Source organism: Rattus norvegicus, chromosome 5 (genome assembly GCF_021556685.1).
Source record: "Rattus norvegicus strain SHRSP/BbbUtx chromosome 5, alternate assembly SHRSP_T2T, whole genome shotgun sequence".
In the NCBI taxonomy this organism is placed as follows: Eukaryota; Metazoa; Chordata; class Mammalia; order Rodentia; family Muridae; genus Rattus; species Rattus norvegicus.
The window spans coordinates 94,947,277-95,019,365 of NC_141538.1; the positions used below are offsets into that span (position 1 = coordinate 94,947,277).

Below are 72,089 nucleotides of genomic sequence, written 5' to 3' on the forward strand. Positions count from 1 at the left end.
TTCAGCTGCTTGTTGTGTCTTTTGGAGGGCAGTCATGATAGGTCCCATTTTGTGAAGGTCCCATAGCCTTAGTAATGGTGTGGGGTGTTGGGGGCTCCCCTGTATCCCACTTTGGGCCTGTCGCTGGACCTTCTTTTCTTCAGGCTCTTCTCCATTTCCATTCCTGCCTTTCTTTCTAACAGGAAGAATTATGTGACAGAGCTTTGACTGTGGGATAGCAACCCCATCCCTCACTTGATGCCCTGTCTTTCTGCTAGAGGTGGGTTCAATAGTTCCCTCTCCCCACTGTAGGGCATTTCATTTAACCCCCCCACCCCGGAGTCCTACCAGGTCTCTGGTACACTCTACAGTGTCCGTCCAACCTTCTTCCTCCTGAGGTCACCTGTTTCCATTCTTTCAGCTGATCCTCAGGGCTTCAGTCCTTTATCCCCCACCCAATACCAAGTCATGTTCCGTTCCCCGAACCCTGGTCCCCTTTCCCTCCCCTGCCTCTCCCTTGTGGTTGCTCTCTTCTCCCTCCAGTGAGGAGGATTCATTTTTCTAAATTCAGTAGATTGTTTTCTTGATGTTTATTTTCGGAACTTCTTTATTTATTGAAGATATGAATCCTCTTGCAGATGTATATCTTGTGATGTTTTTCCCATTCTTTAAACTTCTTTCCTTGAATGATGGTGCCCTTTGCTGTTGGAAATATTTTCAGTTTCGTGTGGCCCCACTTGTCAGTTATTGCTGTTGTTAATTTCTTCTGCTGGAATACTGGTCAGAAAATTCTTTATGTGCCAATGAGTTCAAGTACAATTATTAAATTTCTTTTCTCAAATTCAGAATACAAGAACTTATGTTAATTCGTCTTTAATTGAGATTTGTACAGATGATGAGAGATGAGGCTAGAATTTTATTTTTCTACATGTAGCCATCAAATTTGACCAGAACCAATTATGGAAGATGTTCTCATTTCTACACTGTACGTTGTCTTCTTTGCCAAAGCACAGGTGGGTGGAAGTGAGTGAATTTATATATGAAACTCAGTTATATTCCATCAGTCAATGAGTCTGATTTTTCTGGCAGAACTATGCTGCCTTCATTATTATAGCTATATACTATCTGGTGAAATCCAGGTTGGTGATACCTTCAGAAGTTTTGGGATTTTCTAAATTTTTATTTATTTATTTTTACACTCCAGATTTTATTCCCCTTTTGGTCCTTCAGAAGTCCTGTTTTTGTTTTGATTGTTGTTTGATGTTCATTTCTTTTCAGCATGATTTTAACTATCCTGGGTCTTTTATATTTCCACATATAATCGAAGGGTTATTAAAGTTTTTGTAAAGAATTTAAATGTACTTTTGAAGGAGATTGCGTTGAATTTGTAGATTGCATTAGATAAGAAGGGCATTCGTATACTAATAGTTCTCCCAATCTAAAACTAGGTGAAGTCTCTCAATCTTCTGATATGATTTTTCAGTGTCTTCATGTTTTCATTGTAAAGTCATTTCTTTGTTTAAATTTATTCTAGAAATTTTTATGGCAATTGTGAATAGTATTGTTTTCTTATCTTTTTCTTACTGTCTTTGTTGTTTATACATATGAAGGATATTGACTTTTACATGTGAATTTTATATCCTGCTATTTTGATGAGTGTATATTTTAGGAATATTCTGGTATAGGGCTTTAGATTCTCTTCTGTATAAGAATCACATCTTCTGTAAACAAGGATAATTTTACTTATTGAATTTTTATCTCTATCCCTTCATCTTCTTCACTTGTATTATTTTTCTAGCCAAGACTTCAAGCATTGTGTTTAACAGAAATGGTGAGACTAGTCATTTTTATCTTTATCTGTAGTTTAGTAGAAATTCTTTATGCTTTTCTCCTTTAGGATGATCTTTGCTGTGGGCTTCCTGTATATATTGCTTTACTGTATTTATTCCTAACCTCTCTAGGACTTTTGTCATGAAAGAATATTATATTTTGTCAATGGCCTTTTTGGCATCCAGAAGGTGATCATATGTTTTCTGCCCTTTAATCTATTTTAGTAGTGAATTGCATTTATTTGTGTGTGCTAAGTCATCCTTGCATCATAGAGATTAAACTAAGCTAGTCATGACCATTTTAATATGATTTTGAATTCAATTTGCAATGTTCATGTTTATGTCTATCAGATGGCTATAAACTCTTTTGGTTTTGGAGTTTTGACTGTCTTTGATATCAGTAATTCTGGTTTTGCAAAATAAATTTAGAATGTTTTTTTCTTCTCTATTTTGAGGAATAGTTTGATGAGTAATGATACTAGGTACCTTTTTTGTTTATTTGTTATTTTGTTTGAGCTTTTTTGTTTGTTTGTTTACCTGATTAAAAAACAAACAAGCAAAAAATGAGTTTATAAAAATTATTTAAAATATAATTGTATCATTTTTCTCTTGACTCTCCTCCCTTTTACCCTTTCAGTGTCCAACTTTTCTTCCTCCATAACCCATGGACTCCTATTTAATACTCCTCCAATACTCCAAAATTCCAGGTGTCTCTCTCCTCATTTTCTTCCTCCCTCTCATAACGACCATACCTGATCCTTCCTATCCCAGTCTTCATTTGCTGCCAGTCCACCTGCAAAATTTATTTTATTTTCCCTTACCAAAGAGTTCCGCATATTTCCCATACAGCCCTTCTCTTTACCTAACCTCTCTGGGTCTGTGAATTATAGCTTGATTATTATTTACATAACAGCTAATATACACTTATAAGTGAACACATACCACATTTTTCTTTCTGGGTCTGAGTTACCTCACATAAGATGATTTTTTTCTAGTTGCATCCATTTGTCTTCAAATTTCATGATGCCATTAAGAAAGAAAAAGGAAAACTGGTAACAAATATTACATAGCATAAATGCACTATGGTTTCTTTGTCCATTCTGAATTGAGGGACACCTAAGTTGTTTCCAGTTTCTGGGTATTGTAAGTAAAGTCACAATAAACTTAATTGAACAAGTGTTTCTCTGGTGGGATGGAGCATCTTTTGGGTATATGCCCAAGGTAGTATCCTGATTCTAGAAGTAGATTGATTCCCAATTTTGGAAGAACTGCTGTATTGATTTCCGTAGTAGCTATACAACTTTGAACTCCCAGAGGCAATGCTAGAGTATTTGCCTTGTTCTACATCCTTAACAACATGAACTGTTGCTTGTGTTATTGATCTTAGGCAATCTGACAGGTAAGATGGTATCACAAAGTTGTTTTGATTTGTCTTTCCCTAATGGCTAAGAATTTGGATATTTCCTAGAGGAGATGCTGAGAAGTGGGTCTGGGAAATAGAGATTGTGGAAAAGTTCTCCAGGCAGCCTACCTGGTCTTCAAATAATAATGGTGTCTTCATGGCTTCCAAGTGTTTCTTCCTAAGACACACCAAAAATTATATAAAAAACATTTCATTGAACATAATAAAATCACTAAGATACTTAAAAATTATGATAGTTTAAAAACTTCATATATGCATAAGGAATCAATTCAAAGAACACATAACTCACTGTTTATATGAGCATAGGTTTCATGATTAAGTGTTATAGTATAATACTTCCTTTTCTCCCAACAAAGCCCCATAATTTCTCAGGGGAAAAAGGCAAACAAAGACATTTTATTTTCAGGGAAATCCATGCATTAACCCATGCTCAATTACTCTCTGGCTATACAAATTTGACCAGGGTGTCCATATTGGTTTCCTTTCTTTCCTTTGAAATTTACAAGTTTGTTTATGCTTTAGTATTTTTGTTTAGGGCATCTCCTTACTATCTTCCACAAATCAATTCATATTTCACCTTCAAGGAATGCCTGTTCTGTGGTATTGTCCATGGGTAGCATATTCTGATGTAGTCTTAAAATTTGTAGAATATTGTTTGGGCAATTTCTGCTGTGATAAAAACAAAGAAATGGATAAAGGAAACAAACTCCAATAGGTAGATTGTTGAACTGCACAGAACTTACAACTTAGTTCTCAGCCCATTTCACAGGACTCTTTGATGCTTATGTTACCCATGAAAATTGCCACATTAAGGAAAGAGGGCCTGTACTCAGGATATATCAATTTTACTTTACATAAAGATGACTAGAGAAGTATATGAAAAGAGTTCCCAGAGTGTCATGACTGAAACACACAGGTGTAAATATCTCAGAAGTTTAGAGAAAAGAAATCCTTTACCACACTAGAGTGCACAGCATGTAAAATATTATATGATACATTCTATGATACCATGTATTTTATTTTCACTCTATTTCACTATGATTTTTAAGTTTATTTGTGCATTCATCATTACTTGTGTTCTTCATTCAAAAGGCAAAGGATGTGGTGGAAGGTACAAATGACATCATATTAAATAGTCTGTTCTACTAAGTGCTACTTAAATAATTGAATCTTTCTATAATATATTATAGGTTCATAATATAAGATTTATATCACTTCTGTAGAAATTAATACATGCAAAGTTTGTAATGCAGAGTAGGTATTTTTAAAGAATAAGTGTCTTTGGTATTTTGAAGTTACATTATACTACTTTCCTTATTCTAAAAGAGCCAATGTGTAATTTTAAAATGGAAGAACAAGCTGGATCATAACTCTCAAATAGGCCTTCAAAGTGGAAAAGTGAAGGCCCTTAATTTTCTCTAAATAGTAAAGCGATATGTCATGAACAGAGGCTCATCATAAGAAAACAAAAACAAAACATACATTAGCAGTAAACAGAATGAGGAACCCACAGAATACTCAGATGTACTCATTCTCAGTTTCTATACTAGTATTTTCAACATAATTTACATTATACAAGGGTATAACTTCATATTCAGTGTTTTCTCCACCTATATCATATAAAATTGTGAGACTATGCTATTCTTTTATTAACTGTATTTAAAAAGATATCTTCTAGTTGCATCATGATCATATAGGAATTCTACCATGACTAGATAATTATATTGTTTCCAATTTTTATGTAATTATAAATGATTTAAAGTAATTTTTTAAACAAGACTTATTAGTGATTATCTTTTTAAATGCTCTGATGATCTAATTTGTTACTCTTATGCCTCATTTGTCAGTTATATCAAATCACTTTCTTTCATTAAGGTTTTTTATCAGAAATAATAGAGTAGAACCAATCACTAAGAAACTCTGGTTTTACTCTTATTAGACAACAACCTAATAAAGCCTTCCCAAGGTAATATGCATCTCCACCATCAGCCTCTGATTCTATTTTTGGGAAACAGAATGGTTCTGCTAGACTATGTTTAGAATCTTTAATTTTTTGGTATATGATACTATTATGACTGCTTTCTTATTTTTCTTCAAGAAACAGATTTTGTGGGCTCAATTTCGGGCTTTTAGCATTCTGACTCACCTACAAATTTTCTGATTTCCTGTATTTATGATTAAATTTCCTTTACTTTTATCCAATTTTGTCTGTCCCTTGTTTTGTAATCTTCTTACCTAGCTCTCATGCTTGTTTACCGTTAATGGCCATCTTTTAACTCTCTATTCTTGGTATTTCACCTACTTTCTACAGATTGTCATTTAACTCTTTCCCAAACATTTAAGTTTTGAATCAAGATTTTCAATCTACATTTTATTTTCTTAAAAATAGTATGTAAATAAAAATAAAATGTTGGGAAAAATGATAGAAAATTAAGACAAATAATATAACATGTAATGTAATATAAAACAAATGATGTAACATGCACCCACATTTTAGTGCATCTTAACTATATGCTTGGTATAAGATTAGGATAAGAAGGGGGCATATATACCACAGATGGTTATGTAACTAAAGAACATTTCAGTCAGTAACAAGGTTGATAGGTCCCATATATCACATTCACTTAATGTAATATTAAAATGGTTATGGTAGGTAGTAATAAGTATCATGTAAAGTAGCTTTTTATGTGCAAAAGTTTGCACTGTTAAACTTTTTATCCTTAGAAAGTCTTGGGTGCTTAAAATTATTAATATCCTCAATTTGTAGATGGGGAAGTATTATTACTACTACCATGTTATAATAAATTTATAATAAATGAATCAAATCACTGGAAGGTATTTAGTGTAACATCAATTTGAGTTATAGTGTATAGAAGTTACAGTCTATAATGTTTGTTTTAATTTGGGCTTGCCTAAAGAAGATACAGCAAGAATTTCACAAGATAATTCCTAAAATCGGGATAGATGAAAGGAAAATAAGAAAAGGGAGGTAATAAAGTTAAAATAAGGATATGCCACTGAGACTACTATTGCAGACACCTACTGAATGTACTCACCTTGGATGTTCAAATAGAACCCTTGCTCAAATGCTTGGATGCTCAAATAAAACCTTTGTGAAGCCTGTCATAAGTTCTTTTATTGTCTTTCTCCTTCTCACTTTTGTTTTCGCATGACTATTTAATAAGATGTATGTATTTGTGTTCCATATGTGTGTCTGGTGCCTGTTGAGGTCATGGAAGGATCTCAAATGCTCTTAAAAGTTACAGATGGTTGTAAGCAGCCCCTTGGGTTCTGGGGAACTGAATTCAGGTTTTCTGAAAATGTAAAATGTCCTTTTAATTGATGAACCATTTCCCACTTCCATCATGCTACCATTTAAAATACCTTTCCTAATAGGTGATTTTCAGTGAAAAAAAATTTTTTTACAAGGATGTCAATATCCTGGTCTACTTTCTGTTGATGTAACTGAATGGCATAGACATGTTTATAATGGAATAAGTTTTACTCACTGTAGGGTTCTAGAATTTCAAAGTTGAGGTCCTGTGTATGATAGCGGCATTTCATCTGGAGAGGGTTCTCTATAGAGTCTTGAGATAGTACATGGTGGTCCATGATGAAAGAGAGCATGTATCTTTGTCCAGAGCTACTGTTATTTTGCATGAAGTTTCTAGTGCATTCATAGGTGTCCCACTCTTATAAACAGTAGTTACCTCCAAAAAGGTACATCCAATTTCTATTAACAAGAATCTGTGGATTAAGTTCAATATAAACATTCTGGAAAGTATACTCAAATCATAACCCAAACCTTATTAAACAAAGTAGCCTCAACCTAATGACATTTAAGATATATTATAAGAAAAACCAGAGATTTAAAAACAAATGTTACTTTCAGTGGCATAAAACAATCTGATAGTAATATGTTATCTTTGTTCAAATCACTGTTGATCCAGAAAGAATGTTTTTTCCAGATCATGAGTTTGTCTCAAGCCTATTTCTCTTTTCAGTATAATTGTGAAAGCTCATCGTATTTGCTATAATACATGACTTACTTACTTTTATGAGGAGTTGGAATATTCTGTTATTGATTCAAATTTTATCTTTCTATCAAAACGAATTAAACAAATCTCCTAAAACTTTCTTATTAAAATTATTTGAATCAAATCAGAAATTTTATAAATCATTTAATTCATCTAAACAGCATTAATTCATGAAAGTTTATTTTATGTTACTATGAATGAAATCTGCTCAATGCAGTAGGCTAATATCCAGGAATCATTAGATTACATAATAGTGGTGAGAAAGGGCATATCAGCTGCAATAAGTAATCCTGAGATGAAATCTCTTGGGTGGGCCCTTGCCTCTCTGAACTCATCTATTTTCTAGCATGCAAAAGATAGTGGGCCACTGCCAGAAAAGACACCTGCTACCCTTCACCTCTCTTAGATGGATCCTGACAAAAATAAAACAGTAGTTAAAAAGAATTGAACTAGGGTCCCTAAAGGAAATGCCAGGAGACAAGCATATGGAGGGTTTACTAATGGTGAGCAAAGGAAGGAGTTGAACATGGGAAATGGACTAGAACGTTTGAGGTTTTAAGGCCCTATGTGGTTTTATATTGTTTCCCCACTGCAACAGAATAGATGAGTGATAACGATGACTGAGAAAGAGGTAATTAGCTCATCCATTGGTAAAGAATGTAGTGAGACAGTGAGCTAAAGATATTATAGCAGGTCATTGTGTGGAAAGATATAGGAGACATCTAGCCAAGCTGCTTTTTATACCACATATAGTCATGAGAAAACTCATTACCCCACTAACCTCATAAATGAATTATCATTCTATTTTTAAAAGCAGAATGATAATCTCTTCTGATCTGTTTACTTCTAGGTCCAATCTAAATTCACCCTTTATTATCTCTTAACATGGACCAAATTCCATCATTATTTTTCATAGTGCACAAATCACATTAAAATTATATGTGGGAATAAGTAGACCAGAAGCAAATCATATCTTTCTTGAGTATTCATCTTTAGTTTTGAATATCTAGTGCCACAGGAGTTAGTATTTGGCGCCCTTTTCTCTTGTGGGGAGGTCACTTCTACCTGTGATTTAGGTTAGCAAATACTTGGAATCTAGTCACACTCAAATAAAAATAGCATCTGCAACAAATGGTTCTGGTCAAACTGGATGACTGCACATAGATGACTGTGACTGCAAACATATCCATACTTATTTCCCTGCATAAACTTCACTCCAAATAAATAAGGATTTCAACATAAAGCCAGATACACTAAATATGATAGAAGAGAATATAGAGAATAGTCTTGAACTCATTGGCACAGGAAAAGAATTTCTGAACAAGGCGCTGATAGCACAGGCATTAGACCAACAATTACTGAATGGGACCTCATAAAACAGAAAAGCTTTTGTATAGCAAAGGAAACTACCACTCAGACAAATTGGCAGCCTACGATATGGTAAATCTTTAGCTGTTGCATATCTCAAAGAGGGCTAATATCTAAAATATAAAAAGTTAAAAAAATCCTAGAGACCAGGAATAAATAACTGAAATAAAGCAGATAATTCTCAAAATATGAAACAAATGGCTGAGAAACACTTAAGGAAATAGTCAACATCGTTTGCCATTAGAAAAAAATCAAATAAACACTCCTTTGGGATTTCATTGTACACCTATCAGAATGGCCAACATCAATAAAGCAAATGATAGATCATACTGGCAAGAATGTAGAGTATGTAACTGATGATGGAAATTCAAACTTGTATATCCACAGTTTCTAGGGAAGCTAGGAATGGACAGATAAACCTTGAGATCCTGGTATACCACTTTAGGGGTTATACCCAAGCAAATCTATAACTAACTACAAAATTACTTGCTCATGCATGTTCGTAGCTTTTGTATTTATAATAACCAGAAATTAGAAGAAAGCTAAAGATGTCTACCGGCTAATGAATAGATAAAGAAAATGTGTTACATTTACACAATACAATATCACTCAGCCACTGACTAGAGAGGTAGAGAGGATTGAGAAAGAAATGAAGAATGGGAATTTATAATTTATGCTGTGGAAAAAAACTATTTTCTATGAAAAAGAAAATAGGGGGAGGATCATTATATTTGCAAAACTGTTTTCTTTTTAGGTACATGCTTGGGGTATTGTAAAAAAGTGTTTCTTATACTTTTGAATGTATAACAGATTCTGTTATTTATTATACTACTTTTCCCAGTTGTAAAAAGGATGCCTTAACCGCAGGCCTTTCTTACCCTGTGCTGATTTATTCTATCTGTGGCCCTGTTTGTCCTCTATCAATCACCAAACATATACTGCCATGGATCCAAACCAGCACAACAACAGGAAAAGGAAGAACCAAACAGACAGGAAAAAGTGTCTATCATTTTTTTTTCTTTTTTTTTTTCTTTTTTTTTTTTTTTTATTAACTTGAGTATTTCTTATATACATTTCGAGTGTTATTCCCTTTCCCGGTTTCCGGGCAAACATCCCCCTCCCCCCTCCCCTTCCTTATGGGTGTTCGCCTCCCAACCCTCCCCCCATTGCCGCCCTCCCCCCATAGACTAGATCACTGGGGGTTCAGTCTTAGCAGGACCCAGGGCTTCCCCTTCCACTGGTGCTCTTACTAGGATATTCATTGCTACCTATGGGGTCAGAGTCCAGGGTCAGTCCATGTATAGTCTTTAGGTAGTGGCTTAGATCCTGGAAGCTCTGGTTGCTTGGCATTGTTGTACTTTTGGGGTCTCGAGCCCCTTCAAGCTCTTCCAGTTCTTTCTCTGATTCCTTCAATAGGGGACCTATTCTCAGTTCAGTGTTTTGCTGCTGACATTCGCCTCTGTATTTGCTGTATTCTGGCTGTGTCTCTCAGGAGCGATCTACATCCGGCTCCTGTCGGTCTGCACTTCTTTGCTTCATCCATCTTGTCTAATTGGGTGGCTGTATATGTATGGGCCACATGTGGGGCAGGCTCTGAATGGGTGTTCCTTCAGTCTCTGTTTTAATCTTTGCCTCTCCCTTCCCTGCCAAGGGTATTCTTTTTCCTCATTTAAAGAAGGAGTGAAGCATTCACATTTTGATCATCCGTCTTGAGTTTCGTTTGTTCTAGGGATCTAGGGTAATTCAAGCATTTGGGCTAATAGCCACTTATCAATGAGTGCATACCATGTATGTCTTTCTGTGATTGGGTTAGCTCACTCAGGATGATATTTTCCAGTTCCAACCATTTGCCTACGAATTTCATAGACTCGTTGTTTTTGATAGCTGAGTAATATTCCATTGTGTAGATGTACCACATTTTCTGTATCCATTCCTCTGTTGAAGGGCATCTGGGTTCTTTCCATTTTCTGGCTATTATAAATAAGGCTGCGATGAACATAGTGGAGCACGTGTCTCTTTTATATGTTGAGGCATCTTTTGGGTATATGCCCAAGAGAGGTATAGCTGGATCCTCAGGCAGTTCAATGTCCAATTTTCTGAGGAACCTCCAGACTGATTTCCAGAATGGTTTTACCAGTCTGCAATCCCACCAACAATGGAGGAGTGTTCCTCTTTCTCCACATCCTCGCCAGCATCTGCTGTCACCTGAGTTTTTGATCTTAGCCAATCGCACTGGTGTGAGGTGAAATCTCAGGGTTGTTTTGATTTGCATTTCCCTTATGACTAAAGATGTTGAACATTTCTTTAGGTGTTTCTCAGCCATTCGGCATTCCTCAGCAGTGAATTCTTTCTTTAGCTCTGAACCCCATTTTTCAATAGGGTTATTTGTTTCCCTGCGGTCTAACTTCTTGAGTTCTTTGTATATTTTGGATATAAGGCCTCTATCTGTTGTAGGATTGGTAAAGATCTTTTCCCAATCTGTTGGTTGCCGTTTTGTCCTAACCACAGTGTCCTTTGCCTTACAGAAGCTTTGCAGTTTTATGAGATCCCATTTGTCGATTCTTGATCTTAGAGCATAAGCCATTGGTGTTTTGTTCAGGAAATTTTCTCCAGTGCCCATGTGTTCCAGATGCTTCCCTAGTTTTTCTTCTATTAGTTTGAGTGTGTCTGGTTTGATGTGGAGGTTCTTGATCCACTTGGACTTAAACTTTGTACAGGGTGATAAGCATGGATCGATCTGCATTCTTCTACATGTTGCCCTCCAGTTGAACCAGCACCATTTGCTGAAAATGCTATCTTTTTTCCATTGGATGGTTTTGGCTCCTTTGTCAAAAATCAAGTGACCATAGGTGTGTGGGTTCATTTCTGGGGCTTCAATTCTATTCCATTGGTCTATCTGTCTATCTCTGTACCAATACCATGCAGTGTTTATCACTATTGCTCTGTAATACTGCTTGAGTTCAGGGATAGTGATTCCCCCTGAAGTCCTTTTATTGTTGAGGATAGCTTTAGCTATCCTGGGTTTTTTGTTATTCCAGATGAATTTGCAAACTGTTCTGTCTAACTCTTTGAAGAATTGGATTGGTATTTTGATGGGGATTGCATTGAATCTGTAGATTGCTTTTGGTAAAATGGCCATTTTTACTATATTAATCCTGCCAATCCATGAGCATGGGAGATCTTTCCATCTTCTGAGGTCTTCTTCAATTTCTTTCCTCAGTGTCTTGAAGTTCTTATTGTACAGATCTTTTACTTCCTTGGTTAAAGTCACACCGAGGTACTTTATATTATTTGGGTCTATTATGAAGGGTGTCGTTTCCCTAATTTCTTTCTCGGCTTGTTTCTCTTTTGTATAGAGGAAGGCAACTGATTTATTTGAGTTAATTTTATACCCAGACACTTTGCTGAAGTTGTTTATCAGCTTTAGTAGTTCTCTGGTGGAACTTTTGGGATCACTTAAATATACTATCATGTCATCTGCAAATAGTGATATTTTGACCTCTTCTTTTCCGATCTGTATCCCCTTGATCTCCTTTTGTTGTCTGATTGCTCTGGCTAGAACTTCAAGAACTATATTGAATAAGTAGGGAGAGAGTGGGCAGCCTTGGCTACTCCCTGATTTTAGTGGGATTGCTTCAAGTTTCTCTCCATTTAGTTTAATGTTAGCAACTGGTTTGCTGTATATGGCTTTTACTATGTTTAGGTATGGGCCTTGAATTCCTATTCTTTCCAGGACTTTTATCATGAAGGGGTGTTGAATTTTGTCAAATGCTTTCTCAGCATCTAATGAAATGATCATGTGGTTCTGTTCTTTCAGTTTGTTTATATAATGGATCACGTTGATGGTTTTCCGTATATTAAACCATCCCTGCATGCCTGGGATGAAGCCTACTTGATCATGGTGGATGATATCCCTGAATATTTTTGATCAATTTTGTGGTTTGGGGTAAACCAATTTAGCTCTTCGATTTTTTTAAACACAAGACCAAAATAAAATAAAAATTCTCATACTCTCTTGATGTGTTTTCTTTGGGAGATGAAAAAGGCCATTAATAAAACATTTAGTAAATGTGCTATTACCAACAGGTACACAAATATTAGTTATTATTTTAAATAATAAATAACAAACACCTGTCCTCTTCTGGAAAAGGATTTAAAAGTAGACAGTAAGAGTTCTTAAAGAAAGCAATCAGCAGCTCTAGACATTTACTGTAGTAGAGTATTGGCAGCAGTCTTAGCTTCTAACCCCTAGACAAAGAAGAAGCAACTTACAGAAGGAAAAATTCAACTCACACACTCATATTCTGCTTGTTTTTTAAGGGGAAAGAAGTGTTTATCTTATTTAATACACACTACTGTTCTAATCTGTCCAGAAAGTGATTAGTTAGATTATGAGGACATAGAGTAATAATTGAGTAGAGCTGGGAAAACACTTATGTCCGGATGGACATGGCACATTTCCAACTTTTGCTGATTCATTTCCCTGCAGATTTTATTAAAGAAAGCCACCCATAGTGCAAAGTTGCAAGACCACAAAAAATTCAAATCATGAAATTTCGGACCACTATAAGTGTTGCATAACACCTTTCCAATTCTGGAAAATTCCGTAATAAACTACTTACAAATTTTCTAGTAGAGACATGAAATTACTCAAAAATGTACTCAAACAAGCATGGAGGAATAAGAATGGCTATTGCTTTGGAGATATCTCCCCCATCCCTACAAGGCAAATCAATCAACTAGTCTGCAAATTACTGGTGAATGACTAACATGGGGAAAGGTTAAGGCTATGTAATATGGGTTTGGAGAACAGTTAGATTTCCAATATTCCTGTTCTCATGTACCCAGTAGCCAGTGAATCAAATATGCATGTCACCAAAGAAAGAAATACATATTTTCAATTCAGCAAAAATGAAATGTTGTGTAGATAGGAAATATTAGAAGCATACATTAAGATGCTAGTAAAAGTCTTTCAGTAGAGTTTATATTAAACTTAAACTACAAAACAAACGAACATAACAACAAACCAAAATAAACCTACTCCAGAGTCAGCCATGTCCTCCCATGGAAGCTCAAAGAATACCAACCAGAAGCTAAGAAATGCAATATAAGTAACAAAGGGGGCACAAGTGAGTAATCAAGGATAAAAGCAAAAGTTAGTTGACCATGTACTGGATGTGTCATGTATTATAAAGTTAAAGCAAATCTTTTATAAAAACAATGATTACTAGCTAATGCGTGAACTTTTACTATTTCAAAACCAGAATCATTGTTGTGGTGGGGGTCAGAATGGTGATGTCAGCACAGATGAAAGGGTTGAAAGATTTGAAGAGAGTAGGACAAGGAAGAATACACAGAGGTGTTATTGATGACAGGGTGGTTCTGAGGCAGTCTAGTTGTCTCTATCTGTTGCAAATAGAAGTTTCCTTCATGCAGGGTAAGGATTATACTTGCTTGTGGGTATAAGGACACATGTTTATAGATTGTTGTTAAGAATTGTGTGATTTAATAAATCAATGCTTTAAGATTCTCCTTTAATAACCATGGCTTGACTAACACAGATTATTTTCCTATTTTTCCAGCATGAGGACAGAAAACAATGACCATTTAAAATGTAGGCTGTGGAACCTAGTGCCAAAGGACACATCTAATAATCACTTCTGCACTGAATGTTTAGGGAACCTTATAGAATAAAGCATAGAAAGATGGTAGGAGCCAGAGTATCAGGAAGTTTGCTATGAGGCAATATCCTGTTGAGATTATTCCTAGTAATGTCAGAATTCGCACCTATGAAGTTTATCAACATGCCTCTTCAAACAAAAGTAGAAAAAGTATGACATGAATCAGCATGCCAAAATGGATGGGAAACAGCACACAAGGTCTCAAACCTACACAAAGAATTATGAGCAATGGATAAAAACTCAGAGCAAGTAAGTGGTTTCTCCAGAGAACATAGAAATTGTTTGTATATTGCCAAATGATCATATCTGGAAACATACTTACAAGTAACACCATATGGACTGTACAGGTTATATTTAGGAATATATATATAGTATATATAGAATATATATAGTATATATAGATAAATGGATATATGCAATAACAATGAAAAAAGTCATTAAGCCATTAATTTGAAGAGTAGTGAGGAGTATATGGAAATGTCTGGAGGGTGGAAATGGAAGAGAGAAATGTCCTAATTATCCTAATTATACTAAAATATCAAATATAAAATAAAAATAACACTCAAAAGAAAAATATCTACAAATAACAGGGTTTGAAATTTAGTTCAAATGGGAGAGTATTTCCGCAGCACACAAAAGGCCCTAGACTCAATGTTTGCACTTCAGAAGCTGGGCATGCTGACTCATGCTTGCCAGATGAGTACTCAGTTGCTAAAATCAAGGAAATATGAAGTTCATTGACATTCTTTGCTACATAGTGTATTTCATGTCGGCCTGTAATTATTAGGACCCTGTCTCAAATAAGTAGTAAATAAATAAATATGAAACACACACACACGCACACACACACACACACACACACACACACACACACACACACACACACATTCAGTTTGGAACCTCTACCAGTCTAGAAGAAAATATAGGAAAAAGAGATTTGCTAAACAGTCTATACAAACACAAACTTTTTTAACTTTTTTTTTAACATAACTTTTTTAACGTTGCCAGGCTATTTCCATGAGATGGTGCTATGGGATTCTTTCATATGGCTAATTCCCAAACCCTCCTGCTTTGATTTCCCAGGTACTACTTTCTCTTCAGAATTACAAAGGAAAAATACTGGAGTTTCTAAAATGACTTCATTAATATTAGATGGCATCCTTATTGTTCAAGAGAGGTAACAAATTTTCCCTGAAGCATTTACTAAGGGAGCCCTGTTTAAGTTACAGAAGTACCACATAGAAACTATCTCAGGGATCACACCACACACTCATCAGAACTACATTTCTCTTAGGGTTCTGTTTGAATCATGACATCTCAGTGTAAAAAGACCTGACAGTGCCAAGAAACAAGCCTTAATATTCAGTATAACTGCTAATTTATTTCTTATTTATTTCCCTTCTCAGAATATTGAAATCTGTTACCCATGTAGCCTAGACTTTAGAAATCTGAAACATCATATTCTAACTTAAAGCAATTGCTGACTGTTCTCAGAGCCTACATATACTACTGAATGCTTAATTTAGATCCACATCTGCATGTGTATATTCATATGTGTGTTTTTACATGTGAAGCAATAAACAGAGTGATAAACATGCTCACTTTATCAGTGCTTATTTTTGCATCATTTTATACATTTTTTATTTTTAATTGGCAATTTTTAATTTACATTTCTAATGTTATCCCCTTCTCAAGCACCCACACCTTCCATCCTTCCCACACTGACATTCCCCCACACTGGGGAGTCCAGCCTTGGCAGGACCAAGGGCTTCTCCTTCCTTTGGTGTCCAACAAGGCCACCTGCTACATATGCAGCTGGAACCATGGGTCAGTCCAGGTGTGCTTTATGATGGTGGTTTAGTCCCTGGGAGCTCTGGTTGGTTGGTATTGTTCTTATCGGCTTGCAAACTCCTTCAGCTCCTTCAATCCTTTAACTCCTCCAGTGCGGACCCTGTACTCAGTACACTAGTTGGTTGCAGCATTCACCTCTGTATTTGTCATCCTGTAGCAGAGCCTCTCAGGAGACAGCTACATCAGGCTCCTGTCAGCTTGCACTTCTGTTGGGTACTTTTGCGTCAACATTCATAAGGGAAATTGGTCTGAAGTTTTCTTTCTTTGTTGGGTCTTTCTGTGGTTCAGGTGTAATCATAATTGGGGCTTCATAAAAGGAATTGGGTAGTGCTCCTTGTGTTTCTATTTTGTGGAATAATTTGGACAGTATTGGTATTAGGTCTTCTATGAAGGTCTGATAGAATTCTACACTACACCCATCTAGTCCTGGGTTTCTTTTTGGGGGTGGACTTTTAATAACTACTTCTACATCTTTAAGAGTTATGAGACTGTTTAGATGGTTTATTTGATCCTGATTTAACTTTGGTACCTTGTGTCTGTATAGAAAATTGTTCCTTTCATCCAGATCTTTGAACTTTGTTGAATATAACCTTTTGTAGTAGGATCTGATGATTTTTTTTTTAATTTCCTCAGATTCTGTTGTTATGTCTCCCCTTTCATTTCTGATTTTGCTTGTTTGGATACTCTCTTTGTGTCCTCTGGTTATTCAGGCTAAGGGTTTATCTATCTTATTGATTTTCTCAAAAAAAAACATCCCCTGGTTTAGTTGATTCTTTGTATAGTTCTTTTTGTTTCTACTTGATTGATTTTAGCCCTGAGTTTAATTATTTCCTGCTATCTATTCCTCTTGGGTATACTTGTTTTTTTTTTTTTTTTGTTTGTTTGTTTTTGTTTTTTTGTTTTTTTGTTTTTTTGTTTTTTTTTTGGTTTTTTGTTTTTGTTTTTTTTGTTGTTGTTGTTGTTCCAAAGCTTTTAGGTGTGGTGTCAAGCTGCTAGTGTATCCTCTCTCCATGTTCATTTTGGAGGCACTCAGAGCTATGAGTTTTCCTCTTAGCACTGGTTTCATTGTATCCCATAAGTTTGGGTATGTTGTGCCTTCATTTTCATTAACTTCTAAATAGTCTTTGTCACCAAATGCACAAAACAAAGAAAAAGAATATTAAAAGCAGTAATGGATAAAGGTCAAGTAACATTTAAAGACTGATGTATCATAATTACCCCAGACTTCTCAACAGAGTCTATGAAAGCCAAAAGATCCTGGCCAGATGTCATACAAACCCTAAGAGAACACAAATGCCAGCTTGGGCTACTATATCCAGAAAAACTCTCAATTACCATAGATGGAAAAACCAAGATATTCCAAAACAAATCCAAATTTACATAATATCTTTCCACAAATCCAGCCCTACACAGAATAATAGATAGAAAACTTCAACACAAGGAGGGAAACTACACCCTACAAAAAGCAAGAAAGTAATCTTGCAACAAACCCAAAGGAAGAGAGCTACACAAACCGAATTTCACCTCTAACAACAAAATAATGGAAACAACAATCACTATTCATATTCAAAAAAGGAAAAAAGTCCACCAAATGAACTCTCAATTCTGAATATCTATGCTCCAAATGCAAGGGTACCCACATTTATAAAAGAAATCTTAATAAAGCTCAAAGCAGACTCTGGTATCATAGTGAAATAGAGAATTTTATAGATTTTATTTCCAAATACTTGATCCCAACATTTTTTAATATATCACAAAAGTTATACCAATAATAAAAACAGTGGCATAGCCTGTAATATGAAAAATTGATTTGGCTGAAGCAGGAGGATCATGAGATCCAGGCCAGTTTGGGCCACATAATAATATGCTATTTCAAAACCTTTTTATCGTGATGGTGTTAGTAGGTGTGGATATAGAGAGTTCAAAGACCACACCATCCCCAGCAGTCTTCTTTTGTCTGTGCCTCTTGCTAGTGGATCTCAGCTCTCACCTAATTCTCCAGCACCATGCCTGTCTGCTGTCATGCTCCTTACCATGTTCCTGCACTAACTCTCTGGAACAGTGAGCCACAAATTAAATTCTTTCTTTTTAAGTTGCCTTCATCCTGGTGTCTTTTTACAGCAATAGCAACTAAATTAAACAGTCACCGAGAGGACATTGTAACTGGATAATCTAGTTCATATTCTGGTACCACCAGTAACTATTACTACCTCAAGCAATACTTAACTCCTCTGAGCAGTTGTTTCTTCCACTGCAAACTGATGATAAAAACAATCCTAAATTACAAGGGTTATGGTGACAGCTATATAAAATTACTTATTAAATCTATAATATAAAGCCTCTACAAAATAAGCCATAATAACTATGATGGTAATTAGTTTACTTTTATAGCCATACTTAAATATGAATGTTGTTTTGTACTGCATCTACGTACTGTGTTTATGCTAAATCATAAAGTGAATGGTGTGTGTGTGTGTGTGTGTGTGTGTGTGTGTGTGTGTGTTTGTATCTTTTCATTCTCCCTCTGATATCAGCAGAGGACATGGATTTAAGGCCAGTGGGGAGATAGTGGTTGATATACATTAATCAAACTCAGGTAATGGACAGAACTATAAAATATTTGAGTATTATCAGCAGATATTACTTTTTAGTAACTATAATTTTTATACTCCTAAACATAGCAGTTCTCATCTACTATTAAATTATCTAAGACTTCTAACTCTTAACTCAGACATTATTTGTTTAATATGTAATCAAGATAATGAAATACTACAATGCGAATGTGTCACATCAGCATTTCCTGTTGAAATATAGTTATTATTAAGGTTGAATTTAGACATCCTGCCCTTGGAGAAATTATTACACCCAAAGGACTTTCTGCACACATGAATTGGTTAATGCATTATAAAAGGGCTAGAGGCAATAGATTCCAATCCTCTACTACAAAACTGTATAATACTCTGTCTCTTTTGACATGTCATGACACATTATTTTTCTCTGACTTGAATATCCATGTAGGGTTTTTTCCCTATTTGGTAAGCAACACTGTCATTAGAGTCTCTAGGTTCCCACATTCATAGCCCAGTTGTAAAGATCGTTTCCTTGTAGTTGTAGCTACCAATTCCAAGTCATATGATCACCCTAGACTATGGCTCTTAGAATGGTACGTGCTTTAAATTGGCAGGTTGGTTGATAAGCCCTCTGAGGTGACAATAGTGAAGAATATTAATAGATTTCACAGTGTTTGATATGTACTTGTATTATCACCACTAGCACACACAGAGAAGCAAAATAAATTTGGAAAGAAATATGTAGGGAGAAGATATATTAAAGCCACCAGAGTCTGCTATAAATAACTAGAAGATGTAATAAAAAATAATCTGCAAAGTAAAATTTAAAAAAATTGTTTAATGCTTAGAACAATGGTGTTTGCTAATTGTATGTATACAATACTTTAATTGTGACATTATAAAGAACAGAACATTTTCATTCTGTAACTAGAGGAATCAAATGGGTGTCACTTGTGAAGAAGACCTATTTTTTTCTTATTACCGGAAGATTGACAGTACAGAAACGAATTTTCATAAGAACTCAAATATTAGTTTCCAGTACCCTGAGAAGGTACTTTTAAACCAGTAGTTTAAAGCAGGTTCACAGAAATTGGCCAAGAGCTATGGTACAGAAGACAAACGGAGACATCTCAACCCTGATCTCTTGGCTTGGACTTCTGACCTGGAGGGATCCTTCATTATTCCCCTGTCAGACAAAAATCTCTGTTACAAAAAAAAACTATTTTAGAAAACTAATATCAGAAAATTACTGAATTTGTGTGTTTTGCATGTGTACTTTTGTGCATGTTCACACATTCATTATACAAACATTTGTTTGGTACCTATATATAAAACCATGGGTTAAATCAATGAGAAAAATTGTAATCTTCTCAGAGCTAAACATCTAGACTATAACTGTAACACTTTAGGGGTATTTTAAGTTCAGAAAATAACCTGCATAAATTCTGCTAACATTTAAAAAAAGTTTAAAAAGACCCTATGCAGTTCAGGGTAATGAGAAAAACTATGTCACAAGTGGACATTGCAAATGCAAAACTATAGCATCTTCTACTCTCACAAAATCATAAATCACTACTTGGTTTCTTAGCCTCAAAGAGAAGTAAACTTCAGATGACTTCCCCTAAAGTTTTCAGTGAGAAGGAAAACACAACCTGATGCCTTCCAGCTCTAATTCTCATCACCTTATACTTTCTTTAACAACAAGAGCATTTCTATAAGGTTAAAGAGCTTTGATGAAAAACTGTGACAGCAATGCAGCAGCTGATGTGCATGTAAGTCACTGATCATGGGCTATGTGCTTTTCCCAATAGGACTACCTAGGACTATCCACAGTGTCCCATGAGCAAACCTTACTTGAATGAAAGAGTTATATGCTTTCATCTATGTCATGTGTACTAAAATTAGAATAAAAAAAATCCTAAAGCAGAATTTCCTAGAGTGTGGTACCGAGAAGGTTTTTTGCATTAAGATAATATGGAGAACTTGTTTAAAATTCATGGTTTTGGATCTCACTACCGATCCATGGAGTGTGAATTTGTGAACTCAGGAGTCATGGATGAATCTTTGGTGCACTGTATTTTAGAACATTAGGTTGACAAAGTAGTGAGTGAGTAGCCTCTGGGTGACTTGTATACATTTCTGACTTTCTATGAAGAGGCATTAAAAATAAACTCCATAGGAAAAAATGAAAGCAACCACTATGGATATAGCTTATCTGGTAGACTCTATAACTGGCATGCATGAAGCCATGAGTATAATTCTCACCACCATGTAAACCAGTTCAATGGCATACACCAATAATTCTAACACTTGAGCTGTAATACAGTCAACCAGAGGATAGATTCTGTCAATAAACCTCAGTTTCTCTAGATGAATTCAGCAGCTCTAGATGAGGTTCTTGTATGGCTTGATATTCAGTCTTATGGTACAACTGTTTTAACACTATCATTTGATTTCCACACCTCTGTGCAGCCCCACTACTGAGAAAGACGGATATAAAGAGCACCGTGGTTTTCTAGTTCCAGCTTTCCCAAATTCCGCAGTCCACTTTTATGCTTCAAGTTCTAACAAGGACAGTCTATCTCTGTGTGCCTTTCTATCTCTGTTCTCTGACTGTTTTTCTGTCTCCCCTTTCCCCTCTAACACATGAACCCCCACACACACACACCCCACACACCACACAAATTATAATCACATATCCTAAAATGATACTCTTAATCTTCCTGATGTACCTCCTGAGTTCTGGAATAACAGCTGTGGTACAACCTATGGAACTTCCCAAGGACTGCATTTGTATCTGTGTCTGAAGGTTTAAACAGATCCACTTTTTACCATTGCTTCCTTGCCACAGACTGAAGCAATTCTGTTCTTGTTTTCTAGCATCTTCCTATTCAGAGAAATGAGTATTCTTGATTATATTGAGAACATTGTGAAAAATGCTCATTGAAACAATGCAATCATTTTTTTTCTTATAATGGTTTTTCAACATCAAAGTTTTTCTTTAGGAATAAAATTCCTAAATTCCTTTTCTAGAATTGGGGAAAAACAAAATTTTATCACCAAATTTGAATTTCACTAATATAAGTTATTTAAGATTGTACTAGTTACTTTTAATTTAGAGTGGCTATTTCTTAACTGACTTGTTAACTATTACTTCTTTGTTTTATATGTATTAAATAACCCCAGCACTTTTAATAGATTTTCAAATGGATTCTGTTAACATAGTAAGATTAAAACAAATAGAAAGCAAAATAACCAAGATTTAAGTGAATGTTTCATGTCTGATAGTCTGGACAGTTTGGGGCTCATTTCTAGTGGGCTAATGAGGACACCCTCAGCATTCACAAGTAACTCAAGACATTGATAGTGCTTATAGTATGAGGTACACATCGCAGCCACATTTAAAATTAAAATGTAAAGAAAACAACTACAACTAATTGGTGGAGTCCATTAGAATAAAGAATGAGAAACAGAAATGCCAAAGTTTCCTTGAGGTTTCCTTCCTAAAACTAACTTCCCTCTAAATCTCTCTCCTATGTGCATGCCCCTTTGCATGGTTTTATATGGAGTAACTACAGATACAGCAGCATATGTAGAAGCAGAAGTGAAATCAGAGCTCTGGTATTCTGAGTAAATTGCTCTCCACTATATGAGTGAAAGAGAACAGACTGCAGCAGGATAAGAGCATCGTAAATAACTTTAAGTGTGCAATAGCACAAAACATTGATTTGAATGACCTGGAAACTTGGCATTAACCCAAGCAATCATTCCCTAAGCAGGATTTATAGCCTGCATTGTCAAAAGTAGTCCAAATGAACATTTAGATGTTACTCTTCTCAATTAAAAACGACCACTGGATTATTCTGTGATAAAAGCAACCCTCCCTTTTTTCTGTAAAGTTAGTAATTCCTAATGGTATTAGGAAACAATTTATCTTTCCTGTTTATTTAAATACTGATTGACTCTTCTCTGAAGGTATATGTGCACATTTATTTGTAAAGTATCTGAGAACTATGTTACACACTTATCAAATATCAAAAAAATCAAACACAAAACTTCCATATTATCTTCAGACAGAGATAGCGTGCATACTCATCTAAAATAATTCATGGGATTTATTTGATGTTGTCAAAGGAATTAAAATGATTTAGGAGTTTTCACCTACCCTTTCATTCTGGGTTAGGTGGCAACACTAAGTTTCACATTTAAAACATAAAACAAGGAAACAAACAAAAAATCTCCACATGTTTATGTCATAGCTTCATATTATCTGGATAAATGCCAAGGAGCACATCAGTGTTAGTGATGAACCTTTATGTAAGGACTTCAGAGCATATGGCTTCATTCCACCTGAGGTTATGGTTTGGGACTGTAATGGGTTTGCCAGGCACATCGGCTTGCACAATTTGACCTTGCTGGATTTTCTTTTCGCATTTGTAATGGCATATCTCATGAATATGAGGTGTAAACTAAGCTTTACTTTAGGCTATGCAGACGCCAGTCAAGGGCCAATATAAGCTTTTCATTTGCTGCATGTACCCCTTAGTGAAGCTTTCAGCTAATGTATAAAATTTAAGTCTATACAAGCTTTAATGATCTAAGAAATAGACAGAAAATTCAGGATTCTAAACAATGGGTTCTGTTTTTAACCAGTCTCCCGACTTTTCTCTGAAAAGTATTACACAAAATAACCACATGTATGTCTTTTCTACTGTATTATGTTAATTGTGATTATGTAAACATGTCTTTCTTCAAATTTTTATTCTTTCCCAGGGATTAGATACATTCTATAATCCAGATAGCAAAGGGGGAAATTTGGTAGTGTACAACAAATGATGAGAAGCATGAGAACTCATTAGGCAAAGAGATTATTCCGTCATTATAAAAGTCATTGTGGCAGTAATCCTCCAACTGCTGGACCCTAAGTAGACCTCTTTCAAACACAGTTTACTAAATATCTTTAAATTATCCTAGAGACTAGAGAAAATGAAGAAAGTCCAATGGAAAGAAAGGCAAAGGAGTTAAACTGAGCACCACCATAGAGGAGATTGAGAATCCTACTCAGAGAATAGAAGTGAGGGCAACCCAGAGATGTGAGATGTTACCCCAAACTCCTGACTGTCCAGATGCTTATTTTACAGAAATATTTCAGTTTAAGAAGCACCTGGAAGAGAAATGCTTAAAAGTGGACCACACTACTCTTTTGGTCTTGCAACAACTTGAAAGTCAACAGATTCTTTTTAAACTGTAGAATAAAAACCATCAACTAGATAAGATGTTCCTATTGAAGTTTAAATATAGTGAAAGAGAATATTGGTGAGAGTTCCCTTGTAGACTTTGACTCTATATTAGAAATTGGTTTGGTGTCCCAAGAAAATTACAAGATAATCCAAAGTTTCTCAATGAAGAAAATATTTTACTTCTGAAGAAGGGTAAGAGGATCAGTCACATCAAAATAAGAAGGTAAGTACACTAAAGGTGCCACTAGGTTTTGATTCCTAGCACAGGAGGGTCACTCTAAGTCACTATAAGCCAGCTGCACATTCAGAATACTATAGCTGACAAGCAAAGTTTAACTCTTCACATGAGGATGTTACCTTATATGTATTTTGGTTTCAAGAAATGCTGACCTTGGAGGAATTTCAATTTCTGACAAGCAACTTTAATTTTTTAAAAGTGTTTTGTCTTAGCTATGTCTTCAATATGAAAAGATCACATATATGTTTTTTACATTTTCCACAACCTGGAAAAAACTGAACTATAAAGATGTCAGGATCAACTGATGTCAAGAACACAAAATGTCTTTACAGAGTTAATAAAATGTCACCAGATTGTACCTAGAATATATCATATCCTTCTGCCCCCAAATGGGGCATGCCATATGACTTCAGTTTTAATAAAAAGGGGCTGGAGGCTATTTCTCTGAACATTAAGGGCTCAGGGTAGAATAGGCGTGGAAAGAACTGTTGTGTTTCAAGTCAAAGATCAGGGGACATGGACATAGAGTCACGGTAGAACAATATCCAGAATAGTAGGAATGGAAAGGTAGAATGGATGTCTTATGATAAGCCAAGACATTCAAAGCTAAAAGGATTGTTTAATAGAAAGAAAGCATTAAGAGATCACTATGGTTGTTTGAGGGTTAGTATCATAGTGGTGATTTTTGAGACCCTAAACTGCTTACAACGGAGAAAGGGTACCTAGAAATACACAGGCCATCTTGGCTCAGGATTACACAGTGACCCCTCCAGAAGGTCGCTGTACAAACTTATATTGCATGCTTCTGAAAAGGGGAAACTAAATGAGAGAAGGAAGCAGTACTGGAAGTGTGTTGTGCAGTTTCACAGAACCACATTCTCTCCTTTCTTACTTGATCTATATATAAAAGCTGTGAGACTTGAGCAAGAGGGCCACTCTTCTTTCTCAGATGAGGTCTGGTGAAGACAGCACTGAACCCAGAGTTTTATTTAGAGCTCATACTAAGGCAAAGCATGTCAGTCCTGCGATCAACTTAGAGAAATAAGCACAAGCATCACAGGAAGCCAAAGCTGCTGTCAATCGCCCTCCTCCCCCTCAGCTGAGGATATATTTAAACCAAGTAATAATGAAACACACTGGCAGCTGGCACTTTTACAGTGCCAACTTGAACCCCCTCACAAGAAAACTTTTTTTCTAGACAGAGTTTTAAATTCTTTTTTAAATTTTTCATTTGTTGTTTATTTTAAAGTTGCATTTCTAAGTAAAACATTGGAATGGGATGAACAAAATTGCTAACAAAACATGACTTGGACAATTTACAGCTTTTAAAAATTTCAAACTTCTGTTACTCAGGCATATACAAAGCTTTCAATTCACAGACATATGGACCACACTTCTTCATATGGTCGACTCTGTATCTTCACGCAATCAACAAGGGCAGAGGTAGTATCCTATCTATTGGCCTTCTTCTATATCACAAAATATACATTATTCCCCCAATAAAGTCTGGTGGGTACATTCTTTCATACTTCACAAGTTAGAAAGCCAAGACTCAAATAACTAACTTGCTTAGGGAAAGGTGGCTCTCACTGGCCAATTCCTGCCATACAGCTTTTTGCCTCTGTTGCTACAGTTCCTCTAATCTTCTGAAAACAGATGATATGCTCTCCTCCATGAATTCATTTTGTATGTTTGTTTGTGATAGATTTTATTCAGCTTTAGGAAAAGGAAGCCTAGTCTGATTGCCATTTAGAACAAACACACCTCTTTATTTCTTTGAAAACCAATGTAAAAAAGAACATGCCACATGACGCCAGATGTTTTGAGTTCATGTGATCGCATCTGTGGCAGCTATGGTAGCCATCCAATCCCTGAGACATCTGAAATTACTCTCCTGTTTTCACCTGTTGTATGATAACTATGCTTAAATGTGGGTATTATATGGTAAAGAACATAAGTAAACAAAGAAGTAAGAAAAATGGTTGGCATGCATTTTATCATCTAAAAAGGAATGCTGCCCTAAATTCAGTAACACTGTAAATTCTATAAAGATTTTCATTACCTTACCTTCTCACTTCTAAAAGCATTCTAGGGAAAAAGGAAGAACTAGATTTGGGAGCAGAAGCTGCAGGGCACCTGCTTTCGCTAATATGTGAGTGCTGCCAACATGTGCCAATGTGTCTCAGCTTGCTCCCTCAGTAACAGGTGTTTGCAGGCTGGCAAATTGGAGAGTGAGCTTCTCCCTCCCGATTTGCCTGTCTTTCACTTGTCAAGAGTTTTGACAGGCATTTTGCAGTTCTCTGTCATACATTTCTAAGCATGGCTTCACAATACACTGCTTAAAGCAACCCAAGTCAAAGAACTCTGAGAATGCCATCTCTGGATTTTTATTTGATGGCATGCCGAGGCGTTGGTAGCCCTTCCCCTGAGCACATGTCCCCTTCACTCACACTTCCGGTGCCTGGACATTAAATTCAAAAATTCGTCCACTGGAAATTACACTTTGATGTTGATTCAGTGTTCATCTTAGATTTTCATCCCCATTTAATGATTAAATCATTCCCTTCTTTGTTCCCACAAATCATATGTATTAAAAATTCTTTTCTACATCACTGTTGTATTTTAGTCTGTGTTTCTAACTTTTACCTTCTTGGACGGGCCACCAAACGACAATCCAATATACTAGAGGGCCTTTGGTTGAGAAGTAAATTTACACATACAAAACATTTTATAAATTACCTCATTCTTTGATAACTTCACATGTGTGTAATATATTCTTGTCTCTACTCATTGCTTCTTCCTTTCTTCTTCTCTCCTCCTCTGACACCCATTCATCCCACCAAGTCATCCTATTTTCATGTCTTTTATTTTGCTCTCATTTTATTTCTGTAACCACATTTTAAACCGGGTCATAGTTTGAACACAAGTATGAAGAAATCCACTGGAGCAAGAGTACCCCACCTGTACCTACATCACTTCAAACAATGACTTTCTTTTCTGCAATTGCAACCAACTATGGTTAGCTTCCTCCATGACAGAATGTTTATGGTTCAGACATGTGTGGGCCAGAGAGAGAGAACTATAGCTGCTGTGAGTGCATGAATGCTATTCTGGCATTCTTTCATTAAACCAGTATTTTACAGCCCTCCTTCCCAATCACATGGCTTCCATACTGTCTTCTTTTGCTTCTTTCCCAATGATCTGTAGGCTTGGCAGAGGTGGGTGATACAGGTAAATTGCTTAAGACAGAGCACTCAGCACTGACTTGTTCACAGTGTTTTGACAAATCAAGAATGTCTACATCAATTGCCATTCACTTCAAAGAGAAACCAAGATCAGCATTAGAGCCACATGAAACTTTTAATGAGGGTACTTAGCCAGAGAACCAGATGAACCAGGCAACAGGGCACTCATGGCTTGCCCTCACTGAAGTACCCAAGAGTGGGTGGGCATGTGTGTGCGTGTCTGTGTGTGTGTGTGTGTGTGTGTGTGTGTGTGTGTGTGTGTGTGTGTGTTTCATGACTTGCTCACAAAAGCAAGACAAGCAAAATGCTTGATTAACAAAGAAATATCCTCATTAGAGACTGGTTGGCCCTAGCTAATAGGAAACATTTCCTTTCTTATGATATGAACATTTGCACTAATTTAAATTTCAGTTTGTTTATGTGTGAGCCAAAGATGTTTGAGTTGTCTTAGCCAAATAGCATTATAATAAAGCATTTTAACACTGGAATTTAATAGTTGCTAACAAATATGTAATGGAATAAATGGTAATAAAATGTATTTTTATACTTGGAGATGGTTGTTTCCCTCAAGTGAGTGATGTTGAATTTCTCCTAATTTTTGGATGTGTTCTGCAAGCAGTGGCCATCATAATGATAAAGTCAATCTTGTGTTGTGCTTTACATCCAACCACACATTGCTGTTAAAATACCTATAGGTAATACCACACATCTCCATCACAAGCAAGAATCTATATTTTCTCTAGTCTGCTGTTTCTACTCACCGACAGCATGTTTTTCTTCATTGACACTTGCTGTTATTCTAGACAGTGCTTGCATAACATAAAATATTTAAATTAATTTGCATCACTAAGCTAAGCTATTATTATACAATGTGAAACTGAAGAAAGTACTCCTTGGAAATAGAAAGGGTACCCTACAGACATGCCTGTATCGATGTGCAAATGTATACACACTCATCATCACCACTAATTCCAACTTCTCATATTGATGAATGCGTGGGAGCATCTGCAGGCATGGAACATATAGTCAGTCATGTTTGATTGGTAAACCTTAATCAGACCAAGAATTATTATTAGTTGGTTGGCTAAGTGCACTACTGAGTTCCAGTAAAGCACTGGTGCATGTAGTTGCAGGGTAACCAGTGTGGGTGATAGGTCAACAGTTTCTTGTTTTTCATTGAAGTTTTCATTGATCTCTGAAGTGCTAATTGGCAGATTTGTGTCTCATGTTTCTCCCAGCTCCACTTGTCTCTGCAACCGAGGATTAGATCTTTGTTGTTGTTGTTCTTGTTGTTGTTGATGATGTTGTTGTTGTTGTTTTTAAACAAATATTACAGGGACAAAGAATCAGTGTTGAAAAGGAAATCAAGCAATTGCATCATCTGATGACCTAACTTTAATTGGATAAAATTTATTTTCTAAAATTGTATCTGACTTTCCCAAGAACATATTAAAGAAGAATGGTCTGTGGCTTCAGTCAGATGATCCTTTCAACATATTATGTTGAGTGAAGTGCAATGTTCAAAGATAGGTCAGGATCAGCTACAGATAAAAGCTAACTGAACAACAGATATGTAGGCTTCCCTCTCAGGACTTCTGATATAGTTCTCAATGTGGCCAAGTCTGAGGATTTCTACTTCCCATGCAGTTCTGTCTGAGGTAGTTCTGCCACTTGAGAACCATGGACATATACTAAAATTACCAAAAGAAACAAGCAATTTCTCTCTGTTCTCCCTCAGCTGTTCAGTCCTTCATGTACTCACTCAAAATACTTATTAAACAGAACCCTCTTTCCTGACAAGCTGAGAGTGGCAAACTCTATGTCAGTCATTTTCTCCAGGATTTCACAGTAAATGGGGAGGAGCAGATGTGTTACCAGGCAACAGTTTCAATGACATGATAAAAATCAATACAAAATCAATGGTTGGATACGAGTAAGAGAGAAGACTCTTTAGAGGATGTTTCAAAACAGAGGTTTGGTATTTGATTGAGGTATTGAAGGACAAGAAAGACTAAATTCTATTGTAAAAAAAATAAGCAATGCAAAAGGATTCAGAGGGCTCCCCTTTTAATAAGAAATAGTAGTGTCTAAAAGAAAAGTCAGTAAACAGAAGCTGCTGAAGATAAACAAATACTGTGTCCATAAATGAAAGGCATTTCCCACTCTGCCAGTGTGTGTGAAATACTGGTCTTTTTAATTTTTTGGTAATTGTATACATGGTCTATTTAATTTTTTGCTAATTGTATACGTGTATACAATAAAATAAGGTATATATGTCTCATTTTGCCTTTCAACAGCCATGTCTCTCCAACATCTCGCCTCTCAACCTCATACTTTTTGTTTTTGATAACCCACTAGGAACAGTTAAAATTGCCCATACGTTTATGGGCGTGGTGCCACCCCCTGGAGCATAAGAAGCCCACTAGTGGTCACAGCCTCAATAAAAAAGTTACCCTGCTTCCAGCAATTACCACTGCTAATAGCTCCTCAGTAAGAGGCCTAATTGGCTCTGCGGTTCTGAGGCTGTGGAAGCTTAGTGTATCACCATGTGAGAGTGCAGCTGCTGAGGAGGACTGTTATCTCACAGCCAAAGAACAACATGATAGAAGAAAAAAATCTTATCATTTCTTTTGAGAAAACATTCTGCAATGACACCAGTAGACCCCACTGGTGACCAATCCTAGCACACAGACCTTTAGTGGACATCGAAGATCCAAATTATAGTAGATGGTAAGAAACCCATCATGTCAACACCATCACTTAGCACCTCAGGCAAGTTCTCTTATCACTTGAGAAGTTCCTTGGACATAGAGTTTCATACTCCAGGACTCGGTGATGATCTCATCTGTAAGAGGATAAACTGATTCAGCTCCTGGAAGCATTGGCATAACACTTTGCAAAAGGAAAGAATTGTAACATTTTTAATTTTTATTTTATAGAGTAAAGGTTGATATAGAAAGTAGTGGGGCCAGATGGCCATGTGACTAAGGAAACCAGTCCAGAACAATTGTGATGTTCAAACCACAAAGATCTTGTCCTGAGACCAGCATGAGTTAGGAATATTCCCTGCTTGCTTTGGGTAGGCAATGACTGCATGACACTGCATTTCATCTGTATAACCCTCAGCTCTGCCACCCTTGAGGTAGTCATGAAGCCTGGTGGGTAACTATAGATTTAACTTCCTTGTTTCCTATAAGGATATGTCTAGCAAGCACCTGAAATTCCTCTTCATGCAAGTGAATCATTCCCAGTACCTCAGTACCAGCCAATAATGTACACTTACCTTGAAAATTTCCTTGTCCCTGTTTCATTGAAAACCATCTGGAGAAGGTTTTTTTCTCCCTAGCACTCAAGCCAGCCATCATCCTGTGAACCCACCTGCCTGGACAAGTTTCATTCCTTCCAGCCCTACCTGGTGTGCAAATGTGCCTGGACACCCCAGGGCAGAAGCAGATCCGGGCTGGAAGAAAGGAGGAAAAAAGCAGTTATCTGAGAGCCAGGCATGGTGTAATCACCAGTATTCTAAACATACAAAATAATCAAATATGACACTGTCCAAACATGCTGTCACTGTCACTACATTCTGATACTTAGCATGGATAACAGATTTGATCTAGCATGCCCTCTATTACTGGTAGGTAGGAGGGTAACTCCTCAGGGACTGTTTTATAGGCCTCCCAAAAGTAGAACATAAAGAACAAAAAAGGTCTGCTCACAACCCTAAAGAAGCATGGATGATTGAATGGGCTGATGGCTTCAAAAACAGGATGTGAAGAACAAGGTAATGGGAGAGGAAGTCAGCTAAATCAGAACAGTTTCAGGGATAACATGTACAAAAAGGTATTACTCTTTCAGGCAGCCATTTTTTTCAATTTGAGTATTTTAATTCCTACATAGATTCCTGCATCTAATACACTTAGTTTTATGACAGACTGAATTTAGAGTAAAATGCCTTCCAAGAAGAATATATCTCTACCCCGAAGATATCTACCCTGAGTTAGCACAGTAGGGGAGAGGATTATACCCTCCATACCTTCTAAAATTGGTCCTGTTGTTTCTCAACATGGTCTACTTTTCATTTTTAAAGGGTGTGTTCTTGCTTCAGTACTTGTTCTAATTATATCCCTGACTTTTTTTATCTACTGTTGGGTTCTGACTATACTGTTCCTAGAGATCTCTATGAAACATTGATTTATGATAAAAAAATTATTTCTGATTCCCTGTATTCATTTTCTGTTGCTGTGGAACAAACTACCACAAATTAGCAAATTGAATCTGTTGGTGCTGGAAAGATGGCTCAGCTATTAAAAGCACTGGGCACTCTTAAACAGACCCAGGTTTGATTCATAGCACCCACCTCATGGTTCACAGCCATCTGAAACTCCAGTTCCTCATGACATGATTCCTTCTTTTGGCCTCTGTAGGCATCAAACATGATGCACAGATGTATACACAAGCAAAATAACCATACACATTTAAGAAATAATTGATTTTGACAGTTTTGCAGGAAGTCTCACTAAACCAGGACTAGGATTTTGGCTGAACTGTGGTTGATTCTCAAGAGGTGCTCTTCCAAGTTGACTGTTGGTGATAGGCACTCTCTTTACTGTTTTGATGAACTGACTTTCATCCCCAGCACCTGAAGGGAGCAGAGCACAGACCCAAAGCCCAACATTAGGCAGAGCTTAGTAAATCCCATGGGAGAGAGGAAAGATTGTAGGAACCAGAGAGGTAAAGCATACCAGAACATGGCCCACAGAATCAGCTAAGCATATTTTATAAAGCTCACAGAGATGAAAGCAACAATCATATAGCCTGTATGGGTCTGAACTGAGTTCTCTGCATGCTATGGTTGTATAGCTTGGTGTTCTTGTGGGACTCCCAATAGTAGGAGTAGGGCACATCTCTCTCTCTTTTGCCTGCTTTTCCTCCTACTGGCTTGCCTAGTGCCTAATCTTACTGAAATTTGTTTTGTCATATTTGGTTGATATCCTGGGGAGGCCTGCTCTTTTCTGAAGGGAAATGGAGGAGTGTATTGACGGTGAAGAGCAGGGAAGGGTGGTAAGCATGGAGGGAGGGATACTATGGCTGGTATATAATGTATGAGATAAGAATCAATAAATACTACTTACAAGAAAGAAATGTTAAAGTTGTTCTTATTACATTTGCATGGTGATTTGTGATCTCAGTATTTGAGGCAGCTTGAATTTGAAAAGTGTGTAGATTGCTCCACCACTCAGTCATTGTACATCTCTTTCTAACCCACCCCGCTCCCAGCCTGCTTATTCTGAAACACAATATTGAAATTACTACAATAACCCTAAGAACTTTTTAACTGTCAAGTTTAAGAGTTGCACAACTTGCACATTAATGATAAGCAATGCCCAATCTTAATGAAGAAAGCCACGATAGTCAGAATTAGATCAACTCACCAAAAATTGCAAATGCAACAGAAAAGTTCTTAAAGGAAAAGAAAGTGACACTACTGTAAACTTAACGAAGTAAAACAGCTTTGTGGCTGATGTGAAAAATGTTTTATCATTCGGATAGATGACCAAGCCAGCCACATTTCTCTAAAACACAACCTAAGCCAGAGCAAGTCCTTACCCATCTCTTCAAGGCAATGAACCTTGATGGATGAACAAGTTCCAGAAGGAAAAATTGAAGTTAGGAGACCATGGTTTAGTGAAAGTCATAACCATAATATAAAAGTGCAAAGTGAAGTAGCAAGTGCTGGTGTAGTAGCAAAAGCAGGTTCCTAAAACCTAACTGGGGTAGATGATGACAAGAGCTGCACAAAACAATGCACTCTATATATATCCTTATATTGAAAAGTGATGCTATCTAGTATGTTCATAGCTGAAGAGAGGACAATGCCCACTTTCATTCGATATATGCTTATATCAAAAAAATGACACTATCTAATATGTTCATGGCTGGAGAGGAGATAATGCCCACATTTAAGGCATGAAAGCTTGAAAGCACAGGCTGATTTTCATTAGGGGTTGATAAAGCTGGCAATTTCAGAGTGAAAGCGATACTCAATTTATGAACATTGCAGTGCTACACCTACTCCTATAAACAAAACACACCTGGATAACAGCGCATCTGTTTGTATCACAGCTTATTAGATATTTTAAGTTCACTGTTAAGGTCTACTGACAAGAGTTCACAACATACGGGGGTAACCTATGAACTCCGATAAAGATGCATAATTTTATTTACAGCTATAGATGTTACAGGAATTCCTCTGATGGATCTCAGCAAAGTAAACTGAAAACAATTCATAGTTTCTAAACACCATTAAGAATTTTGTGACTCATGAGGCCAAAATATCGACATTAATTTGAGCGTACAGGAAATTTTCTTTCTCTTCTTTGTGACTTTCAAGATTTCAATAGCAAGAGTAAATGAATATATGTTGAAAATAGCAAATAATATTCAAAGCAGAACTTGTGATCTCATGATAAAAATTTTAATGGATGAAGACTCTCTGTAACTGACCAAAGAGAGGGTTTCCTCAAGATGGGGGGAATTATTAATAGAAATTACTAATTACTACGTACTAATAAAGACATATGAACTTGGTTGAAATGTCAGTAATTGAAACTCTTACAAAACTTAGTTGATGAAACAACTGTAGGGTTTGTGAGAATAATTTCCAATCTTAAAGTAGTCTTCTGGGTGAAAAAGGAATCAAACAGCATTGGAGCAGAGAAATATTTGATGTAAAGACCCATCAAATTCCTAAACTTTGCTTTCATTTTGAAAAAATGCCACAGTCAGCCAGCTTTCAATAAAAAACACTCTAGGCAGTTAGCAATCAGCACTAGAGCTGAAGACCCTTCTAAGGAAAATAAATAAAAAACAAAACCCCTAAACACATGATGAATATAACCATTTTTATTAGTAGCATTGTAGACTAAGGTATATATGTTATTTTCAAATTTACTTATCTCAATAATTGTTTCTAGTGCTGTGACAAAACATCATGACAATCAACTTGTGAAGAAAAGGGTTTATTTGGTTTACAGACTACAGCCCATCATCAGGAAAACCAAAGTATGAACTCAGGCAGGGACCTGAAAGCAGGAACTGAATCCCTAACCTTGGAGAATGTTGCTGTGTTGCTTCCCTTAGCTTGCTCAGCCTGCTTTTTAATACTGTCCAGGACTACCTGTGAGGGGTGGTACTATCCACAGTGGGCTGGCCCTTCCCACAGAATCATTAATCAAGAAAATGCCCCAGATTTACCCCTAGGCAATCTACAAGGGGACATTTTTTTTTTTTTTTAAATTGAGGTTCTTCTTCCCAGAAAACTCTACCCTCAGGTTGAAAAACAAAACAAAACCACAAATAGATAAATGAATAAATGGTACCATTATAGTCAGTTTTTAGATGCACCCAGAAACAACCAAAAAAGCCAAAACCTAAAACTCACTTCGTTATTTTGTTAACACTACCACCTACACTTATGCAAGTAATCCTAACTAAATTCAGTCTCATAAAAACAAAACAACAACAAAAACCCCACAAAAAAAGACAAGAGGGGAATATGTTGAAAAGAAGTAGTAATATAGTAATGCAGTCAGAAGAATAACAGGAGAGGTACGATCAAAATAATTCACATTCATCTGTAGAACTAAAAAAAATATCACTAAGTATTTTCTCTCTTGGTGATACAAATATAGGCCAGATTAGACCCGATTAAAAGCAAGTAAGTGCAGGGCACTCGTTCCTGTGGGTTCTTTAGTCCCAAAGACCAGACTTTTAGGATTTGCAGTCAGAGGTAAGGCAGTGAGGTTTTAGACCTCAGTGGATGATTATCAGTCAGGAGCTGGGGCTGTGCCCATGGATGGCTACTGGGCACTTGAGTGGGATCACCGTGTCAGAAAGGCAGGTTGCACTGGCTGCCAGACACATACAACTGGGCCTTGGGTGCCATTCTTTGTCAGTTTTCCCAGTGCAGGCAGCGTTGGGGGAAGGACGGCAGATGGGGTTTCCCAGCATGTACAGGTTCCAGTGGAAAAATATAACTGCTTAAAACTGTACTCAAAGCTTATTGATCGGTACTTAATAGTGCCTTTCTGCTTTGAAGAACCACTTAAACATACACTTGCAGAGAAGCCTAAGCACACCTTTCTCTTATAATTTTTAAGCCCTTATGAATCCATCCTAAATATCTATTAAAAAAGCCGTCAACAGATTTCTTATGGAATTTTTCTCAAATATTTTGTCATTTACATCTTTAACTATGTATTAACATTTAACGTATAAAGAACTCCTGCCTTTTTGACAGTAACCCCGCTGTGAAGACAGAACTACGAAGAAAACCTCACTCCATCACTGAGCTGAACAGCCACCAAATCAAACCCAATAGCTAGGTCCAAGGCTTACAGCTGAAATAACAAATAAGCAGCTCTCATTCAGTGATGGACTTGAAGAAACTTTGGAAAGCATGAACAACTTCCATGTAATTATTCAAGGTTAGGTTGCCAAGAGCTGTTGATATGATAAGAAAAATTAAAAGAACTACTTATTATTTTAAAAAAATAGTTTATTTCATTATTGGCCTACCATTCATCCCATTTTAATATGTTCTCAAAACGTTATCTTTGAGTATAAATTGAACTACACATAACTTCCCTGGACAAGACAGAGAATCATGTTTTCTTCCAAGGGATTTTTTTGTCCCTTTATAACCTGAGAGGGGGTAAACCGTAAGGATCCATGGCCAAAGAATGACAGCTCATATTTTCACGGTCTTCTCGGTATGTCCTATGGTTAAGCGCATCCTTGGCAGTGTGTGCAAAGAATATCCACCAACCCAATGCTTGTTCCGTCTGCCGCGCAGCCAGTGATAGGAGACAACAATGAACTGCTGGTATTTTCAAACATCTTGGTGGTCCTTCCCTTTGGGGTCTATCAGAACAATTACACCCCAACAGGCAATACCTGAAAAAAAGAAGAAAAATAACTTTTGTATATTACGTCTTAGTTTTGCCAGTGCTCCGATTAAGGCATTTTATTTAATCCTTGCATTGCTGAAAAAGATCGATCGATCCTTCGGTAACCTTTCTTACAGGCCAGTGAGGGGAAAGACGCCGCTGTCCCACTAACCACCCACCTGCACCCTCCCACACCCTCCCCACTCCATCCTCTCCCCCGCCCGCTCCCGCTCACTGATGCCGGTGACCATCTGCACCACAGTGCCTGGGCCAGGAGGGAATCCTTGCTTCAAGGGCCGCCTGGCAACAAAGTAGACGTAGGTACCCGCCCCTAAGAGCGTAGAGCCAGACAGCACGCGACAACTCCAGCAGTTCTTTAACACGGGGTCCTGTGCGGAAGAGGCCGACACGGCGGCTTTCGCGGGTGGGTTTGAGGAAGAAGCTGTGAGCGCAGCTGTGGAGTCCTGAGCAGGAAACTCACTGCTACTCGAAAACGAGGAACCCATATCAAGAGAGGGCACAACCTTCCGATCGTTCGCTTTGAAATGCTGTAAAATGCTGCCGGAAAGCAGCACGCTGACGTAAAAGCCGCGGCCCTTCTGGGAAATGTAGTTGAGGCCTGCTAAGTAGATGGGCGGAACAGGGCGGAGCTTCAGCTGTCTCAGAGCGTTTGAAAGATTTGTGTAACCCAGTTCAAAAGCAAGGTTGCTTCAGCCTGGTATTTTAGGAACCGTTTTAGACTACTTTCTAAAAGACTAGATTTCAGTCTCCTTAGAGGAAAAATATGGATCTCTAAGCTTCCCGACTAACACAAACTTAGGTCCTGGCATGAAGTAAGTCCAAGCAACGAAGATTACATTCCAAGTAATATATGTTCTTATCCAAGTGCTTACCTAGTGCAATTCTGTGTATTCTGCCGTTTCTCAACATACTAGTTTCCTAGTGAAAGCTAGATCAGTACAGGCTTAAAGTTTTCACACTGTACTTACTTTGAAAAATATATAGATATAATCAAGATGTTAAAAATGTGTTTGAATTACCTGGATAATTTCGATTTTTCTTTGTTTATTAAGAATGTGCTCTCATTTATGTCATATTTATGATTTTAGTTCTTATCAAACTCAGGTTAATGACTTGTTTTTACACTTTTGCATTTTTATTGGATATTTTCTTTATTTACATTTCAAGTGTTATCCCTTTTCTTCATTTCCTGTCCCAAAACTCCCTATCCCATTTCCACTTCCCCTGCTTCTATGAAGGTGCTACCCCACTCACCCACCCATTCCCTTCTGCCTCCCTGATCTAACATTCCCCAACATCAGGACATTGAGCCTTCATATGACTAAGAGCCTCTCCTCCCATTGATGCCCGACAAGGCCATCCTCTGCTACATATGTGACTGGAGATTTGGGTTGCTCCATGTGTACTCTTTGCTTTGTGGTTTAGGCCCGGGAGCACTGGGGTGTCTGGATGGCTGATGTTGTTCTTCCTATGGGGTTGCAAACCCCTTCATCTAATTCAGTCCATTCTCTAACTCCTCTATTGGGGACACTTTTATATTTTTATCTCCTGAGAATGAACTTTAAAGGGCTGAGGAGTTGGTTCTGTCGTTAAAGTGTTTGCTCTGCAGTTAGGAAATGTAAGATAAGTTCGGATGCTCAGAACCCACAGAATGTTGAGTGGGCACGGCAGGGCATCTATAATGCTACCAATCAGAACACAGAGCTGATCTACAAAAGAAGCTGTCTAACTATATTAGCCAAGATCTGGATTCAGGTGGAATGTTTGCCTTAGCATATAACGTGGAAAGCATTAGAGAGAGACTATAGACAGGCACACAGGCACCTGGGACCACATACAAATCTGTACCCACACATGCAAACACATATACATGCACACTACACACGTGAAAAAAGAATGACTGCTTGTTTCTGAGTGCGTCTTTGCAAATCAACAGGTATCACCAACTCCTGTCTCATCAGGCTCTTCATTTCATCTGCTTCCAGTGAGCTATATATTTCTCCTGCTAGTTGATCTTAGGAAGACATTGGTAAAAAATAAATTTTTCAGTAGCAGTTACCTCTAAAATGACACCTTCTCACCAGATGGGAGCTCCTAAAGACTCAGGAAATAAACAAAACATAGAAGGTTCAAAAAAAATAAAAAAAATCCACCATTTCCTAAAACAACACTCACCAGGCCAACCCTAAGGTTATATTCGCAATAAAACATTGGCAGAGGAGACTGTGACCCACAGATTTGATCTCCAAATGAGGAAAGAGCCCCAGAGATTCAGCTTTCCTAAGTAATCCCTTTCAGCAACACAGTTACTTTTAGTCACCCATGCTTTGGAAAGCAACTAAGTAAATTTACTGGTTTGCTAAACTAAGCTTAGAATCATTTCAGTGTTAGTAGTTTGTCCATCAGTGCCCTGTCTGAGTACATGTTTGTTCTTGTCTTTTCAGAAAAAGCCATATGAGAAAATGTATTTTAGAATTCCGGTGGTTTCTTTCAGAGAAAATAGATAAAAATAGAGCAACAGGTTTCAAAAGATTTTCTCATTCTGGTTAGCATTTAAAATGTATCTGTTGAAGAGGATTTTAATATTTAACTTTCTCAAATATAATGTGAGATTTGTAAAGGTTGAGAAAGGAAAAATACAAAGACATGGATAAATGGGTCAAACAAAATTGTAAGAAAACTGGGGTAACCTGATAAATATGGGTGCGCGCGCGCGCGCGCGCGCGTGTGTGTGTGTGTGTGTGTGTGTGTGTGTGTGTGTGTGTATTTGTGCAGATAGAGATAAATTGTGCATGTTTTCTGTAGATAACTACTTATATATTTTTTCAAATGTCTCCATGTATTATATCATAGAAAAGCATATGTTAAAAATGTTTTGATTTTATACCTTTGTTCTGTATATCTACACACCAGCCATGAAACAGAGACTATTTCTTATAGCTGCTGGACCTCTCAATTCCTCATATGTAAAAATGAGTTTGGGACCAGGTGCTAACTTTTCTGACTGAAAAATCTTACTATTAAGAATCTCTCTTCAATTGATCTCTGGCTACATAATTTAACCAGATGATTCAACAGAATTTCATAAGAAATTCATGTTTTGTGCTGCTGCTTTTCATTCTGTCTTGTATACTACATTTAATTTTTCCTTTTCACATACATAGTGGCTAAGAAATGTTTAAATGATACATTCTTGAGTAAAAACCATATACATACTAGCATTATGCATGATTATTATTTATGCATATGTAATATGTTAACTTAAAGGAATGAAGCAAATAATAGAAAAAGAAACTTCAGTATCTAATTATTACAGTACATTGGACTTTGCATAGTGTGTACTTTGAAATTAGTTATTAATATTGTATGTTTAAGGTTAGCTTTTTTAGTTCATTCATTGAAGAACACACCATATATATATATATATGTATAACAGAAAGACACAACTGATCAGAATACATAGAACCAGTGACTGTTGTGCCTGAAATGATATATCTAAAACACAACCTCTATATTTAGGGCTTGAGGGGGCAGGAAAATTGAAAGAGCCGGAGGAAAAGGAAGTCTGCTGAAAAGTTGTGTTTTCTAAAGATGACAGGGAGGCTTCAGCATTATGATTGCCCAAACCAGACCTGGACAATGATACCAGTCAAAAGTCCAACTTTCATGGGGAAAACAATTTCATCTTTACCCTAGAGAAACAGACACAGATAATTATTGATTTCAGACAGAAAGAGAATTAGTATTTCCTGGGGGAGAGCCTCCTACTTCCTTCTCCAATAGCAAGTGGTCAGCTGTAATAACATATACATACTAGGTGTATATCTATATCCATACCCATATCCATATCCATACCTATATCTATATAGATATAGATATATTCTTGTATATATAAGCGTATATATGTAACAATGAAGACAGACCATTAATTTAGGAGGGAACAGAGTGGATAACATGAGAAGTGTTGGAGGATGCAGAGGGAGGGGAAATTATGTAAATACTCTTCCCATGTATGAAAAGTTTAGAAATTTATGAAAAACAATGAGAAAAAATGTCTTTGCACCCACGAATTTGTTCAAGTTGATACTATGCTAAATAAACCTTAATATGAAGAAAAATACACTTTAACACACATTAAAATTACCAGATACTTTGATCTGTTTATTTAATGTAACTTTTATAAGATATATGTTTCTTATAATTGACTCAAATGCATGATTTTATACATTCTGTCCACAACATTTTACTCTGATATTGTTTTAAAATTTAATAGTGGCTTCTACAGAACTTAAACTTAAATTTCTTTCTTTTTTATGTTTATGTTTTTTATTGGATAGTATATGTATTTACATTTCAAATGTTCCCCCTTTCCCATCCTCTCCCTGCTTCTATGAGGATGCTCCCCCTCCCGCCCACCCACCCTTACCTCAACACCCTAGCGTTCCCCTACACTGGGGAAATGAACTGTCACAAGACCAAGGGCTTCTTTCTCCTCCTATAGATACCATGCAATGCCATCCTCTGCTACATACGCAGCTGGAGCCATGACTCCCCCCATGTGTACTCTCTAGGAGCTCTGGAGCTCTGGATGGTTGATATTGTTGTTCTTCCTTCCATGTCTTTAAACTTAAATTTCTTAAAATTGAAAGAAACACGTGGCAAATTGAGATGGACCAAAATCATTGTGACTAGAAATTATTGGAAGGATAGAGATAGATTTTGAAATAAGTAAAAACTGAGAGTTTGAGGAAAAATCCAGAGATATAGAAGCATATGAGGCTGTCATTAAAGGAGGAGTATGTTTACTGAGAAAGAAGAAAAGGGGACTGAAGGCTGGTTTTACCTCAATTTTCGTTCATATTCATTTTTTTTATTAACTTGAGTATTTCTTATATACATTTCGAGTGTTATTCCCTTTCCCGGTTTCCGGGCAAACATCCCCCTCCCCCTTCCCCTTCCTTATGGGTGTTCCCCTCCCAACCCTCCCCCCATTGCCGCCCTCCCCCCATAGACTAGTTCACTGGGGGTTCAGTCTTAGCAGGACCCAGGGCTTCCCCTTCCACTGGTGCTCTTACTAGGATATTCATTGCTACCTATGGGGTCAGAGTCCAGGGTCAGTCCATGTATAGTCTTTAGGTAGTGGCTTAGTCCCTGGAAGCTCTGGTTGCTTGGCATTGTTGTACTTTTGGGGTCTCGAGCCCCTTCAAGCTCTTCCAGTTCTTTCTCTGATTCCTTCAATAGGGGACCTATTCTCAGTTCAGTGGTTTGCTGCTGGCATTCGCCTCTATATTTGCTGTATTCTGGCTGTGTCTCTCAGGAGCGATCTACATCCGGCTCCTGTCGGTCTGCACTTCTTTGCTTCATCCATCTTGTCTAATTGGGTGGCTGTATATGTATGGGCCACATGTGGGGCAGGCTCTGAATGGGTGTTCCTTCAGTCTCTGTTTTAATCTTTGCCTCTCCCTTCCCTGCCAAGGGTATTCTTTTTCCTCATTTAAAGAAGGAGTGAAGCATTCACATTTTGATCATCCGTCTTGAGTTTCCTTTGTTCTAGGGATCTAGGGTAATTCAAGCATTTGGGCTAATAGCCACTTATCAATGAGTGCATACCATGTATTTCTTTCTGTGATTGGGTTAGCTCACTCAGGATGATATTTTCCAGTTCCAACCATTTGCCTACGAATTTCATAAACTCGTTGTTTTTGATAGCTGAGTAATATTCCATTGTGTAGATGTACCACATTTTCTGTATCCATTCCTCCATATTAATTTTTTTAGATAAACTTGCTCACTATGTTTCATTTGGTGTTATGAATCACAAAGCCATGTAAATTTTCCTATTAATATATGTAAAATATTCAAATGTATTATGAAATCCATTATCCAAAGTACTCCTCATATACTTGTATACCTGCTGGCAAGATCCGCTTTTTCATAAGAAATAAGGGGTGTCAATGTCTTGTATATCTTTTCAGTGATGTTTTAGATCTACACGTGTAGACTCTCCTATAATTTTAAGAGCCATTGTACGCTAATCGGTATTGAAATTTCACCTTTGGTATCAGTCTTACCAGTTCCAATATGAGGATGTGTTTTCCTATAGTAAACTGACCCCACAATGGTAGATACTGATTTGTATTTACTATCCTTCTATGGTTTTACTGTTTTGTATAGTGCTCTGCAAATTACTACATGTATCACATCACAAACATGCGCACTATGGTATAGAATCTATATACATGTGAACTCTACAGAACTTTTTCATAGAAGTGGTATCAACTAATTTATATTCTAAGCAACAAGTCCAGGAATACCTTCTCTCAAAAAACAGAATGATTCAGACATAATCTTTCATTCTTTGGTTAAGGGACTTAATGTATTTTTTGGGTGGTTCATAGCACAGGACCTTACTCATGCTGGCCAATACTTCTTCCACTGAGCAACAGTCTAGACATACAATATAATTTTTTCTTTTGGTCTAACATGATTTATTTTCTTTTTTATTAGATATTTAAAATTTTACATTTCAAATGTTATCCCTTGTCCTGGTTTCCTGTCCATAAATCCCCTATCCCTTTCATCCTCCCTTGCTTCTATGAGGGTGTTCCCCCACCCACCTACCCACTCCTTACTGCCTCTCTGCCCTGACATTCCCCTATACTGGGGCATTGAGCCTTGGCAGGAAAAAGGGCTTTTCTTCCCATTGATGCCCAACAAAGGTCATCCTCTGTTACATATGCAGCTGGAGCCATGGGTTTGTCCATATGTACTCTTTGGATGGTGCTTTAGTCCCTGGGAACTCTGTTTGGTTAGTATTGCTGTTCCTATGGGGTTGCAAACCCATTCAGCTCCTTCAATCCTTTCTCTAACTCCTCCATCGGGTACCCCATCCTCAGTTCAGTGATTGGTTGCATGCATCACACACACACACACACACACACACACACACACACACACACACACACAATTTATAGCATTTCTTCTTTCTCTGGACCCTGGAACTCCTTAAATACCCTAATAATGAGCTACTGTTGAAAAGTTTTCCTAGAAATTTTCCTATGAAATGATCCCAAAATTGTGGTTTTGGGTAGAGAGAGTCTCTGACACATTTGCATTTTGGAAATCTAATTTGTATGGGAAACCATTATAAAAAAGCATTTTCAATAGCTGCATGTACATAATGAAATTTTTGTCTCAATCTTTGTACTCCGTAACAGCAGGCTGCAACCATGAAGACCAAATGCTAAGTGGGAGAACACTTGTATACCAAGATTAAGGTCCTGTGTTTATATAAATACCTAAATTTTTATAAGATTGTTTTATGACAAGATTATATTTTTAGACAGATTGATATTATGGCATATTCAATGGTTTGACTAATTTATTCTCTAATGCAAAGGATTAAATCTTTGTGCTTGAATATCCAAATAATTCTCCTTCTAAATAAATACAATGAAGTTCTGTAATGATTGTTTAAATGGCTCTTTTTCAGTTTTCTCAAGCAAAAGCCAAATATTTTCTCTATAAGATACATTGTATTTCAGAAATGCTTATTTAAATCACATCCATTTAGAGGATCACCAGCCCTTGTGTTAGATAGGGTTGCCTTGGTTGAGGCTGGGACAAAGGCACAATTAGGTGGTAAGGGAAGAGTTAGAAATGGAAGATCTCTTAAGAATTGTTTTTGTTATTCTGGGGTTTTTGCCTTTCCAGATGAATTTGAGAATTGCTCTTTCCATGTCTTTGAAGAATTGGGATTTTGATGGGGATTACATTGAATCTATAGATTCCCTTTTTGTAAGATGGCCATTTTTACTATGTTAATTCCGCCAATTCAAGAGCATGTGAAATCTCTCCATTTTCTGAGATCTTCGATTTCTTTCTTGAGAAACTTGAAGTTCTTATAATAAATATCTGTCGCTTGTTTGGTTAGATTACACCAAGATATTTTATATTATCTGGGGCTATTGTAATGAGAATTGTTTCCCTAATTCCTTTCTTGGCCTGTTTATCATTTGTGTAAAGGAAGGCTACTGACTTATTTGATTTAATTTTATACTCAACCACTTAACTGAAGTTGTTAATCAGCTGGAGAAGTTCTGTTGTAGAATTTTTGAAGTCACTTATGTATACTATCATATCATCTGCTAATAGTTACACCTTTAATTCTTCTTTCCAATGTGTATTCCCTTGATCTCTTTTTGTTGCCTTATTGTTCTAGCTAGCACATTGAATACTATATTGAATAGATATGGGGCAAGTGGGCATCCTGTCTTGTCCTAGATTTTAGTGGGATTGCTTCAAGAATCTCTCCATTTAACTTGATATTGGCTGTTGATTTGCAGTATAGGCTTTCAGTATTTGCTTTTTTATGTTTAGGTATGGGCCTTGAACTCCTGATCTCTCCAGTACTTTTAACATGAAGAGGTGTTGTATTTAATCAAATGTGTTTTCTGCATCTGATCATGTGATTTTTTTCTTTGAGTTTGATTAAATGGTAGATTAAGTTAATGGATTTTCATATATTGAACCAACCTTGCATTCATGGGATGAAGCCTACTTGATCATGGTGATGATGATGTGTTCTTGGATTCTGTTTGTGAGAATTTTATTGAGTATTTTTGCATGGATATTCATAGGCAAGATTGATCTGAAGTTCTCTTTTTTGGTAGGGTCCTTGTGTACTTTAGGTATCAGAGTAATTGTGGCTTCACAGAATGAATTGGGTAGTGTTCCTTCCATTTCAGAAGACCACCACTTCTGTTCCAAGGGACCCACCCAGAGATCTCAGGGCACAGGAACCGTAGAATAATTTGGGACAGGATCTTTCCAGTCTCTGTGACACAGCTCTCTGTACCCAGATCCCTTGTGGAGCAAGCTGGATTCTCAGAAGTGTAGACAATCCTGAGAGCAAAGATGAGACCACCACAATTTATGGAATTGTTTGAGGACTCTCAGGATGGATTGGGAGGGGAGTGAAATCTGAGTGTAAAAATAAATAAATAGATGGATGGATGCATGGATGAATAGATAGATAGATAGAAGATAGATAGATAGATAGATAGATAGATAGATAGATAGATAGATAGATAGAAGTGGAGGATCTGCTACTCACAGTAAATGGAAAGAACTGGGCAGTGAAACCATCCTTGGATGTTCTGCTGTTGAGCAGGAGATGAAACTAAGGAATTGGATCTGGGGGAACAGAGGAAGAAAAACTTTTTTTCAATAAAAAAATGTGAAAATAAAATTTATATAAAATACCCCAGCCCAAATTTCTACAATTGTATTTGTGGTGTGCCTCCATAGCTAAGAGAAAAAAATATGGCAGATTTTTGACTTTCATAAATGAGATTCAAAAGATGCTATAGATAATAACTTTTTTCTATTCATTTTGAACTTTCATCTGTTTAAACAATTTCCTCTGTCCTATTCTTGCATAGTGTACTGGAGTTGCTCTACATGAGGATCTGTATGTGATTCCAGTGATAAGATAAATCTAGACAGTGTCAACCCATAGCAATAGAAAAGTATGTTTCTATTTTCTTAAGAGAAAATAGCATGTGTATTTTCCATATCATCCTGCAGCAAATATTCTGTTCTTCTTTTGTTAATGAGAATGTTGAGACAATCTTCATTATTACCTAATCTATTGGGCTGGCCAATGTCCAATGTGGTGGACTGTAACATCATCAATACTTAAGAAGAATAACATAATGGGAATTCTCTACTGTGACATAGGAGCCTGGAATAATGATGATGCAAGAGAACAAAAGCCTCAAGGATGTCATGATTCTTCTTCTTTTGCCAAAGTAAGCCTCCTCTTCAATTCCTTTCTTCTTCCTCCAAACATATCCACTGATTTATATATTCTGCAATTTTCTACTAATCCTTCTCATTTTTAGTCTTTCCTAATTGATGTATGGATATGCTTATTTTCATCATAATCCTTAAACCTGTGATGACTTCATTTGTCTCCTATTGCTTTTAGAAATCAAAATGCATATATGTACACTTACACACACAAACATATATATATACACATATATACATGTACATGTATATGCATATATGAGTATGTGTGTATATGTATATATATAGCTATTGGAAAATCTACAGTGTGTTTTGATCATATTCACTTTCCCTCTCTCAAACTTTCTAAGATTCGCCTATATTTTCTTCATTCCTACTCATCTAACTTTTATGCCTCCCCTTTTATTTATCAAGGCTAAGTTTACTTCCCAAATATTTTTAGTTGTAATGGCCTTCATCTGGACCATGGATGATTTATCAAGAACTACATACTTAAAGAAAACTGTCTCTTCATCCTGTAGCCAACAATTGCCAGCATCTTTTCATCTAAAAGTGAGATTGTGTGCACAGCTCACCTCTCCATGCTGGGATTTAGTGTGGCACTGACTTTCTCAGATTCTTGGATACCGTCACAATCACTATGAGTTTATATATGCTTCTTCACTCCTGCATCCAAAAGACATATTACCTTGTAGTCAACCTCCATCTCTGGTTTTTATATTCTTTCCACCCCTCTTCCCCAAATATTTCAAAGAATTTGGAGGAGGAATGTGGTTTATATGTTCTATTTAGGACTAAGTGTTCTACATTGTCTTATTCTCTGCACTTTGGTCAATCGTGGGTGTCTCCATTCATCATTGTCTAATAAAAATAAAAACTTCTCTAATGAGGATTTAAAGATGCAATAGTCTGTGGGTATAAAAGAAATAATGGGAAATGGTAAATATTATACCCATTTAGTGGAATAATAAGTAGGTTTTTCCACTGAGGTCTATGAATTATCTAGCTATATGTTTTTGGCCCATTAATTATGATAATTATGTGTTTGGTTTTATAGAACAGACTTTAAATTCAATTAGAAAGTGAATGGTTACTACCCTAACATTTGTGCCATCCCTTTATTGCACCAGTGGGCAAGAATTGCAAGGTAGTGTTACAGCTCACAATGTTCATAGCTCAGTAAGATTGATTGCTTATCTCTTGTCGTAGCATCCACAACTCCTTCCAAGATTATGAAAGCTTGCCAGTAACAATAATGATTAACAGTCAGTATTAGATTGGTTTTTTTCATGTTCGTTATCTCAGGTATGTACTGTCCTCAGCTTGTGTAGGAGTTAATCATAATGTTATGGAAGATAACCAAGATCATGATATTATCTTGTAATATTTTGGGGTCTCTTTAACCTTGTCAACAAATACCTCTCAGAGATATAACCCAAACTTGATATTTCTCCAAATGGTTTCTATTCAAAGTGACCACTGATATATGATCTTTTCTTTCTGTCTAATAAGTATCATTCCTCAATTATTTTATTTATGTTTTCAGTCTTGCTTAAAAATCATTATTGTTCTAATTATTTTTTTAAGTTAAGGGAGAAGTTTTTGGCAATAAATTCTCTGAAGACTCATTGGAATCAACTATTCACTTTTAAATTTGTTCCATTTTCATTTAAAATTTTCTTTTTATACTTTAAACATATTTCCATTTTCATTTAGTATCTTGTCTAAAAGGAATCTTTGATCCCTTTTTAACATTAAGTATCATTTAAAAGACGCTCTCTGTAGCAAATACGTAGATACAGCTATTAGAATTGAGTTACAATTTAGTCCCAAACCAACCAAGGGTATCTCCAGGAGTCAGGGAGTGGTCTGTAAATTCATATATATTCCTTGTCTTATCAGTAGGCAACATGGGTATCATTGAAGAAGCTTTATGATTTAGTATTTTGATACTATTCTTCTGGGCATGTTGATCCTGTGTTTCCCTTTTGATATCTTCCTTTCTTTCATGATACAAAATGGGATTTAGTGATCTAGTTTTATATCTTGAAGTGTGCCTTCACATTCAAAATATTCACTTTCCTATCAATTGATAGGAAAGTGTTTCAGTAGGTGTGACCTTGGTAGAGTAAGTGTATCATTGTGGGCATGGGTTTTAAGATATTTCTGGGAGATAACTGATTTCCAGGAGTGCTGACAAACCTGAGAGCAAGGTAAGACCACCACTTCTATTTCAAGGGACAAACCCAGAGATCTCAGTACACAGGAACTGTGGAATAGTTTGGGACAGGATCTTTCTAGTCTCTGCTTGCACTCAGAGCTAACCCTGTGACACAGCTCTCTGTACCCAGATCCCTTGTGGAGCTGGATTCTCAGAAGTGTAGACAATCCTGAGAGCAAAGGTGAGACCACCATTCTATTCAAATTCCTGTCCCAAGAGTAACAGGCCTAGAGCCATCTAGACACAACAACCAAGGAGCAGTCTGGGACAGGATCCTTCTGGTTTCTGTTTGTGCCTGTTGCTGAACCTGTGACACAGCTCTCTGTACCCAGATCCTACTGGATGAAGGCTGGTCTCCGGGAGTACTGACACACATGCTTACAGGAGGGTCAAACCACTGTCAGAGAAAGCAAGACCGGTGAACACCAGAGATAAACAGATGGCAAGAGGCTAGGTCAAGAACCTAAGTGACAGAAAAAAATGCCACTTGGCATCATAAGAATCCAGTCCCTACCACAGCAAGCCCTGCATACCCCAAAACACCAGAAAAGTAAGATTTTGATTTAAAATCTCAACTCATGATGCTGTTAGAGGACCTTAAGGACATAAATAATTCCCTTAAAGAAATACAGGACAACACAGGTACACAAGTAGAAGCCCTTAAAGAGGAAACACAAAAATCCATGAAAGACTTACAGAAAAACACAAGCAATCAGGTGAATGAATTGAACAAAATCATCGAAGAACTAAAAATGCAAAGAGAAACAATAAAGAAATCATACAGTGAGACAACCCTGGAGACAGAAAACCTAGGAAAGAAATCAGGAGTCAAAGACATAAGCATTACCAGACATACAAGAGAGAGAGGAGAGAATCTTAGAGGAGAAGATACCATAGAAAACATTAACACAACCATCAAAGAAAATGCAAAACACAAAAAGCTCCTCAACCAAAATATCCAGGAAACCCAAGACACAATGAGAAGATCAATCCTGAGGATATTAGGTATAGAAGACAGCAAAGATTCCCAACTTAAAGGGGCAATAAATATCTTTAACAAAATTATAGAAGAAAATTTCCCTAACCTAAAGAAAGAGATGCCCATAAGCATACAAGAAGCCTACAGCATTCCAAATAGATTGGATCAGAAAAGAAATTCCTCCTGTCACATAATAAAACACTAAATGCACAAAACAAAGAAAGAATATTAAAAGCAGTAAGAGAAAAAGATCAGGTAACATATAAAGGCAGACATATCAGAATTACCCCAGATATCTCACCAGACACTTTGAAAGCCAGAAGATCTTGGGAAGATGTCATATAGACCCTAAGAGAACAAAAATGCAAGCCCAGGGTACTATATCCAGCAAAACTCTCAATTAACATAGATGAGAAACCAAGATATTCCATGGAAAAATGCAAATTTCCCCAATATTTTTCCACAAATCCGGCCCTAAAAAGGATAATAGATGGAAAACTCCAACAGAAGGAGGGAAACTGCACCCTAGAAAAAGCAAGAAAGTAATCTAATTAAAGTTAACATAAAAGAAGAGAGACACACAAACATAATTCCATCTCTAACAACATAAACAACAGGAAACAGCAAACATTCATCCCTAATATTTCTCAATATATTTGGACTCAATTCCCTCAATAAAAAGACATGGACTAACAGGCTGGGTACATAAAGAGGACCCAGTGTTATGCTGCATACAGGAAAGACACTTCAGTGACAAAGACAGACACTACCTCAGAGTGAAAGACTTGAAAACAATTTTCTAAGCAAATGGTCTCAAAGAAACAAGCTGGAAAAGCAATTCTAACATTGAATAAAATCGACTTTCAACCAAAAGTTAGCAAAAAAGATAAGGAAGGACACTTCATATTCATCAAAGGAGAAATCCACCAAGATGAACTCTCAATGTGTAATATCTATGCTCCAAATACAAAGGGCACCTACATACATAAAAGAAACCCACTAAAGCTCAAAGTACACATTGAACCTCATACGATAATAGGGGGAGACTTACATATTCCACTCTCATCAGTGGACTGACCATGGAAAATGAAACTAAACAGAAAACAGAGACATAGACAACTAACGTAAGTTATGAACCAAATGGATTTAACAGATATCTATAGAACATTTCATCCTAAAACAAAAGAATATGCCTTCTTCTCAACACCTCATGGTATCTTCTCCAAAATTGACCATATAATTGGTCATAAAACACTTCTCAACAGATACATGAATATTGAAATAATGTCATGCACCCTATCAGATCACCACAGACTAAGGCTGGTTTTCAATAACAACAAAAACAGCAGCAACAACAACAACAACAACAACAACAACAACAACGACAACAGAGCAGAAAGCCCATATACACATGAAAGGTGAACAATGATCTTCTCAATAATAACTTGGTCAAGGAAAAAACAACAAAGAAATACTTTTTTAGAATTTAATATTCAGGCACAATACCCAACATATGGGACACAATGAAAATGAAAGCAGTGCTAAGAGGAAAATTCATAACTCTGAGTGCCTGCAAAAAGAAAGTGGAGAGAGCATACCCTAGCAGTTTGACAGCATTCCTAAAAGCATAAAGAAAAAAAGAAGCAACTATACCAAAGAGGAATACATGGCAGGAAATAATCAAGAAATCAACCAAAGGAACTATACAAAGAATCAACAAAATAGGGAGCTGGTTCTTTGAGAAAATCAACAAGATAGATAAACCCTTAGCCAGACTAACTAGAGGGTACGAGAGAACATCCAAATTAAAAAATCAGAAATGAAACAGGAGAAATAACAACTGAAACTGAGGAAATTCAAAATATCATCAGATCTTGCTACAAATCCTATATTCAACAAAAGTAGAAAATCTGGAGGAAATGGGCAATTTCCTTGGCAGATACCAGGTACCAAAGTAAATCAGGATCAAATAAACCATCTAAACAACCCCATAATGCCTAAATATATAAAAACAATCATTAAAAATCTTCCAACCATAAAAATCCAGGGACCACATGAGTATAGAGCAGAATTCTCTCAGACCTTCATAGAAGACCTAATATCAATACAGTCCAAACTATTCTATAAAATAGAAACAGAAGTAACACTACCCAATTCCTTCTGTGAAGCCACAATTACGCTTAGACCAAAACCACACAAACACCCAACAAAGAAAGAGAACTTCAGACCAATTTCCCTTATGAATATTGATGCAAAAATACTCAATAAAATTCTCATAAACCAAATTAAAGAACACATCAAAATTATCATCTATCATGATCAAGTGGGCTTCATCCCAGGGATGCAGGGATGGTTCAATATGTGGAAATTCATCAACATAATTGGCTATATAAAGAAACTCAAAGGGAAAAAAACACATGATCATCTCATTAGATTCTGAGAAAGCATTTGACAGAATTCAACAGCCCTACATGATAAAAGTCTTGGAAATATCAGGAACACAAGGCCCATACCTAAACATAGTCAAAGCAATATACAGTAAACCAGTAGCTAACATCATGTAACTGAAGAGAAACGTGAAGCAATTCCACTAAAATCAGATTAGACAAGGCTGCCCACTCTCCATACTTATACAATATCGTACTTAAAATACTAGCCAGAGCAATCAGACAACAAAAGCTCATCAAGGAGATACAAATTAGAAAAGAAGAAATAAAAATCTTACTATTTACAAATGATAAAATACTATGCTTTAGTGACCCCAAAAATTCCACCAGAGGACTCCTAATCCTGAAAACACCTTCAACAGGGTGGCTGGATATAAAATTAACTAAAAAATGCAGTAGCCTTTCTCTATTCAAAGGATAAACAGGCTGAGGAACTAGGAAAAGGACAGTCTTCACAGTAGTCACACATAATATAAATTACTTCCGTATGACTCTTACCAACCAACTGAAAGATCTGTATGACGAAGACTTCAAGTCTCTAAAGAAAGCAATTGAACAGGATCTCAGTAGATGGAAGTACCTCCCATGCTCACGACTGGCTGGTTTAATATAGTAAAAATGGCGTCTTGCCAAAAGCAACGTACAGATCCAATGCAATCCCCATCAAAATATCAACTCAATTCTTCATAGAGTTAGAAAGAGCAATGTGCAACTTCATTTGGAAAAACAAAAAGCCCAGGATATCAAAAATTTTCCTCAACAATAAAAGAACTTCTGGGGGAATCACTGTCCCTGACATATTGTATTACATATCAATAGTGAAAAAACTGTATGGTATTGGCACAGAGACAGGAAAGTAGATCAATTGAATAGAATCAAAGACCCAGGAATGACCACATACCTATGGTCACTTGATCTTTGACAAAGGAACTAAACCATCCAGTAGAAAAAAGATAGCATTTTTCACCAAATGGTGAAGAATGCAAATTGATTCATTTTTATCATCCAAGTGTATCAAGAACCACCACATAAAACCAGATACATTCAAACTAATAGAAGAAACAGTGGAGAAGAACCTCAAACACATGGGCACTGGGGAAAGTTTCCTGAACAGAACACCAATGTCTTACGCTGTAAGATCAAGAATCAACAAATAGGACTATATGAAATTGCAAATCTTCTGAAAGGCAAAGAACACTGTCAGGACAAACCAGCAACCAATGCATTAGGAAAAGATCTTTACTAATACCACATCCATTAGAAGGCTAATATCCAAGATATACAAAGAACTGAATAAGTTAGAATTCAGAGAATCAAATAGCCCTATTAAAAATGGACTACTAAGCTAAACAAAGAATTCTCAGCTGAGGAATATCGAATGATGAGAAGCACCTAAAGAAATGTTGAACATCCTTAGTTATCAGCAATCAAAGCAGCATATCAAAACAACCCTGACATTCCACCTCACACCAATCAGAATGGCCAAGATCAAAAACTCAGGTGACAACAGATAGTTGTGAGGATGTGGAGAAAGGGGAACACTCCTCCATTGTTGGTTGGATTGCAAGCTGGTAAAAACACTCTGGAAATAAGTCTAGAGGTTCCTCAGAAAATTGAACATAGTACTACCTGAGGACACAGCTATACCACTCCTGGGCATATACCCAAAAGATGTTCCAACATATAACAAGGACACATGCTCCACTATGTTCATATCAGCCTTATTTATAATAGCCAGAAGCTGGAAAGAACCCAGATGTCCCTCAACAGCAATGAATACTGAAAATGTGGTACATTTATACAGTGAAGTACTACTCAGCTTCAAAAACAATGACTTCATGAAATTCTTAGGCAAATGAATGGAGCTAGAAAATATCATCCTGAGTGAGGTAGCCCAATCACAAAAACATACACATTGTATGTACTCACTGATAAGTGGATATTAGCCCAAAAGCTCAGATTACCCAAAATACAACCCACAGACCACAGGAAGCTTAAGAAGGATGAACAAAGTGCAGATTCTTTAGTCCTTCTTAAAAGTCAGAACAAAAATATTCGTTGGAAAAAAGGCTGAGCCCTCCCCCATTGATCACCAAATGAGAAAATATCGTAAAGTTTGATCTCATAGGTGAATTTCATCAACTGAAGATTCTAGATTGTGTCAAGGTATCATACAGAACCAGCCACTACAACTAACACCTTGTTACCTTGACATACGAACACATCAGTATTTAGTCACAAACTCTTCTTTTCTAATTCAAGCCCAATATCTCACATTAAAAACATAAACAACTTTAAAAGTCCCATAGTCTTTACAAATTCAAACATATTAAAATTCCAGTCTGTTAAAAAATATAAAATCTCTTTTAAAAGTTCAAAGTATTTCATTTGTAGAAATTTTAAAAATAAACATTAAGTTAAATACCTTTTTCAAGAAAGAAAAACCAGGGCACAGTCTCAATTTGAACCAAGTAAAACCAAACTCTAACAGTATCAATAACTCAATGTCCAACCATCTCGGATTCACTCATGATCCTTCTGGCTACTTCAAGGATCCTGAGTCACTTCTCCAGCTCTCCTTTCTGCAGCACTCAATGATTGTCATTTAGGTTCCAGATAGCTCCACTCTACAGTTTTCTCTATTCTTGATGGTACTGGCATTTCCAAAAATGATGGGGTTCCTTGCTACAACTGGGTTGTACTTTCACCAAAAGCTTGTTTCCAGTACCTGGTGCCAAGCCTCAAGTTGTTTGCTTTATCCCTTCCATCCTGGCCTTTAACTGCCACTGAGTCTGCTCCTTCTCCAAAGGCATCCCCGGGTGTCTTACAGCACCAAATCTCTGCTGCTCTCCATGATCCCTTCATGCCTTCTAACCAGTACTTTCTGGGTAATGCAGATGTATTACCAAGCCCTGCTGCCAACACGAGGTAAAACCATGGCTACTTCTGGAAAATAGCTTCTCTGTGCTCTCAGAAAGCACTTCCTCGAAGTCTTTATTTCAGTAATGCTGGTCTCTTCTTAATGACTGCTAATTTCTTATCTCTATCTAACCAGCATTAATTATCCCAACAATGTAAATATTTCACTTCATTGATGCCCGGCTTTTATTAATCATGGCTGACATTTCGGCTCCAGCTAACCAGAATTACAGAATCTCAATCCAAAATAGAAAGATAAGGAACAGTATAGTCTTAAGAATTTTTCCCTGAAACTTTGCCAGCCAGGCCTCCATCCTTTGCACTTTTCTCAACAGTCTTGTCTTCCAAGCTCCTAAGGAACATCCCACTGAGGTCTCAAAATGCAATGGTTTTTCTAGCTCAAAGACCCTAAGTTCTTTACAATTATACCCCAAAACAGGTCTGTAACAGCATTACCCGACTGTGCTGAGCCCAGTAAACTCACGACCAAGAAAGCAAGTTGGGGAGAAAAGGGGTTATTTGGCTTACAGTAACAGCGCTACAAGATTTGCAGTTTGCTGTGCTAGCTTTCAGTTTTGCTTTGGTTCAGTATTTTCTCCTGATGCCCCGTGCCTTCCTTTTAAAATGGTAATGCATATTCTCTGCCACTGTATGTTGGAAGAATATAACTTGTTCTTATATTTTACATGGAAATACAATTACAAGGTTGTTTTGAGTCTTGGAAGAGACTTTGAAACTGTGTTTGTGAATGAATATGGGGAACCCTAAAATTGGACTAATTTTACTGTGAAACGGTATGGTCATAAGCTGATGCACGGTGTCATAGAACAGAATGTGGTAGTTTATTTGAGATTAGCCTCCATTCGATATGCACCTATATTGGGATGGTTGGTCCAAAATTGGTGGAACTGTTTGGAAAGGATAGAGAAGTGAGGCCATTTTGGAGGATTATGTCCCTGTGGGTAAAATTTGAATGAATTTCCCCAATGTGCAGTTTCCTTTAATGACCCCCATCTCCCTTGAAGGGTAAGTGCAGGCAGCTAGGCGACTGGCAAGACATGTTCACTTGAAGATCTTGCCTTGATTGACGGCTTTGCCCATGTGCCGGAAGTCCCCTCCCAGGAAAAGTACTCTTGAACGAAGGTCTGGGTCTCCTTGTTATCAGGATCCAGTTTCCGACATGTATATGACTCATAGTCCACCTGCCAATCTGGACTCAGTGGAAAGGTAAGATCTTGGCCTCGGAAGACCCAAACCCCAGAAATGGAGCTGCTGTTGTTGGTTCCAAACATGATAACTCAAGCAAAGGCATTCTTTCTCAGTTTGTCCAATCACTGGAACATTCCAGTGATGAGGTTACAACTCATGAAGGTCTGGGAGAGCTCTTCAGGGAAGCGGTACTCAGCATACCACAGGGACCAGCCATCCTTATCAAAGTGTTCCCAAAAATATGGCAGCGCCACAGAGAGACTGTCCGCATTGGAATACTTTCACATAAACTCATCCACCACAAAGGTACTCTTGGGCAGGTGAGTGAAAGGGTTTTTGGCCTTAGGCTCAGCAGCCAATGCCTGCTCACACCCATCCATCTCTTCCTCAGGAGCTGGGACAGCTGCCTTTATTTCCTCTTTCCGCTCAGTCTGGGGTTTCTGCTTCTCTTCTCGTGAGCCCTTTTCTTTTCTCGGGATATCCTTTTTTGACAGGCTCTCTGCAAATTTCTTAGCATCAAACTGAGCCATCTTTTCACACAGCTTCACCTCCCTCAAGATGGCCCTGAACTGGGACTGGTTAATGCAAGTAAGGAACCATCAGTTGGTATTTGGGAAGACCTGGCACAAAGAAGGCTCTAAGACCTGTTTATAGAGCCACAACAAGGTACAGACCACTATGATGTCAGCCAGTGTCACTCTTTCACCAACCAGAAATGTCCATGTCTTCAGATGAGTGTCCAGCAGCCCTAAGATTCGCTTCACCTCCTCTTTGGCATTTTCAGTGGCCTACGTGTTGTGGTGTATAATGCCTAAGGTGGGGAACACCCAGGTGCTAGCTGGAGGGACGATGTCTCTGTCAGCAAAGCTCACCCACTACACCACCTGAGCTGGTGCCTCTGGCGTACTTCCCCGCAATTCCTCATTGCTTACATAATAGGTGATGGCATTGCTCTCAAATACACAGAATCTGTCATTGCCTTCAAAGGCTGGAACCTTGCTGGCAGGAAATTTTCTGAGAAATTTGGGGATGTGGTTGGTTTGGCCGAAGTGGAAGTGGGGTGGTGCGGAAAGCACGCAGACCTGAGCTCCGCGGTATTGAGCAGCGATGAGGGCCTTGAAGGCCCTCCAGTTTTCAAGGTATGTGTACAGGATCCCATCCACCATGGTGATTCTGCAAAGAAAGGGCAAATTTGAAGTTTTAAAGGCCCATGCCATTCATAGGGAGCTCTCTCAGGCCTATGGTTGTTGCCTCAAGATATGAGTTCTCAGCTACTTCTCCAGTGTTATACCTGTCTGTCTACTGTGATTCTCCCTGCCATGACAGTCAGAGACTTACCCTTGACATTGTAAGTCCCAATAAACACTTTCTTATAAATTTTTTCTTGATTACGATGTCTTAGCGCAGCAATAAATAACTACTCAGTATTCATCTCTTTACTTAAAGGGTTAGGAGTAGCCCTGATTACAAAGTCAACAAGTGTTTTACGAGTGCAGGAGAATTGTCTTCCTGAAAGGATTGAAGATCATTAAACCTTACCAATGCTCTATAATGAGGGTATCCTTTACTGTCTCTTTCTAAAAGCACTTCATGGAATTCCCATATGGGTTACTTTGTCCCTCTAGATAAGGCTGATGCATGTACAATTAGCGTATATTCATTTATATTAATATTTGAAGAATGCTCATACTGTTTGGCATGATGCTTTATCTTTTACCTAATTAGCACTCAATAAATATATGTGTACTTCATTAATGATACATAAGTGTTCAATCTGTATTTAATATAGTGCTTTCCACGTTCTGGATACACATTAGTAAATTCATGGTTCTCCTTTTTCCTTTCTGTAGTTTGAACTGACAAGAGGCTTGAAAAATAAACAATTGAAAATGGCATTCCTGAAGGTAACCATCAAGTGTAATAAGGCTCAAGTCAAATGGCTGAGCTGTCACAGTAAAATACAGCCTATTGACTTCCCTCTCACTAGGGAAAAGCACTGCATGCCACTTACCACAGACAGCCAAGAGAAAAAGGATAACCCTGAAAACTGCAGGAGGGAATACCTTGTTCAACTTCCAGAAAGACACAAATCCAGCTTTTTACTGATAATCACATTTTTAAAAAAATGAAAGTTGTATGTAGACATCACAATCATCTTACTATAAGAAATAATACACAGCAGTTAAAAATCAAACCAATATAACCAGCAGCAATAAAGAAGTATCCTTAGATAGAAAGAAAGGGAGGAAGGAAGCAAGGAAGGAAGGAGGGAGGGAAGAAATGAAAGAAGGAAGAAGGAAAGAAACCCACAATGTATTAAATACAAACACCTAATTGAAGTGAAAATTTCTGGTTTCTGCAGAAACTCAGTTGTTTTTCTGGAAGCTGTCTTGTGAGAGGATGTGTCGCTGAGGCAGACATATGAAAAAGCCTGTGATGTTTTGTTGGAGCAGATGCTTGAGAGGGCATGTGATGTTTGCAAAGAGTATAAGTAGAACCCCACAGACAGTGAAAGGTCGCTCTTGCATTGGTAAGCAGTGCAATGCTTCGCTAATCTTTGCTAGCTGTGCAACTCTTCACTGATCTTCACTTCGTAGAGAAAAATGTCAAAAAGCTTCTCGCGGCATTCCTACGGATTCTCACCTCTTCCAATGACTAGTGCAGATTCAGCAGAACCTTGCTGTTTCTGCTAGATCAAGCCATTAATATTCATTCTTCTTTAGTGTTTCCTGTAGGACTAGACTGCTAGTATCCTACCAATGAAGAGTGGAACTGCTCCAAAAAACTACTTCTAAACAGGTCCACCAAGGGTTTTTCCTATAAACCTCCTTCTTCCCTTGCCTCTGGTCAGTGGGCTAAAAGAAGGGTGAAACATTAAAATCATGAATAAAGTAGGTATCAAAAAATCTAAACCTACATCTAGTGGAGGAAAGGATGTGAAGTAGGGTAGTTGTACAATGTCCAGGTTATGGTTTTCTAAAGCAGCTCCCACATAAAAGGGAAGACGAGATGGTAGTTTATTGTGGAATAAATGGCCATGGCCAAGGAACACAGAATCAGAGTACCTCAAAATTCCATGTTCAAATGCAAAAGTAGTTTCATGAGGTTTTAATAGAATCAGAACAAAACAAAGTCATAAATCGTGATACTTTCCAAATACTTTATTAGAAAAGTAAGTTATATCCAGGCAGAGGAAACTCATCTGTAGGTCTCCAATGTTATCTAATAGTATTCATGGCTTTTTGGTTGGTGCAAATCAGAGTTCCTTACGTTAATATATTTCAAAGTTGTTATCTGCTAGTTTCAGATCCAAACCAGAATTGGGCCAGGAATGACTACCTCTCCTAGACCCATTCCATCCTTTCCATATCATTGAAGTTCTAATCATCCAGTCATTGTTTGTACACATAGTTTACATCTGTCATTGAATATACAGCTTCTTTCTAAGAATTCCTGTTCACAACATCTTATTAGGAAACAGCATATCTATAAAGATGTCTAGTATTTAGAACAATAGAGGTTTTAAGAAAATTCCTAAGAAGATAGAAAGGTGCATGTGCATGTGCATGTGTGTGTTTCATAGTTGATTGGAAGTTTATGATCTGAATTTGGGAGGAGTGTTTGGAGTTTTTTTTTAATTTTAATTTTTTTATTAACTTGAGTATTTCTTATATACATTTCGAGTGTTATTCCCTTTCCCAGTATCCGGGCAAACATCCCCCTCCCCCCTCCCCTTCCTTATGGGTGTTCCCCTCCCGACCCTCCCCCCATTGCCGCCCTCCCCCCACCAGTCTAGTTCACTGGGGGTTCAGTCTTAGTAGGACCCAGGGCTTCTCCTTCCACTGGTGCTCTTACTAGGATATTCATTAAGAAAGGCAATGAATGGATAACTGGACAACATGAAAATGACACCGAGTTGCTTACCTTAAGGGCAAGGTTAAGATATATAAGGAATTTATACCAGTAAAATAGTTTGACATTAAATAAAGCTTCTATATGCATTAATATTGTAGCAACAGTATGACAAATTGATGTTTTATGCAACCAGAATTTTAAAAATTCTTGCATACTGAAAATTCTTACTATCATTGCCAACTGAGTTTCACTCAGTTTATGGTTTCAGTATATATCAGTCTGGTATTTCTATGCCATGTAAAGTACCTGATATCTTTGAATAGTCACAACACGTTGGTCCTTAAACTCAACTGACTGTAGTATCTCAGTTCAATGAGAACCAAAGTCTAAAAGTATCACTTAATGCGTTTTTGAGTAAAACATGATGTTAAGAAATCAAGTATCCTTATGTCTAAATACTAATGCTTGCACTAACTTTTGTGTGTATTAAGTCTGTATACTAAGTTTATATTCCCTTTGGTCAGAGGATTTAACTTAATTGTGTGGAATAAATTCTTGAAGTGTATCTTTAAGAAGTGATACTACATAATTCCTTGAATGTTTTTAAACCATAGACATCTATGGTGCACACAGGCAAGGAAAAAGAGAACCTGTTCAAAGGCATATTAGTGAACACTGGCTTTAGAAGCTCTCAGCTAAAAATAGATTAATTATTTCAGGTTTTCCCATAATGCTCACTTATTTCAACAGGATATGCCTTGCTATTCCCTTGCCCCTTATTAACTGCCATGAGAAAGGACCTTAAATCGATCCCTTTTGTAATCTTTTCAGGCCTGGTGGGTATTGCATGACTGAACGTCTGGGAATGCTGTTCTATGCTGTCTCATGAGTCAGAGGATGAGAAGAAGGGCCCCAGGTGCCTTGCAGTCCACTGCACCTTAAAGATTGCTGACACTAATCCACATAGCACCATGCTGTCAAGTCTGATGACTCCAGGGAAGCTGCTGATGTAAAGCATAAACAGCCCAAGGGAGATAACTGTGCTTACTGATAAAAATGCACAATATTCCTTCAATTGTAATTTATTCCAGAATTTTCTTCCAGAGCATGTCCTGGTAAATTGCTTAGATTTGAGTGAAAAATAAACTGAAAGTGAAAGAAATTGAAATAGTGATATGAATTAAAACATCTGTAATGTCTTCCAGTTTATGTATTATCTGATTTATTACAATAGTGGAATGGCAATAGGTATTATCAGCCCTGCTAAACTTAGTAGGTCAAGGTCTAGAAATGGTTAGGTAATCTGTCCAGGGTTTTTGTCAGCTGAAGGATAAACTAAAACAGAACAAAATATAACAAAACAAAACCTAATCTACCATTCATCCAGAAACTGAATATGAGTTTTGCATATTATCAAATTAATGCCTCACAACAACGTTATGAAGCAGAAAAACACACTTGTCCCATTTTTTAAAAATAAATATATAAGGATTCAGGTATAAGAAATTACTTAAATGAGAAGTTAAAGGCTTGATTTGAATCCAGACTTCAGAACCTACCTTCTTTGATCTCCCAATTGCGGTATAGCCTGTCTCACTGTGCTATATTCTGCCTGCAATATGAGAGTTCTGGCTATGTTCTATGTTGAAATGATATCCACAACATGCACTGCACACTTCCTGGCCCATGAAAATGTCCCAGAATTGGTAGATGCTACATATGGCAATGGTGTAGCAACATATTCCTTTCATTACAAAGATTTTAGAATTTTTATACCTATTTTAGTATTAAAATTTTAAATTCATCATAGATTTCAACATGAAAGAAAGATAGCTTCTCAGGTTGTGGCTAAGAAGTCCAGATTTCAACAACAAACTTACTCTTTTAATTGGATACATTATCAGTGTAGGTGAGATTGGCAAGGGGGCGTGAAAGACCATTCATCCTGTGCTGGACCCCACATGCTACATTATTCCTTTCCTTGTGAGTTCACAGTATCATTTTTAAAGGCTTCACAGTTTGCTTGTTGTTTGTTTTTCAATTTTTAATTTTTTTATACAATATTTTCATCAATGCTAAAAATAGAACCCAGGCACTCACCTCTGTGAGACAACTCTAAGCCTGAGCTATACCTTCACCTCTGCCTTTGAAGTTATCCAATAAGTTCAATTGCATTCATTTGTGCCTTGGTACAAATTAGATATTATTTTCCCTAGTTTATGGGAAAAAATAAGAAACAAAGTTAACTAAATAATTTGGTTTATCCAACTTGGACTTAGAGGAGCCCATCGAGAATAGATTTGCTGATTTTAAACTTGGTGTTCATTCATTCCATATCACTACCTCATATTTGTGTTAAGATTCCAGTCTATTTCTAATAGTCATGAGCCACCAATATTTGAAAATGAAATGCAGTAGACAATCTCAAGGCATCATTATGAAATTTAAGGATGTAGTATTAAATGTGAACTGAGCTCATGGACTCACTTGCCTTAACATTTGTTCCACAGCTGGCAGAACTATTTTGAATGGATATGGAGGAAGTGCTTCACTTGGGGTGGTCCTTGAGTGGGTGGAATGCTTTGTAACTAGACAATTCCTTCTCTTTAAAGTGCATTTCATGCCTGCTGCCATATTTTTTTCTGTGAGTCACAATAAACAGGAAGTTCCTTCCTTAAACTTACTTTGTCAATATATATTATTATGTCATTTAGAAAATAACTAAGATGATGGGGGAAAGATAATTTTGGAAAACCTAATACTGAAATCTGAAAAGTTCCACTCGGTACACTTCTATTTAGCCCTACATCATTCTTGGCATCATTTTAAATTATGTGTGGTTTAAGGAAGAATTATCTAGAATGCTTGGTAAGCCTTTTGCTCAAGTTTGCAGATTTCTACATGTATAAACTGTATAAATAACTTTTAAAGGAAATTACATACCATATTTTACCAATTATATTAAAATTAAAATGGTGATAACAGTTGCATCTTACTTTTCTCAAAATGGCTGGCCAAGTTTTTAATTTTTGATTGAAAGAAATGGAGTCAGAGGTTCACTTATTTAGAAGGTTTGCCACAAACTCATGGAGGGTGTAAAGTTAAATTTAATAAAATACGAATCAATAGGTGCTTGTGTCTAATAAGGTGATCAAGGAGTTCTTTGTGAAGAACATATTTACTGAATGTCAGGTAGGTAACAAAGATTCCTGTTGTTTCTTTTGGAGACAGTGTTTATAAATCATTCTAATGAAAATAAGAAACAGATTTGAAAATTCCAATCCCTTGTGTGTGGATAGAGCGACAGTTAAAACAGCTTTGTGGAACCAGGAAGATGGCTCAGTGGGTAAAAGCCTTTGGTGAATGAGCCTTGGAATGTGAGACTGATCTTGGAATTTGCTGGACACACATGAAGCTGGAAGGCGAGAACTCTGAAAAGTTGTCCTCTACCTTCTCCATGAACCACACACTTAACAAATCAACATGAATTCTTACACAGTACAGTTTTAAAAAATGAAAACACTTTTATTTGAAAAATGTATCAGCAATTGACTCTTTGTACCAAGATGTTTAGTATATTAGCCTGTAAATATTGTTGATATATGTTAGTATTATTTAATACCTGTGATTTAGAAATTTCACACACTCTGATCACTTATGTTGTCATATTATATTTGGCTGTTCTTGAACAAAGCAATAATGCTTTATGATGTCACTGACATTAAAAGAGCCTATATAATTGGAAGAAACCATTTAGGAATAAACAGTACAGGTGTAACGTCTTGGAAAATGAGGACATTAACCAAAAGTCTTTGATTTTATCTCCATTCCTAAGTTTTCTTTGAACATCTCATTTTAAAACTATGAGAACTCTTGCTCAACTTCAGATACACTTTAGTCTCTGCATTATTCATATGATTTTTCTTTTCAGAAAATGACTCACATTGCCCGACATGCTTAACCTCAGAGTAAGAAAGAACTTACATAAGAAAGTAAAGAGGCATCATTTACTAGATGGTGACTTTTCATCACAGCTTAATTCTTTACTAGAAAGCAAAACATTAGTACTCCTCACTTATGGAATCATTAAAAGAACAAATAAGGTAAAACAAATTAAAATTTCAGTTTCTCTTAATTATAAATATAACTAAACATGTTTAATACATTTCCAAAATACTATGGTTTTCCAAGATTAGCTTTGGAAATTTTTAAAATGAGCATGGGATTTTTGACAATGTTAATATTACCAATATAAATTAATGTTTTCATGGCATATTTGAAGCTTGATATAATCCCAACCCCACCAATTTTAAAAGATTTCTTATTTGGATTGAGGGACTGTATACCTGAAGTATAATGTAGTATTATACTTCATATAATTTAAGATATTGACAAATAATGGTGAAGACTTATGTTGTAAGCTAAATTCCAAGTTAGCTGTCTCATACTCATTATATTATAGTGAATCATATTTCCTAAAGATGTAGGGGGGTAGCATTTTGGAAAACTTATGCATAGAGATACTTGACAATATAGCTTATAAAAGTGAGTTCTTTCTAAAATTTCTCAGAAATCTCTAAAGTTCCCTTTCACATTATACACATTTGTTCTCATTATCAAACAGTGCTTTTCTATGTTTATAATGATTGCATCTATGTGACTAGACTTAACACATGAAAAAGACAATAATGGTATACATATTTAATATGTATTGTAAACAATAGGAAAAGGGACTTTAAAATGTTCGCAAGGATAAAAACAACTCTCTTCTCAATAATTTTATAAGAAATATAAATTGTTTCAAAAAATCATCTTATTAAACTTTGTCAAATAGGGAAAATAGTTGGGGATCCAATGAAAGCAAGACATTGGAGGCTTATTTCCAAAGATTCTATTTTTCAATTCAAACAAACATAGGGTTCATCTTTTGGCCAGAACTTTAAAGAAAGGGATGAGTTAGTCTAAGCAGTAATAACACAGAGATTATCAAGAAAGGAGATGATATCCTATTTTGGAAATATATAAAATCTAGACATGTAAATCTAGACATGAGTGTTCGGAAAGATGCAGAAATAATACTGATACCTGTGTTCCCTCTCATTCTACCTCTTACCTGATTTGCAAAGGGTATCTGTCTTAGTTAGGGTTATCATCATTGTGAGGAAACACAATGGCAGAAGCAACTGGTGGGGAGGAAAGTGTTAACTTAGCTTGTAATTTCACATCACTGTTCATTCTTTAGTGTAATAAGGAAAGGAACTTAAACTTAACCTGGAGGCAGGAGCTGATACAGATACTAAGGAGTAGAGCTATATATGGCTTGTTTCTTATGGCTTTTTCAACATCCTGTCATATAGATCCCATGACCACCATCCCAAGGGTAGCCCACCTGTAGTACACTGAGCTTTCCTCCATCCACAACCAATTAAGAAAATACTCCATATACTTGCCTGCAGCCCAATATTGTAGAGGCATTTTCTCCATTGTGGTTCCTGCTTCTCAGATGACTATACCTTGTGTCAAGTTAAAATAGAATTAGCTCTAAACTTTGTCTCTGTATTTCCTCCTGTGAATATTTCTGTTCCCGCTCTAAGAAGGACTGAAACACCCGCACTTTGGTCGTCCTTCTTCTTGAGCTTCATGTGGTCTGTGGATTGTATTTGGGTAATCTGAGCTTTTGGGCTCAACTCACCAGTGTAGGGGAATATCAGAGTGGGGAAGAGGATAGGGGTGGGCGGGGAACGCCCTCCTTGAAGCAGGGGGAAGGGAGATGGGATAGGAAGTTTATGGACAGGAAAGTTGGAAAGGGAATAACATTTGAAATGTAAATTAAAATATCCAATAAAAATTAGAATTAGCTATCACAGTATCCTATGATATCTAGGAGTACCATGAAAAGTCATCAGTACAAATAAATGGATTCCAACAAATTTTTTGCTGCTAAATGTAGACATGTACAGGATAGAAACAAAATAGGAAAATGTGCATAACTGAAAAATATATGTCTAAATGTATTAATGACGGTCCCTCTTGTAGTTTGACTTTTAACTGTCCTCCAGAAGCCCATATGTTGAAATCATATTGGCCACTATAGGAAGGTCATAGGAATTTCACAGGATGGGTCTAGTAGGATGTCTTGCACTAAGTAGCGTTTATGCGTTTTAAAGGCTAGAGGAACCATAACCCTTCCACTTCTTTTAGAGCAACAGATGGGCCTAACTATGATTAGCAAATCTGAAACTGGAGGTTAAATAAGTGTTTTATTATGTTGATCAATTCAGAGCAGAGTAACACAGCGTGACTTAAGGGAGAGAGTATTTTTCTATTGAAAGAAATACAAATAGCACTCTATCTTAAATATATTCAGCCTTGAATATGTTCTGTTAACCATGATGAAGCAAAAGGAATCCTATTTACTCATTCAAGTGGAAAAATTAAAACAAAATGAAAGTGCCAAAGATAAAAATTTCAAGTCTTTGAATCTCAAGGAGAAATGACTGCAAGAGATGAGCAGCAAAATAAGTTCTGTGTTTCTCAATCTCACTGTGCAGAGTGAGATTTCTGGGTAGAGAACATGGGCCGGATAGCTACAGAAGCAGAAAGTCTTAATGCACAAAGGCAGAGCCTCTATCTTGAATAGAGACAACAAATATGTATGGAAAAACTAATGACCACTTCCAATGAGAGTAGAGGAGAGTTATCTTCTGAGCCTAGAATAGAATTGATAGTTTCTGTTCTCAGAAGTCATAACACTACCTTCAACACAACACACACACACACACAGACACACACACACACACACACACACACACACACACGAGTCTTCAGAGAGTTTTCTTCAGTGATGGGGAAAATCAAATCTGAGGCACAACTTTCTGAAAGGCACAGTTACCAAAATTCTTTCTAGTGGACAGAAAAATTATGGATAGGACAAATCTGTTAAGGATCATCCACTCTTAACATAGAAACAGTCAGCAGCTTAGATGACTTTAATAGAGAACTTTCCCAAGTGTGTAATGAAGAAATTATGTCTTTGTATAATTTTTTTTAAAGAAAAGTTAGGAAGAGGAGGCATTTCTTACTCTATAAGGCTTCCATCATTTGATACTAGTGCCATTGCCCCCTTGCCCCAAATACAGAAGGCAGTATGCTTCATGTCAATATCTTTCACGAACAAATGCCAAAAACACGGTTTAGAAAAAATGATACCAACAAAATACCAAAAATGATTATGGCATTTTCCCAGTAATACAGTTGGGTCTTCTGATCTTAATAAACACCAGGCACAGAAATAATGAACACACATACATTCAGGCAAAACACACATACACAGAAAATATAAAATAAACAAGTTTTTAAAATCAGGAAAAAAGCAAAGATGTCTACTGTTATCACTCAAAGTTTAGTTTTAAGCCAATACAATCAGGTAAGATAAAGAAACATGTTATATCTAAAGGAAGAACAGTATCATGAAACTGTAACTTTAAGAAACTTAAGAGAACTAGTAGTTGACATTATCAAAGCTACATTTCAAAGACTAATTTGTATTTGGGGAGGGTTACTTTTTAATGTATGAACAATGTAGAAAATGATAAAATATGAAAATTTATCAGCGAAGAACATAAAGCCAAATTGGAAGTACAACAAACATACATAAAAATAGGACCAAGTAAACAAAAGCAAAGAAACAATAACAGCAAAGAAACAAACAATAGAAAAAACTTAGGGGGGGGGGATGAGCAGTCAAGCATGTATGATATGTATGAAAGGCCAGCATCGGCTTGGAGAAGCCCTTTGCAAACTATATAGCAGATAATGGTCTTATAGTTTTTGTTAGTGTAAAAGAATTATAAAAACAAAATAAAACAAATCAATAGAAACATAATTGAAATTTCTGCCAAAGACCATATACTAAAGAAGATATGCTGATATGTGGCTAAAGCAAACATTATGTTTTCATGGTACCCAAAGTAACTCACTGATGACTTTCCGGCATTAATTTTTTTTTAGTTACAACTTGTAAAGAGAAAGAATCATTTATCTTCCATCATTTCATGACTATACTTCAAAATAACTAAGTAAGTGGTAAGTATGAAAATATGCAACATTAACTGTAAAGAAAATTTTTCACAAAAGAAAATTATTATTGGGAATATGATGAAGCATCCCAATTTAGTCATCCATTGATAGGAAATAGAAGTAAAAAAGTACTCAGCAATATCGGGATAAGATTGTACTTTATCAGGTAGGTGAACCTGCATGCTAAGACTTTACCCCCATCCTAGATCATCTTTTTAGGAAAAGCCCCAAAACTCCACCCTTCAAGCAGGATTATGATGTGAGACTAAGAGAAACACTGAGATTCCATCCCATATCCAAAAGCCTGACAAGATATAATATCACGAAGACTCTAGCCTAGATCATAATGTGACATCAAGAGAGAACAAAGACTCCATCCACATTCCAGATCCTGATGTGAGGTCAGAAAAAGCATTGAGGCTCCAGAAACTTCAATATGGTATATAGCCCATGTAGCCTGTACATCAACACCTTTTCACCATCCTGGGCTTTATGACCAGGCAAAGGAGCAGGCAGAAAGTATGATTTCCATTCCAGATGATTCTGTGGAGTCAGCTTGTACAGCTGAGGCTATGATTCCTTCCCATATAGTGCTGTATATCCACTTTTATCAGTGCCTATAAACATCTGTTATAGAATGTGAGAATATCCTGATTTCATTTCATTAAAAACAATTTCCATGAGTTCAAAAATCTGTTTCGTGTATACATGAGGCCTATTTAAAGTAAGGAATTATAGAATCTTTAGAAATTCATATGCTATGTTTTTTTCTTTTCTCTCTTCCTCTCTTCCTTCTTTAAAAAATATTATATATATATATATATGTGTGTGTGTGTGTGTGTGTGTGTGTGTGTGTGTGTGTGTGTGTGTGTGTGTGTATGTATGTATATTCTCACTGACATACCATAAGAGGACATTAGATCTTACTATAGATGGTTGAGAGCCACCTTGTGCCTGCTGCGACTTGAACTCATAACCTTTGGGAGAGCAGCCAAGTGCTCTTACCCCTGAACCATCTGCTTTTGTTTAGAAGTATTTGAGTGATATTGGGAAGCCATTTCAATTATATTTTTTATTTTGATGGAAATGACTTTTTAATGTGTGTCAAATACATTAGCTATGTTTAATCTATGGTAGCATAGAGGAAATTTTTCCTTTTATTAAACAGGAAGACTTTGCTATTTTATTCTATCTGTAAATCCCTTCCAACAGAGATTTTACCTAAAACCTTTCTAGAACACATTCCACTGGTATAAACCATGGATGGATCATCAAGCATCCATCATTTAAGTCTACCCATTAATACAAAAAGGAGAGGGTACTGACTGAACCAAGGATCATGGGAAGAAAAAAAACTTTTTTTTGAAAGTTGCAGGAAAATCATAATTAGTCTTAGAAATTATAATGTACCCATCTTCTCAATGTAGGAACATGCAAGTCTTGGGAATAGTGATGCAGTTTTTGTAAGAATAGCTGATTTCAGGTCTGTATTTCTCCTGAAGTATAGGCAAAGACATTTGAAAACTCACTGAAATGTATCAGGACTTTTTTCCTGAAGTGTCAACAATCAGACACACTGCTTTCATCTCTTACTACTTTTCAATTTTGGGTCATTCCATATGATGTTGCCGGGAACAATGCACAGATAAGAAGTTGTACAAAGGGGTTGGGGATTTAGCTCAGTGGTAGAGCGCTTGTCTAGCAAGCGCAAGGCCCTGGGTTCGGTCCCCATCTCCGAAAAAAAAAAAGAAACAAAAGAAGTTGTACAAGAGTGTCATGATGGCTGAAACCATGCTTAGACAAATATAGTTTGTAGTGCCATCCATCGATAAGAAGTTGATAGAGTATTTGTCACATGCAAAAGTCAGCATCATTTAGAGCTTCTCTTGGCTATACGAAATACACCAGAGTCTGTCTATGAATCATGTATCTAATACTATGAGGTAATATTTCAAAGATGAGTAAGGCATGGGACAATCAGACAATGACTTTTTTAGTAAGTACTAAAGTAGTATTTATATAAGATCAGAAAAAGAATGAGTGGAAACACATGCGAAGGCTATACCTGGTTGTGAACTTGACAACATCTAGAATAAACTACAATCCAGGAATGGAGGGTACACCAGTGATCCAGATCTTGAGGTTCGGAGACTAAGGCTTCTGACCTGGACCTTAACATGGAGATATTGATGCATAGTGGCCATGGAAAGCATAGGTCCAGGAAAGATAGTACATACCCCTAGTACACTGGGGCAACTAGATCTCTGAGTTCAAAGTCAGATTGGGACAAAGCAAGTACCAAATCCAGTTGTGGGGGCACACACCTTTTAATTTGGGTCACAGCTTCTACTTGAGACCTATAGAAGGACATTGGAAGAGGACGACTCCCCCATCTTCACCTGCACATACTTGTCAGCACATTTGTTGGAACCTACTTCCTCAGGATTCCAGCTTATATAGAAGACCAGCTTAAACAGCTAGCCCTGTGGGACTGATCAACTACAATATTCTTGGACTCTCTCTTCACAGCTGCCCATTGTTGGATCAGTTAGATGGGAGACTGCAAATCATTACAATAAATTCCTGTAATACAGACATTCCATAAGTTCTGTGATTCTAAATAAGACTAATACTACATATTTTCTGAAGAAGAGATGAATATAACATAGCAGGAAAAAACTACAGCAAAGATGTGGTTAAGGTTGTGAATGATAGGCAATTTTTGTGCAGTAGTGTCCATAAGGATCAAACCATTTACCATGGAAGGAAATTCATTAGAACACAGGGTGCTCTAAAATAATGTTGAATATTCTACTCTGCAAGGATATTGGGAACTCAACAACTCAAAGGCTTCAGAAAGTTCTTTAAACTGACATGATTCACTAGGCCCTTCTCTCAAAGTAAATTAACTCAGTGAGAACATATGCTAGATGGTCTCAGATAAGCTGAGGTACCCAGAAGAAGCTTGACTGTAAAAGTCTCCTCAAAGAAGTCAAGACCAAGTCTGCTTCCCAGAAGAAGCAGAGATCAGTAAGTTACCCTGAAGAGGCTAAGAATACCTGCTTTTCTGAAATATACAGCCTCCAAACTGTTTAGCAGCATGCACACTGTACAGTGTGTGTGCTCCTTGTCCCAGGTCCGTGGGCTACCGCCATGTCGGAGTGTACTTTTGGTGATGAAACTGTCTTTGAATCACTTCTTCTCCTCTAACTAACCTTACCTCACCTAACCTAACCTCTGCAAAATTCATTGCCTCACAAGTCAACTCCCACTGGTATCCTTGCTTTGTTCAGTTGTTCATGACGTGTCTGGGGTGATTAGATATTTCTTTATATCTCACCAGGAATAGGGTAATGTAACAGTGGTTTTACTTTACAGACCACCTAAACAAGTGCCAGTACCTGACACAGAAATGCATTATTCATGGATTTGCAGTTTTCCTGTGATTTCCTGGGTTTTCTTCCAGTCCTACAGTGGCATTTCAGAGAGGTTGAGGCAACACAATGTGACTTAAATCAGTATGGAGTGAGTAACTCTAGGTTTAGTGAGATAGAAGCTTTATAATAGGCCACAGGCAAGCTTTCCCAGTCTCTGATCAACAGTAACATTATCTGCCTTAAATTTGATCAGAAACACCTGATATCTGCATCAGAAAGATAATCACCTCTGCTTCCCAAGGCTTCCATATATAGTCCTTGGAAGGCTTGTCTGAGACAGAAGCTACCTTGACTTCACTTAGATGACATGTAGAAATGAAGGAACTCCATGGGGACCTGCCATCCAATGATATCTACTCATTACTGTTATATTATTTTGTCCTGTACTGTATTATATATATATATATATATATATATATATATATATATATGTGTGTGTGTGTGTGTGTGTGTGTGTGTGTGTGTGTATGTGTGTGTGTGTGTGAAAGAGAGAGAGATAAATTAATTTTACATACAGAAAATGAGATAAATAGACTTTTTTGCCCCAACATTTTTTATTCATTAATTATTTATTTACTTTTCATCCCCATTGTAGCTTTCCCTCCATCTTCTCTTCCCAGTCTCTCTCTCATGATACCCCATCCTCCTTTCCCCTTTCTCAAAAACGGGGAGGGCTCCCACAGATATCTACCACTTTAGT

At 36.9% G+C, this 72,089-nt stretch overlaps 1 protein-coding gene, 1 long non-coding RNA gene and 1 pseudogene across 3 annotated transcripts; all 3 read right to left on the reverse strand.

Annotated features, from left to right (window-relative positions):
• Positions 1 to 29,514: 29,514 nt before the first annotated feature.
• LOC148005864 (uncharacterized) lies at positions 29,515 to 31,043 on the reverse strand. The gene is made up of 2 exons (XR_015620265.1): positions 30,745 to 31,043; positions 29,515 to 30,306 (listed from the first exon to the last, which is right to left on the reverse strand). It is a non-coding gene; the product is annotated as an uncharacterized LOC148005864 (long non-coding RNA).
• A 4,793-nt stretch (positions 31,044 to 35,836) lies between these two features.
• Dmac1 (distal membrane arm assembly component 1) lies at positions 35,837 to 36,956 on the reverse strand. Of its 2 annotated transcripts, none has more exon segments than NM_001206675.1 (2): positions 35,837 to 36,416; positions 36,645 to 36,936. In NM_001206675.1, coding segments are annotated over 2 exon segments (336 nt in total). In that variant the 5' UTR covers positions 36,916 to 36,936; the 3' UTR covers positions 35,837 to 36,351.
• Positions 36,957 to 55,845: 18,889 nt separating this feature from the next.
• On the reverse strand, positions 55,846 to 57,199 carry Eef1g-ps16 (eukaryotic translation elongation factor 1 gamma, pseudogene 16; annotated as a pseudogene).
• Between the last annotated feature and the right edge of the window lie 14,890 nt (positions 57,200 to 72,089).

What these genes read in the sequence shown, in the direction of transcription:
- Dmac1 (XM_087548048.1), bottom strand. Translation starts at nt 36,915, where the DNA reads ATGGGTTCCTCGTTTTCGAGTAGCAGTGAGTTTCCTGCTCAGGACTCC. An exon ending in CTCTACGCTCTTAGGGGCGG is followed by an intron (nt 36,417 to 36,734) that starts GTACCTACGTCT and finishes TCTTTTTTTCAG; the next exon opens with GTATTGCCTGTTGGGGTGTA.